Source organism: Dama dama, chromosome 22 (genome assembly GCF_033118175.1).
Source record: "Dama dama isolate Ldn47 chromosome 22, ASM3311817v1, whole genome shotgun sequence".
Classification (NCBI taxonomy): Eukaryota; Metazoa; Chordata; class Mammalia; order Artiodactyla; family Cervidae; genus Dama; species Dama dama.
The window spans coordinates 44,529,286-44,590,233 of record NC_083702.1 but is presented as its reverse complement, the minus strand read 5'-3'; the positions used below and the strand labels follow the sequence as shown (position 1 = coordinate 44,590,233).

At 48.0% G+C, this 60,948-nt stretch overlaps 2 protein-coding genes and 3 pseudogenes across 9 annotated transcripts; 3 read left to right on the top strand and 2 right to left on the bottom strand.

Moving 5' to 3' along the window:
* Positions 1-1,492: 1,492 nt before the first annotated feature.
* LOC133043925 (myosin-10-like) lies at positions 1,493-3,410 on the top strand. Its single transcript, XM_061125361.1, has 3 exons — positions 1,493-2,352; positions 2,873-2,944; positions 3,187-3,410. Exons 1-3 carry the CDS (start codon positions 2,272-2,274, stop codon positions 3,319-3,321), a joined length of 288 nt encoding a protein of 95 aa, XP_060981344.1. The 5' UTR covers positions 1,493-2,271; the 3' UTR covers positions 3,322-3,410.
* A 7,028-nt stretch (positions 3,411-10,438) lies between these two features.
* Positions 10,439-21,850, top strand: LOC133043107 (apolipoprotein L2-like; annotated as a pseudogene).
* On the bottom strand, positions 14,154-16,868 carry LOC133044034 (zeta-crystallin-like; annotated as a pseudogene).
* Positions 21,851-30,200: 8,350 nt separating the features above from the next.
* LOC133043924 (apolipoprotein L3-like) lies at positions 30,201-47,017 on the top strand. Of its 8 annotated transcripts, none has more exons than XM_061125358.1 (6): positions 30,201-30,311; positions 34,254-34,352; positions 40,078-40,118; positions 40,300-40,407; positions 42,205-42,325; positions 44,995-47,017. In XM_061125358.1, the coding sequence occupies exons 4-6, from the start codon at positions 40,377-40,379 to the stop codon at positions 45,860-45,862; spliced, it is 1,020 nt and encodes a 339-aa protein (XP_060981341.1). In that variant the 5' UTR covers positions 30,201-30,311; positions 34,254-34,352; positions 40,078-40,118; positions 40,300-40,376; the 3' UTR covers positions 45,863-47,017. The 8 variants fall into 8 exon arrangements, with proteins under 8 accessions (XP_060981341.1, XP_060981337.1, XP_060981340.1 ...); XM_061125355.1 differs by having other exon boundaries at positions 30,231-30,415; XM_061125354.1 differs by lacking the exon at positions 40,078-40,118.
* Positions 35,020-37,386, bottom strand: LOC133043923 (nucleolin-like; annotated as a pseudogene).
* Positions 47,018-60,948: the final 13,931 nt, after the last annotated feature.

Genomic DNA, 60,948 nt, shown 5'->3' with positions numbered 1-60,948 from the left:
CTGTGCGGCTGATCCAACTCCACGGTGACGCGTGTCAGGTGAGATCCCTGTCATTCTGAGCAACAGAGACTGAGTCTGGCTAAGTGAGTGCAGAACAGCATGCCCTGGGAGGGAAGAAGCCCAGGTCAGAGACTAGAAAGATGTCCCCAACGTGCACAGTTCAGGGAGGACAGGAAGCAGGACATGTCCCCCTCCAGGATCCCAAAGTCTGGCCCCTGAGGTCTCGTGAGCAGGGGTTTAGGTCCAAACACCTGGAATCTCAGTATCAAGGTCCCAGGAGAGAGAATAACTTGGGTCTGGGGACTGTATCCGTGGACTAATAGTTCAGGCTGAAGGATGAGGAAGATGAATGAGTAACAGGGACCCAAACCCTGGGGGAAAGTCTCAGGACGAGAGGCTCCAGATTTAGTGCTTCCTGGATGCACATGTGCCCTTTTCTCAGACCAACAGAAATGACTCTCCTCATGCTGTTCTGGGTCCAACCACCCCACACAGGACAGTAAGTGCCCCGCCCACTTCCCCAGCTGTAGACGAATCATTGCCACCTGCTGTATCTTGCAGTGATGTCAGGGGGGAAGGGCCCCAGGGCGATGCCAGTGCATCTCATGCTCCGTTGGACTCCCTTCTCAGTGTTCTGCATGTATATTATATATGTGCAGGCAACAAGGAGGTGCAGTAGAGACCCCGGCCTCCAGGAACATTGCTCCCCTGAGACCAGTTTTCACTGGGATCCCACTCCCTGTCCCTCTTTGCTGCGGGGAAATTCATGCCTATGGAGCCTGGGCTGGGCAATCACTGTGTCAGCACCATCACCTGGGTCCTCGTTAGATCCTCACTGCCCTTCTGAGAGCAGGTGCTATCACTGCAGTGGAGAATAGGAGGAAGCTGGGCCCAGGGGCCAAGGGAGTGGCTGAGGCCCCTGCCTTGGAAGGGCCATTCTGGGGGGGCCCTGTGGGTGCCTTGAGCCTCCTCCCTGATCCATGTTGAGCTGATTGGTCGGGAGAAGGCAGCGTGTCCTGTTCCTGAAGGAAGTGAAGCAAGCATGTGGTGTTTCTGTAGCACAGCTCATCCTGGGCCCAGGGCAGTGTACCCACCCCCCTGGGAGCCCAGACCTTGCAGCTGTCTGTCCCCACCTGCTGTCCTGTCCCACGTGGGTGAGACGGGCAGGGAGGTGTGCTGCACACGTGTGCCCGCCACCCAGGACCTGCGCACCTCCGGGCAGAGCCTCTACTGACAGTTTCATGTGTCTCTCATGCCTCGGTGCTGGGCATCATTCAGATCCTGCTCCCATCTCTCAACAATGCCTGGAAGTTCATATTAACTTGTTCTTTTCCAAAAGCTGCTGTCCTGGACCTCATACCGCTGATGACAGCTGACTCTGGGCAGAACCCTCCCTCCAAAGATAGGGACAGTGTTTTTGAGAGAAAGCAGATGTGTTATGACCAACCATTCTTTAACCTGATAATTAAAGAAGCTGTATGTTTCATATGAAACCACTGCAAGTAACAGTTCAGATTCAGGAAATGGGGTAAAACCTAGAGAAGTAAAATAATTCCCCAGTAAGATTATTGGACATCTCCCTATAGTACAGCTATGTTTTTAGAAGCAAACCTCAAACATCTTGTCATTTCTTCTATAAATACTTTAGTTTATCCCTTTATTGTAAAAAGGTCTTTGCCTGGTGACCAGACCCTAAAGGATCTGCCCGCATGCGGGAGACCCGAGTTCATATCCCTGGGTCGGGGAAGACTTGCTGGAGAAGGGAATGGCAACCCACTCCAGTATTCTTTCCTGGAGAACGTCACGGACAGAGGAGTCTGGAGAGCTACAGTCCACGGCTTCACGAAGACTTGAACACAACTGCATGATTAACACTTTGCAAATGTCTAAGTTTTCTCTGCCCATATTGTTGGAAGTTTAGGCTCTTGCAACTTCCTTCATTTTCAATAACACTGCAGTGAACATATTTGTGTATGAAGCTTTCTCATCTTTGAGGCTGTTTTTCTGGGGCTTGGCCCTGCAGATGACATTGTTGGGGTAAAGGGAATGAGCACTTCAAGGCTCCCTGTGTTTGACCCATCCCCCCGCCACCGCCACCCGCCCCGGGTGTCCCTGAAGGCTGACTTTGCCACCGAGGCCTTGGCCAAGGCCACCTAAGAGCGCGTGTTCCACTGGCTGGTCCTGTGCATCAACAAGGCTCTGGACAAGACCAAGAGGCAGGGCGCCTCGTTCACAGGGATCCTGGACATCGCTGGTTTCAAGATATTTGATATGAGCTTCTCTCCCTTGAGCCCCCTCCTACCTCCCAAGTCTCTGCGGCTGCCTTTTCCAGACATGCCTGGATATCTGCAGGTGAGGGTTGGGGAATTGTCGGGAGTGTGGCACAGCCCCCTGGGTGAGGGCCACACCTGTAGGCATTTTTGGCTTTGTTACTGCCAAAGTCATGGCCAGCAAGTGGCAGAGCTGACTTCACACCACCTGGCACACAGCCTCCAGTGACTGGATCCCAGGGCTTGGACCTAACTGAACAGGGGTGTCTTCAGCCTGTTGAGTTCTGGCTTAGACGAAAGCTGGTTCTTCTCAGTAAATTTTGTTGCTTGCACAGAGTATCTAACAGTTGGATATACTCAGATGCTGGGTTACACCTAGTCTGGGCCCAGCCTCCTCGTCAAGGTCAACGACAACTGTTGATGAGAGACTTGTCCTGTCACAGCACTGCTCCCAAGACACTTGTGGCCCTTGTGTGCCATCCTGCACCTGGCCCCACTTTCTTGGCTTCCCCTGCTTCACTCCTTAGGTTCCTAAGTATGTCGAAGCCCCTCTTGAGTTTAAACTACCTGTTTAAAGAAACACACTTTCCCTAATTACCTAGGGTAATGCTACCGAAGCCCCGATGTCCGCTGCCACCTTTGTTAGAAATGCATGGGGACAGAGATGCCAGCAGGTAAGATCCCTTCAGGGCCCAGGTTCTGTGTTTCTTTGCAAGTCTGACTCCTTAACTGGCCCGTGCTGGCCCCCTCCTGCCCCCTTGCTGGCGTCCCTCCATCCCACTTTCCCTGCACCAGGAGAAGTCCGTCCGTAGAGCGTAAGCCCGTAGGCCAAGCCCGATCCAGGGCCTTGGCCTTTCTCCAGGACTCCGTGGTGGCTGGGGTGGCATGTGGTCAGTGGCCAGCTCTCCTCTTGTAGATCAAGGCCCTGGAGCTCAAGAGCAACCTGTACCACAGGGGCCAGAGCAGGTCTTCTTTGGGAGCCGTGCTAGCCCACCTGGAGGAGGAGCGGGATCTGAAGATCAAGGACGCCATATTCGGCTTCCAGGCCTAATGCAGGGGCGACCTGGCCAGGAAGTGAGTCCCGGGACGCCCACCAGCGCCTCAGGGCCCCCAGCGGTCCTGTGGCGGAGGCATTGAGGAAGCGGGGCCTGGGCGCCCTCACGCAGACAGGTGTCCCCCGGGGAGGCCACGTGACTTTCCCGCCCCCCTGCTTCCTGGGTTTCTGCCTGAGGCGTAAAGTGAGCAGGCGGGAGAGGTGACTGTGCTCAGATTTTCCCTGCAGGGAAACCCCCTGCCACCCTCTGTTCCTCCCTGTGTCCCTTCTGTAGGGGTGACACCCAGAGCCGGCTGTCCCCAAGGACCCCGAGCCCGAGGCGGAGGCGCCCTGGTGTCCCGGCGGCTCCTGCGGGGTAGGGGCGGACCTGTGCAGGTCAGTGGGCGGGGCGGCTGCCCGTGAGCCCCTGACTCCTCTGTGTCTGCGCTCTGGGGCGTCTGCCCTGGCCTGAGCCCTGAGCCCTGGGAACAGGGTGTCAAGTGAATGTTTGCAGGACGTGAGCTGCTGACACTCTCCCACCAAACACAAGTCCCTGAGTTGGTAGAACAAAGCGCCCACCTGTCCCCTCCTCTCAGCGCCCTTACCTGCAAAACATATCAGATTCATAACCGTTGGCTTTAAGACCAAACTATGGAGAATCCCAGGACAGAGGAGCCTGGTGGGCTGCCATCCACGGGGTCGCATAGAGTCGGACATGACTATATCAACTTAGCATGCATGCATGCATTGGAGAAGGAAATGACAACCCTTTCCAGTATTCTTGCCTGGAGAGTCCAAGGGACAGAGGAGCCTGGGAGGTGAGACAGGTGAGGTCACGGAGGACTTTTCAGAGGAGGTGATGCCAGATTTGGGCTTTGCAGAAAGCATTTCTCCCAGTTGGATGCAGCAGGTGTCTCTGGCAGAAGAACCTAGAAATGTGAGCGAATCCTAGAAGCCACCTGGACGTGGTCCTCAGCAGCAGAGTATGACCACTATGCACTGAGCAACTCATCTGTTCTAGGACTGGACCACATGCTGGAGGCACGAAGGTGAATGAGGCAGGCAGGCTGGTGAGTGTGAGGTTGGAGGGGTGTGAAGATGGAAATGGGTGGGCAGTGATTTGCCGAGGGACTCACGGTGTGTGAGGTGACAGATCTTCCTTCATGGAGCCTGAGACGGAGTGGACTGTGTCAAGAAGGTTGAGGAATGTCAGGACTGGGCTTCTTTCTCTAAGGGGGTCAGCTGGAGGTGGAAATGGTCTCAGGGTGGGGCCCGCTGGGCCAGGTGTTTGTTTCACTTGAACCACTCAGAAGTGAGGGCTTTGCTTTCAGTTCTGCTTCCCAGAGTATATCTGAGCACAGATGGTGTGTGTGGTCATTGCAGAGACGCACAACTGGTGGCTGCATCTGCACAACTGAGACATTATGGATCTTGTTGAGACTCAGCCAGAGGAAGACGCCTGGGTAAGGAGGGGAGAGGGACCCTGCCCATCTCCCCGTCCTCAGGATGAATGTCTGGGAAAGGATGATGTCACTAGTTGACAGAAGGGAACTGGAAGCTCAGAGAGGTGAGGTCATGGCCAAGGCAGCAGATGAAGCAGGGGCAGAGCCTGGATGTGTAGGCAGGTGTGTCTGAGGGCTTCCTCCCAGCCGAGGGCCCCTGAACAGAGCAGAGGGAGGGCGGCCCCCGTCCCGGTGGGCTCAGCTCAGGACGTGGACCCCTGAGACGTGAGCGGTGAGCCCAGGAGGAAGGTGGGTGTTGGGTGTGCTCAGTACTTTGGGAAACTGGAGGAAGCAGAAGGGTGGAGGAGGACAGGGGAATCAGAGCCTCCCCTCTGATGGTGGGTCCACCTTGAAGCTGCCCCCAGGGTGCTAGGCTGGGGCTGATGGGGGAAAGGGGATTTTTTTTCAGTTACAAGGAATCAGGGTTTGTTGAAAAACCCTGCCTCTGAGTGCCAGGCTCAGTGCCAGGCCCTCGGGGACACTGACGCCTGGAGAGAGACAGGACACCAAGCAGGGAGTCAAAGGGCATTGTCTTCCTCTATTCGCCAAGCCCTCTGCTCAGGATGTGGGTGATGGGTGGTCCTGTGTGGGGAAGATGGCCCTGCTGGAAGAAGTGAGAAGGGCTCAGTGCACAAGGTCCACATGCAATCCCGGTGTGGCAATATTAAGATAAAAAGCCAAATTCTATAGACATCAGTATAACAGGAGAGACATGAGCTTAGATCTATGTTATTTACTGGCACAGACAACCCTAGAAGCATTGGGTTAATAAAACCACATTCCCACCCCTCCTTCGTACCCATGTCCAAAGGCCTGGTCTTGGCCTCCTCTCTGCCCACAGAGAGCTGTGTGACCCTGGGCAAGCCACCTCCTGGGGAATTGGTTGTTCTATTCTCTTACTAAGTTTTTAAAAGCTGATTTCCATTTTCCCTGTGGGTGCGGATGTTTTTTCTGACCTGGTTTATGGGATCCGTGGCAATTTTAATTTCCAAGAGTTCAGCAGGTCAGAATTTCTTTTATATCTTGTTGAATGTGTGGATTTAGAAAGGTTTTCTCAAATCAATGTTATTTTTAATGCATCCTTCAGTCCCTTCAGTTTTTTCTCTCTGGTTTACATTGGATCCTTTTGAATGAGTGACTGATTACTACCTTTAGTTTCTTTTCCGCCTCTTTCTCTTTCTGTTTCTCCCCCTTCTACCCTCGCTCCCGCTCTAACTTTCACAGGGGAACTGGGGTTGTGCTGTGTCACCAAGAAGCTGCTTGTTTCATGTCCCCAGAAGGGGTCCCACCCCTCATATTTTGGCCAGGCTGTGCCCAGGAGGGCGGATGGTGCCCAGAGACCCCGGACAGGAGGAGCAGCAGAGAACAGACAGGGCCCCTGATGATGTGGGTAGGGTTCTCAGACCTGGGGAAACTGAGCAATAAGAGAACCATGACCAGGAATGTGTGACCTTCAAGAGGAGCTGGAGAGGAACTGGCGGAAGGTGGCAGAGGGAGGCTAGGAGCTGGGCCTCCAGGGACAAGTAACCCGTCACATAGTGAGGCCAGTGGGGAAACACATTTCATGGGGAGGGGCAGCCTGTGCCAAGTGAGGAGTCAGAGTCCTGCAGCAGGCCCTGTGGAGACAGAGAGTGTGAGGAAGACAGGAGCTGGGGCAGTCGGGAGGGTCTGGGTGCTGGGCTAGGGACTTTCTTAACGCCCCTTTCCCTTCCCAGGGAGCATGGCTGCAGGCACATAAGGGACATGGTTGGGGAGAATCTGTCTGCCCATGAGGAGGGGAGGGATGCATGACTGGCCATGCAGCTGGGCAGGGACAGGCTTCTCCGGGCTCCTCCCCTCTCCCACCAACAGCCTTTCTAGGAAGGGAACATTCAGAGGCTAACAGAGGAGGATGCCCTGGATAGGAATCCAGCAGATGAAGCACTGCCCACATCCACACCCACGTGAGGCCACAGACAAGTGTCAGGACCAGGCCAAGAATGGGAGGGAAGGACAGAAGGATGAGTCAAGTGTTTGACGCATTTACAATTGTTTGTCATCCTCCAGGAGCCGGCCCTTCTGCCCGAGCCCTCCTCTTCTTGCTGACTTGACTCTGTTCTCATGTTTCAAGATTTCCATAGGCTGACCTGTCTCCTGGGGTCCTGCAGCTTCTGGGCAGAGAAGGAGGCAGTGGGCCATCCAGCCTTCCTCTCCCATTTGTTTGGAGGAGGGCCTGCCTTTGTGAATTCTCTCCCATCCACATGACAATGCTTCCAGCCTTCGCCCCCAGGTACACCCCCTAAACACAAGCTGGTGGTCACTGTTCCTGAGGGGGAGCTGTGAGCATCGCAGAGGAGGGTGTAGAAGGAAAGATTCTAGGAGTGGAGCTTAGGTAAGGGGATTTGGGGGGAGCTCTAAGGAAATGGGGTTGCTCTAGATTGGGTGCTGCAGAGAATGGGGGGCAGCACTACCATGGGGTCTCAGTAACTCCATCAGTGGAGAGGGGAGACCAGAGAGAGGATAAAGCTGTAATGGGTAAAGATGGAGCAGTCATGCTTTTCAGCCAAGGGAGGGGGCGAGGTGTGGGTGAGGGTGCAGTGATGGGTGTTTGCTGTCTCCTCACTCCTGCTCTCAGGGTGACCCTGTGTGAGGCTGGAGTTCTGTGAGAGCCTTTACATCCAACAGGAGAAGAGCATAGCCCTGTTGTGACACCAGGCCAGCCTCGGGACGTCAGGGGTTCTTTCTTTCTCAATCCTTTGTAAAGATTCATGTAAATAAACAGAAAGGAATATACCCATAGATGTCAAGACTCCTCTTATTATTAAATTCAATTAACACAGAATATTCCCATCACATTCACTCTTCTTTGCAGCATAGACACAAAGGAAAGGCACCAGCTCAGGTGTGTCCAGCTCTTCGCAGCCTCATGGATGCAGCCCTCCCAGCTCCTCTGTCCATGGGTTTCCCAGCAAGAGTCCTGGAGTGGGCAACCATTTCTTCCTCCAGGGGATCCTCCCTGCCCAGGGATCCCATATCTCTTTCGCCTTGCGTCCCCTGCATAACCACCTGCATTCTTTCTAATCTTTGTGTCTCTCGTTTTGGCCATACATTTCTAAAGTCCTCTCATTTGAATTTTGTTAAGAACTCATGACCTTTCACACACTCAGCCTGTCTCAATGAAATGTATTCAAAGCAATCATTGTCTTTTAATATTATTATTATATGTGAATGTCCCCTTATGACCACTTCTCTGACCATCTTCAAGACTATCCTGTCTCTGCAGGCGTGGAGATGCCAGTCTCTGGGATTCACTTCCCCGGCAAGGGGTATACCTTCCTTTGAGGGGACGGAAGCCCATGGGTGCACACGTGGGTGGGCAAGATGCTGCTGGACAATATCTGTTTACAGTCCACTCATGCTTTTCAGCCAAGCATGTTCACTCTCGTTACTCTGGTTTAGCTCTGTTTTCTTGCCTACTTTTCTAGAGAACCAGGTTTCATCAACACAAACATGGCTCCTACACTGACAATTGTCACAGCAGGAGTCACACATTTCTTGTTGGCATTTAATTCAACTGCCTCCATGATCTTTAAGGGGGTGGCCCTAGAAACCACCCCATTCTTGTGGGTTGTACCTGTATAAAGTGACTTCTGTTGTCTTACAGTTAAAACAATCCAGTCCTAAGTGCATATGGTTAAAACAGATCAATTTGTAGAGGGTTCTGCTCATTCCTTCCCAAGGAAAAGCTTCTTCTTTAGATAGTTAATCAGTCTCTTGAAATGATATTACTACTTTGGGAGGTAGAATAGTGTGAGAATGTGTACGCAGGAGACAGGAACCTGGATTTGGATTCTGGCTCTAGCACTAGCTGTGTGGCTTGAGTATATTCCTTAACCTCTCTGAGCTTCAGTTTCCTTTCTTATAGGATCATTGTGAGAACTAAAAGGAAGTGAATTCATCCCAAGCAATTGGGAAGGTGCCTGGTGCAAAGTGGGAAGTCATCAACCACAATCGCTAATAAGTAGTAGGTATTGCATTTTGCTTTTTCTTGACTTAAATTTGATAGGATTTATTTACTTCTTATTAGGAAAAATGAGGATTTCAGTTATTTTTCTACTTTCTATTGTACCTGTCCCCTTCTTCTCCTTATATCATTATTCCACTAATTGTATATCCTCCGTTAAGAAGCTTTGTACTTGTAAGCACTTTATTTACATCCTTGTTTCTTATGCTCTCGACTGGACCTACTATTTCTTGATTCCCAGCTTTATAAACTGAGATATTAATCCTCCTCCTCCTTTCAGTGCTTTGCCTCCCAAGTTCTAGAAGTGTATTTCGATTTTTAAATTAACAAGTACATTTACTTCACATATTTAAATACTCTGTTTCATTTTAAAAGATAAAGATTGTATTATAATGACTATAAATGAAAGAAAACTAAGATTTTTGAATCACTATATTATACATCTGTGAGTTATATCATAGTATATATATTCATATTGATTCAGTTTTAAAACAGTCTCCAAAGGACTTGGACAGAGATATATTTACTTTAGATATTTAAAAAAAATAAAACAAAACAGTTTACATTTTTTGTGATATTTTAATACATTTTTTATGAGCTAACTTGTACCATATAGCTGCTGATGCTTCTCAGCAGGTCCGTTCAGTTCAGTCGCTCAGTCGTGTCAGACTGCTTGTGACCCCCATGAACTGCAGCACACCAGGAATCCCTGTCCATCACCAACTCCCGGAGCCTACCCAAACTCATGTCCATTGAGTCAGTGATTCCATCCAACCATCTCATCCTCTGTCATCCCCGTCTCCTCCTGCGCTTTAGTTTTTCCTGATCTTTCTCACTGTCTTCATCTTCACCCCTTGCACTGTTTCTCTTCAACATTTGCTCCATTTCTCTCCAACTGTGCCTCATGGGATACCGAGCCCCCTATCCCCACAGACTCTGGACTTCTTATCCCATTCTGGACTGGTTTCTCTCTTGGTCTGCTGCACACCCAGCTGGGATCCTTGGATTCCCTTCCCACTGGGTTGATGTTCCTGATTCCTGGATCCCACGTCTATCTCTCTCATGGGTATCCTTTACCTTCCTCCATAGTTAAACAAACACGTAATCTATGTTTTTTCATGCATCTCATTTTCAAGTAACCTTCTAAAAGTCTGGTGAAGAGTGAAGGCTGCTGTGAATGTGGGATGGGATGTGGGGTTGGTGAGCTTGTCCCCTGCTCTCCCCTAGGCCTCCTCTCATCTTGCCCCCTCTCTGGGGCTCTGCCCAGCAGACCAGTCTTCTCTCCTGTGAACACGCTCCCTGTTTCTCTCCCTCTCCTGCACTCCTCTTTATTCAGCTATCACTTCTCCATCCAGTGAGTCTTCAAACATTTGTTGAACACTCTGGTCTCCTGTTGCCCCCATGCTTGTTTTTATTAGCAGCAGAGGGAGAAGAGGGAGGCTATGGTTCTTGAGCCCAGTGAGTGGGGAGGAATCCAGTCTACCAGGGGCAAGATGTCTGACCTTGGCCAAATCATAAAACTTCTGTACTTCAGCTTCCTTATCTGTAGATGGGGATACAATATACACATATCAAATGTTAATGGAATAACATACAAGTTATCATATGTAAAGTTTCAGAGCCAATACCAATGCAGAGCGATGACCACAAACACAAGTCACTCTTATCCGCGGCTGTTATTATACCAGTACGTACGTTGACTATCATTTCAGTCAGGTCTCAGGAGGAGGAGTTGACAAAGGCTCTTTTGCCTCCTGAAAACAGTAGTTAAATGTAATCAACATCTGCTTTCCTTCCTCTTCTCCCATGGCAAGATAATCACATGCAGAACCAAAATAAATTTTTTATATATAAAGACCTAAAGCTTTTTTTTTTTAAAGACCACTGAGAATGGGAAAGTCTGAAAGGATGGACACCCTCATATGTTATGAGTGCAAACATAAATTATGACAGTTTGTTTGCATAACAGTGTGGCTCTAGGTATGAAAATGTTTTAGGTATTGATGCCTTGTAATTTAGTAATTGTACTTCTAGAAATAGGTTAAGGGAACAGTCTCAAATGTGAGTGAAGTTTAATACAAAGAGAATGTTCCTTATTATTTACACAAAGTATTAGAGACAACCTAAAGTGCAATAGTCAGGGGAGGACAGGGCACCATTCAGGGTCCTCAGCCATGCAGGGCAGGGATACAGGAAGTGGGGTGGGGCTGGTGGGACTCCAGGCCCTTGGGAGATAAAGGCTCTTGCAGAAGCAAGGAAGACCTGGGCTGTCGGATTGCACCACCAGGAACTTTGTCAAGGCTGACTCGGGCCTGGGGAGCAAGATATCGTTTAGAATGAGAAGAGTCATTTACCAATAAACATATATCCACAAGTAATTATTTTCATATATTAAATGGAGTAGAGCATAATCATCACAAACCTGGGATGTGGATCAGAAAGACTTGGGTTCAAATCCAGGCTCTGGCACCAGTGTGAAAAACTGGGCTGACCTAAAGTTAGATTAGTTTCAGGAGCCTACACATCATAGACACTGGATCAACATCACCTATTACCAGTTAGTAACAGAGTTGCTCCAACCTCATGTAGTTTCCAGAGTATTCCTTCCTATCTATTCTTCTGTCTCTGGATTTATTACTCCTATAACTTCACAGAGGACTGTGAAGAGGACTGTTTTCTCCTTGTACCCCAACAGGATAACAGGACTATGACTCGGAGGAAGTTGGATGAAGATGAGTAACTTTCCTTAACTAGTGACCTACAGAGCCCAGGAGACAGAGAACCATGCTGGGTTAAGTCCCCGGTGGCACTAGTGGCCGTCTCAGGCAAACCCACCAGGGACCTCACCCTCACTGCTCCTTGAAGCCACTGCTCACTTGTGATTGAGCCCACAATCTGTTTTCTCTTTTCCAAGGGTGAGGTCACACCTCCTTCCAGCCTGACGGAAACAAGGAGCTGAAGGGAAATCTCTGAGACCCCGCTGCTGCTATCATGAGCTCAGAAAACCTCGGAGACTGCTTATGTAGGCAGCTGCCTCTTTTCTGGCCAGTTCCTACATGTGACCCAGAATTGAGGGTGGTTCCTCCAGGCAGAGTTAACCTACAGAGGAATCAAGAACCAAGAAGAGGAGAGATAAGCATCCTGGAGCCCCCTAGAGGGGCCATGTGGAGTTCCCCCAACAGGGGTGTGTCCACAGAGCCTCTTCCCCAGCCCTCTCCTTGGGAAGCCACTTGCTAGGTACTCACTTCCTCCCCCACTGCCCTCTAGCAAGTGACTCAGAAGTGAGGCCAGGACAGCCCATGGGGGGGGGGGGGGGGGCGGTGTGGGACAGCAGAGGGAGTCCCCAGGCCCAAATGGGGCAACGAGAGGAGGTCCCCCAGGGTCCCTGGAGCTCCTCCTGCCCTCTCCCTGGCCCAGCCTCCTCCTGCTCCCAGACCCTGGGGCATCACCACAGACACCATTCCTTCAGCTCTCACCCTGCCACCCACCCAGCCGCTCTGCAAGAGTCCGCGGACAGTGAACTGAACCCCAGTCTACCTTTGCCACCTCCCACCTGGAGGGGAAGGGTGACCGAGTTGTTCACAGGATCACATCTGGCTCCACCCCTCCTCCACCTGGCTGATCCCCTCCCCTGCCCATCCTGAGTGTCTCTGATTAGGATCCTCTCACATAGCAGTCTCACTCAATGGTGGGTGGTCCTAAACCCTTTTTAGAATGAGGTCACATTGGTTTACAATGTTCTATAAGTTCACGCGAACAGCACTGGACTTCTCCTTCTGTGTGTGCTGCGGTGTGCTGCTGCAGCCTCTGCTTAGCTGCGCAGTTGTTCTTGACGCTTTGCGACCCCCAGGACTGCAGCCCACCAGGCCCCTCTGTCCATGGGATTCTCCAGGGAAGGATATTGGAGTGGGTTTCCATGGTCTCCTCCAGCTGCAGCATGCTCACCACCAAAATTTAGCTGGGAAAATCCCTATGTCGCAGAATGAAGAAATCACAGGAGTTTAAAATAAGGAGGATTCATTCATGTCCAAGAAGTGTCTGACACTTGACCTTGGGTTCCACCTCTGAGCTTTCTGCTCACTGGCCTTGGGTTGTCTCTTCTGTCTGAGTCTCACTTCTTCTTCTGTGAAAAAAGAATAATGCCTCTGTGTGTTCATGTACCAGGAAACACATCTTACATCGTGTCCCAGCCCATATATATATATATATATATATATATATATATATATATATATATATATATATATATACATATATATACACACATATCTCCTAGTTGCCTACATCTTACCTTCAGTTCCATAAACTCTAGATCCCTGAAATCACACAGGGATTTTGGTAACTCATTTGAGCAGTGATCTTGCCCTGTACTGATCCAACGTTAATTATTTTCATTACATTCTTTATCCCATTTAATGTGAATATTCTTTTGTTTCACTGCCAAAACACGAAAGCATTCATTTGCAGGGTGCTGCCAGTCTCTGCTAGAAGTAACTCACAAACACACAGGCCCTGTGTTCTCTCTGTTTGTGTATGTGGATGTGCTCGTCTGTTCAGTCGTGTTCCATTCTGTGTGACCTCATGGGCTGTAGCCCGGCAGGCTCCTCTGTTCTTGGGATTTTCCAGGCAAGAATACTGGGAGTGGGTTGCCATCTCCTATTCCAGGGGATCTTCCCAACCCAGTGATCGAACCCACGACTCCTGTGTCTCCTGCATTGGCAGGCCAATTCTTTACCACTGTACCACCTAGAAAGCCCTCGTTCTCTTTCTAAAAATTACAACTGTAGATTCCTGAAGACATCTAAATCTGAGGTTTGGAAGTCCAGCATCATCAAGGTAGTGGTGGTTTCTGGTGAGTCCTCTCCACCTGGCTTGCAATTCCTAACTACCCTCTAACTGTGTCCTCACATGGCCTTTCCTCTGGAGGAGGGGGCAGGAAGAGGGAGAATCTGGTGTCTTCTTGTCTAATAAAGGCAACAATCTTATTGGATTAGGGCCTCACACCTATGACTACATTTTACCTCAATTGTCTCTTTAAAGGCCAACCTTCAAATACATTCACTGGTGGTTAAAGCTTCAACATGTGAATTGGAGGGTGAGGGTGGGAAAAGCAGGTCCATCCATGACCCAGGTGACTCTACCAACAGTGCCCAGGTGATCACTCCTCAGGAAGAAGAATTTTAACAATTTATACTAAATAGCATTAAAAAAAATTTTGCTCTAGAATTTGTTGTAGTTATCATATTATGATAACAAAAGCAGATCATTCTTAAGGCATAAACTTTGTTTATTAATTTAAAGAAAAATATATGATCCCCGTCACACATAGATACAATTCAGAATGGTTACTTCCGTGAGCTGTGAGCGAATCCAGTATCCTTGGCCTCTGAGGAGAAGACTTCAATCTGGAGCCAGAGACAAGGCTGGATCATTCAGAGCTTTTTCGTAGTAGAGTTTTATTAAAGTGTAAATGGGGTAGAGAAAGCTTCTAAGATAGACTTCTGAAGGGGACAGAAAGAGTGCCCCCTTGCTAGTTTTTAGCAAGGTGTTGTATACCTGATAGCAATCTGCTAATCAGATAAAAGAAATGACTCAGACAGAGAGTGTTGCACCAGGCTCCCCTCCCACAACATGCATTTTGAGATAGAATGGCACAAGGGGACTCACCTCTGGCCATAGAACAATTGACATGAATCTTGAAGAAAGGCAGATTTCCAAGCAAATGAATAGTTTCATTAACCCAGGTTAAGAAAAACATTTCCATGAGAAATACATGTTGGTTAGCTCAAGGTTTGAGAAAAAGTTAAGTTCAGGGGGCCCCAGGTGTCATCATGGCAACACAGGATTACAAGGAACCTTTTAATCTCATGTAGATAAGGGGGAAATAACAGCTGCCACTAGCAGTTTATTTCCTCCTGCCACTTGGGGAGCCCTGTCCTTCCTCCCTGACTGTTGTCCTTTATTTCCCCCCTTTTCATTTAGGAGAATATGGCTACTAGGGAAAAGGCTGGGCAATTCTGTTCAGACTGCTTCGAGCTGGCCAAGTACACAGAGCCTAAATTGTTGAGGCAGCATGTTCTGCTTACCCTCATATTGAGGATCTTTGATCCAGGAGGCCCCAAGTAATAGTTGGAGAAGGCTGTGGCACTTGGAGGAGCTTGAACCACCATTTGTGACTTAAAAGCCTTCATGTGGCCAGAAACAAGTTGAATCAATTAATACATATATATTTGGGAACTATGCGCCTGATGTGCTAAGTCACTTCATCATGTACGACTCTTTGCAACCCTATGTACTGTATGTAGCCCGCCAAGCTCCTCTGTCCATGGGATTCTCCAGGCATGAATACTGGAGTGGGTTGCCATGCCCTTCTCCAGGGGATCTTCCTGACCCAGGGATCAAACCCACATCTCCTACATCTCCTGCACTGGCAGGCAGATTCTGTACCACTAGTGCCTCCTGGGAAGCCCAACTATGCACCTAGTATCATATCATACCAGAGATAAGGCTGATGTCCTCAGACAGTACATGGATCATTGGTAGTCAGTGATTAACCTAGTGAATAGCATAAAATATTGGGGAATATTGGGAAAACTAACAGATTTCTCTGGACATGGTTTATCTTGCCCTTCTGAGAGACCGGTAGATCTAGATGAGATTAGTTTAGAAAAGGGGTCTCATTTAGTTCAGAGAATCGTCAGAGTCCAGTATAGCTCTGGGTTAATCAGAGACTAAAGAACCTTTGTAAAGAGAACTAGGCTTGGGAATCAAGCAGTCTTCTTTTGAATTAGCATGTTTTAGTCAAAGGTATGGAATTAATGATAAGCATTGGTTAGGAATTTCTGTAATGTCCTCCAATGCCAAGTGACCACTAACATCCTATTTCCCACTATTCCTTGATGAGAGGTAGAAAGTGTAAAGAATATTCCCAGCTACAAAATAAAGTGTACTCCAATGCCTATGAATCCTAAGATAAATATGTTTTAAATAGAAGAAACCCGCTGAATCAAATGATGGCTAAGCAGAGCAAATGCAGTCTACATAAAACTAAGGTAAGAAACCTTTTAATTACACAGGAAATCAATGGCAGGATTAATGATTTTAAGAGAAGAATCATTTTTCCTGTAGCCCCACTGCTGTGAATGATATCTTCATGAGCCTGGGCCGCCTTCTCCAGTGAATACCGGGGACCTATTACTGGTCTCAACTAACCAATTCATCCCAGCTTGGAGGGCTGCTGCAAACTGCTGAAATTCGTCCTTGGAGGATGAAGGGAGAGCTACTCCTTTTATGCTAGATTCCTTTGTCATGGATCCTGTGGGTTTATTTCAATAGCACCTCTGCGGCCAACAACTATTACTCATCCTCTATGTGACAAAAAATTTAAATCTTCACTAAGTTTGACATTAGCAAACATTTCAATAATCACATCAACTCTTTTTTCACCAACAGATTTCTTAGTTTTATCAATATAATTAGCTTCTTTGTGATTAAACACTTCGTGAGCTCCATTTTGCCAAACAGTCTTTTGTCCTTCCTCAGTAGTAGCTGTGCCCAGAATCTTTAAGCCATAAGCTCTAACCATTTGGCCTGCTGCTCTTCCAGCTCCTCCACTAGCCCCAGGACACTTTCTCCAGCTTTCACATGGGCACTGTGGAGCAGACTCGATAAGCAGTAAAACATGAGATGCTGATGGCAGCTCCTTGTTTGAAGTCCAGTTTTTTGGGGAAGCGTGTTAACAGTGTGATGGGCTCCCAGAGCATACTCGGCGTAGCCCCCAGAGATGGTCCTGGTAGTGAATGTCACCTTTCTTGAAAAAAGATACATTCTCTCCAGCAGCTTCTACCATCCCAGCCACATCTCAGCTAGGAGTATAAGGTGGAGTGGTTTTATACTGTGAGTGCCAGAGAGAATATATACGTCCACTGGGTTTACACCACATGCTTGGACTTTGTTAGAACCTGGTGGTCTCCCAGAATTGCTACAGCAACATCCAACTGGAGCTTCAGCACTACGGGTCCACCAAATTCCAAAAGTCAAATAGCTCTCTTCAACTTCTGTCACCATGGTGATCTAGATACCTGTTCTAGAGTGGATTGTCAAAATCTGTGAGCCCTCCCCCAGGTTACACAAGGTTAAAAAAAAAAAAAAAAAAAAAAAAAAGCTACCCAACACCATTTATGATCCACCACAAAATCTTCTGCGCTTTCCCAGTGAAATAAAGAATCTGCCAGCAATGTGGGAGATCTGGATTTTATCCTTAGGTTGGGAAGATCCCCTGGAGGAGGGAATGGCTACTCACTCTAGTATTCTTGCCTGGAAAACCCCATGGACAGAGGAGCCTGGCGAGCTTTGGTCCACAGGGTCACAAACAGTCAAATAGGACTGAGTGACTAACACTTTCCCTTTTTCTCTTCAGAAATTCTTCTAACCTTATTCCCTTTCCTTTCATCTAGATATTGAGATCTTCTTTGAGGATGTCGCTGAGTGTCTCTGGGACATACTCAGCAGAGAGGAACTGCTTCTCCTGCTGACTGAATTCCTGAGGAAAATTGAGGCGAAGGCTGGTTTGTCCAGGTAACCTCCACAGGTGGATCGGTGTGTCAGGAGGGTCACCCACACCCCGCGGCACCAGACTAGGTTTCTCCTAGCAGGCACACCTCCTCCAAGCAGGACCCTGTGGTGGGGGTCGAGGATGTTCCTTCTCAGTATCTCATGAGGAATGTTTCCTCCTTGTCATTTGCTGGCATTGAACAACCTCAGGTTGAGAGAAGATGAAACCTGTAAGGAAGGGGCAGGTTATGTGACCTTAGACTAGTTACTGAGCTATTCTCTGCCTTTGCTTCATCATCTGTTCAGTTTTATTGTGAGGATACTGAGCTCTTGCATGCAACCGTCTTCCCATGTTGACTGATACAGAGTAGGTATTCAATCAGTATTAACATTTAAAAAGCTTGTTGGGAAGAGTTTTCTTTCTGGTGATGAGAACCAAGCAGAATTTCCTTTGGGGCAAGTCAGAAAATCCTGACGCCATCATGTGTATTACTCGGGCTTCTCCCTAGATAAAGCCTTTCTAGTCCCCATCTTAGGAACTGTACCAACCCTGCAGGATCCTGCTGGCCCACAAAGCAGAGAGGCTGGAGAGGAACTGGGTGGAGCTGATGGGATCCTGGATCTAGCCGTGCCCACCTCCTGGGTTCTGGGCTTATGTGTTAGAGTTTCAGATTTGCACGTGTCCAGTGGGAATAGTAATTCAATCTGATGGGCTATGGTGATGGCCTCAGAGTGAACTGCAGGGTCAGAGGTGGGGAACCAAGTGCAGTCATCTCATCCAAAGGTCCAGGAAGGCCCGGACCAGGGTCAGACCCAGGGGTCAGGGTGGAGCAGAAGGTCCAGGTTGGAGGACTAGTAGGCAGCCTTGCGAAGCAGGACCAGGACTAGAGTGAGGAGAGTGGGCCCCGAGGACACAGAACTGAAGGGAATGTGACTCTAACAGAGGTTCCGGGAGTGGGAGCGGGGACATTTCTTCCCTCCCTGACAGGATCCCCTCATGCTGGGCTAGAGGGCCCTGGGTGACCGTGACTTCACACCCTGCCTGGGACCTGGGCTCTCCCTCCATCTGGGACCCTCTTCTAATCTACGTGGACTTCCCCTGTCAGTGGGCAGGTCATGTGGCTCAGTGAGCCCTCCAGGGTCACAGTGAGTGGCTGTGATTGTGTGTCATCTGAGGGATTCTGAGGAGCCTTGTGCATCCCCACCCAAGAGGAAACACTTCCTCCACCAGCTGTGCAAGTGCCAGTCTCTTCAGGCTCAGCTGTTCAGATAGATGTTTCCTCAAGCCTCTTGAATCTTTAGAAGTTCCATAAAGTTGCACATGACCTTGGGGTGCTGGCTCATGAATTGTCACAAATTAACATGTGACACCTGAGAGGTCAGGGGTGCTGAGTGCTGGGTCAGGAGTCAGTGAGGTGGGCTGGAGAGTCCAAGAGGAACCAGCAACACATCTCCTGATCTCCAGGCAGCTGGGGCAATGGATGGACTCAGGGACCTTCTGCTGGGAAGGCCAAGGACACAAGCCTTAGAAGACAGCAGATGGCAGACTTAAAGACGGTTAAGGTGCCTCCTAGTTCTGACTTTGGGCTTTTTTTTTTTCTTCTACAAATTCTAAGTCATAGAGACAGCCAATCTGCAAAGGGTGAGGGCACAGTGCCCAGGACTATGCTTTCATTTGAACCAATGGCGTATTTAGGGGATCCTCAAAACCCCCCTCAGGTTTGAGAATTCCCTATAGAACAGACAGGACTCACTGAGAGCCATCATGATCCCAGTGTATTACAGGAAGCCTGTGGGTTTCCATCAGCCACAGGGCAGAGTCTGGGCGGATTTCACACCCAGAGCTTCTATTGTCCTCAGGATGCGTTACTATTCTGGAGCTTGGTGAGTGGCAGGGCACAGGGAACACTGCCTGCCAGGGACACTCGCCCGTTTAAAGACAAATTACCCTGACTTGTGGTCTCCAGCCCCTCCCAGAGTTCAGACGAATGTCCTAGAGTCCACCTCCTCCAGAGGCCCCATCACATGTCTCCTTGTCAGAATGAACAGTGGCCAAAAGGCCCAGGCAGACAAGGACACTGGTACCAGCCAGAATATTCTAGGGGCTTAGGGACCACTTTCCTGTAGCCAAGAGCAAAGATCAGGTTGACTCCTCACCACACACTGAGGCCCTTGAATGCAAGTTTCCTGCTCTAACACCACTTCTCTTCATTTCTCTGTGGAGTTCCCTCTCACCAACTCTTTCGAAGTGCTGGTGTTGCCCTGTCTCTGAGACATCTCTACAAAATGCGTTCTGTTTTTTTTCCTTTGGCTGAGCCACATGGCTTGTGGGGTCCTTGTTCCCTGACCAGGGACTGAATCATGCCCGAGGCAGTGAGAGTGCAGAGTCATAACCTCTGGACCACCGGGGAATTCCATCCAATATCTCCCTTAAGTTACAAGTATCCTAAGGTGACTTTTGTTTATCTGTTAGAGGATTGAAGAAGTTTATGGAGCATCTACAAGGTATAAAACCTGTGTTTAATGTTGAAAGAGGAAATTTTACTTTTGTAAATTTCTCTTCTAATCGATTTATAGTACTATCTCTGTATGTATGCAGAATAGACATTTTTGAACCTATTTTACAGACAAGCAAACTGCCTTTCTAACCCTTTGACCTTCACGGTTACAGGAAAGACATGAATGCACTACATGGATATCTGAATGAATTGAAAAGAGACTTGGCTGGGAAGGACCAAGAAACGCTCCCAAAAGAGCAGCTGGATAGGAAGAGGTTTCTGAAGAAGTTTCCTCGGGTGACGCAGCAGCTGGTGGAGCTCATAAGCAAGCTCCAGGAGCTTGCAGACAATGTAGACAAAGTCCACAGGGACTGTACCATCTCCAACGTGGTGACCCACAGCACCGGCGCTTTATCTGGCGCCCTGACCATCCTTGGCCTGGCTCTGGCACCCGTGACAGCCGGGGCCAGTGTGGCGCTCTTAGCCACTGGGATAGGGCTGGGAGCAGCAAGTGCTGTGACGGCTGTGTCCACCAGCATCGTGGAACATGTAAGTAGGTCATCAGCAGAAAACAAAGCCAATCAATTGATGTCAATTGCTGTCAAGAAATGGAAGGTGCTCCTAGAGGTACTCAAGAGCAACCCCCACATTATTGTCACAACAGAGAAATTGGCAAAAGCCGAGAAACACCTTGAAAGAAATATCCATGCCATGGAGACAGGTGAAGTCAACCCTGACTCTGCAGCCAATGCAAACATCCTCGTGAGCCCTGGGAGAATCTCAGCCCCAGCCATCCAGCAGGTAGAGGCAGCTTTGAAAGGCACGGCTTCGGCAGTTACCAAAGGAGCCAAATCGTGGGTGCGGCCACTGCAGGTGTCTTCCTCCTGATGGATGTGGGCTTCCTGGTGAAGGAGTCAATGCACCTGCATGATGGTGCAAAGACAGCATCAGCTGAAAACCTGCGGCAGCGGGTCAGGGAGCTGGAGAGGAAGTTGGAGGAGCTCACCCAGATCTATAAGCATCTGCAAGAGGACCCAACTCCACCACCCCCAGAGCACTGAGGGTCCAGGGACACATTCAGGGTCAAGGTGCGGAGGCACCTTGTTAGGGAAAAAAGGAGAGTGAGACAAAATTGTTGGAGCTGAGGGTTAGAAAACTGGCATTTCTGCAGCTGAGCACGGGAGGGAAGTGATGAATGTAGGTGATAGATGGGGAGAGAGAAGGAGCCTGGATTAAGGGAGGAAGGGGGACTAGAGAATTGGTGGGGGCCGAGGGAGAAACCTCTTATTTTTTTCATCCTATGAACTTTTTGTTTTGTTTTGAGGAACAGTCGAATAACAGTGGTGTGATAGTTTAAGGTGAACAGTGAAGAGACACAGCCATACACATACATGAATCCATTCTCCCTCAACTCCCTTCCCATCATAAACCACTTACTTTGAACTAAAGAAGTCACTGGGGGCAGAATGAAAGGAGAAGCAGGGGAACTAGCAACAAGAGACCAGAAATACAAAAGGGTTGAAAATGGGAGATAGAGAGGTAGGATTGTTCGGATCCAGAAGAAGCAACAGGGGCTGCTCTATTGCCCTTCCCAGGGTTTGATGCCCCATCAAGAAGAGTCTCCTCCTGGCGGTGGTCTCTAGCCCTACTTCTCCAACAACTCACCTTTGATTCCAGCATTTTATCTCAATTAGGCTGTGACTTCTTTTGTCTGCTTGTTTCTTTAATTGAAGTAGAGTTGATTTACAATATTTTGTTAGTTCAGGTGTACATCGAAGTGATTCAGTTATACATAATCCATGTATATATCTCTATTCTTTTAAATTTTTTCATTACAGATTATTATAAGATACTGAATATTATTCCCTGTGCTATACGTAAAGTCCTTGTTTTTTTAATCCGTTTCATGTATGGTAGTGTGCATCTGTTAATCCCATACTCCTAGTTTACCCCTCTCTCTCTTTTGTAACAACAAGTTATGTTTTCTATGACTATGAGTCTGTTTTGGTTTGTTCATATGTTCATTTGTACTCTCTTTTTTTGGCCATGCCAGGCAGTTTGTGGGATCTCAGATCCCTGATGTGGGATAACCGTGGCCATAGCAGCAAAACCACCAAATTCTAACCACCAGGGAACCACCAAGACTATTTCTTAGATTCTCCGTATAAGTGATATTATATGTCTGTCTTTTCTCCCTGACTTACTTCACTTAGTATGATCACCTCTAGATCCATACATGTTACTACAAAAGGCATTATTTCATGCTTTTTATGGCTGAGTAATATTCCATTGTTTGTATGTACCACATTGTCTTTATCCCTTCATCTGTTGACAGACATTTAAGTTACTTCCATGTTTTGGCTATTGTAAATAGTACTGCTATGAACATGGGGTACATGTATCTTTTCAAATTGGAACTTTTTCTTTTCGAAATATATGCCCTGAAGTGCCCTGGATCACATGATAGCTCTATTTTTATTTTTTAAGGAACTTCTTTACTGTTTTCCATAATGGCCACACCAATTTACATTCCCAGCAACAGTGTAGGAGGCTTGCCTTTTCTCCACATCATCTCCGATATTGATTGTCTGTAGACTTTTACTTGATGGCCCATCTGATTGGTAAGGGGGTGATCCCTTATGGTAGTTTTGATTAGCATACACACAGGATGAGATGGTTGGATGGCATCACTGACTCAATGGAGATGACTTTGAGTAGACTCCGGGAGTTGGTGATGGACAGGGAGGCCTGGTGTGCTGTGGTCCATGGGGTCGCGAATGTCGGACAACACTGAGTGACTGAACTGAACTGAACTGAACTGAATAATTAGCAGTGTTCAGCCTCTTTACATATGCTGGCTAGCCATCTGTATATCTTCTTTGAAGAATGGTCTACATCGCACTTCAGACAGTGAATTCTTGATGACAATGGTGGTGATGATGGTGGTGGCAGCGGCAGTGATGAGAACACAGTGGATGGAACATCTGACAAGTATCCAGGTGCCCTTTGAGTTCAGGGTGCACTGAGACCAGTGAAGTTCCCATGGAATTCCCAGTGTTGTGTAGGAACAGAGATTGATTTGGGAAAAATAGAAAGATGAAAGCAGAAGGCACCAACAGGTCAAGGAACTATGTGGTGTGTCAAGGAGATAACCAGCCTGGGGCCAGCAGATAAGGCCTCACTGACCCTCAATTTCCTCCTCAGTTGGGGATGTAGCTGAACAAGTTATTCTAGGACCATCTGCCTCTCTCCACATTATGTTCTACAGACTTTAGTTCAGTAACTATGAGCTGATTCACTGAGGCTTCCTTGCATTGATTGATGAGTTCAGCTGGGCTCTGGATGCCTGACCTCCTTCCCCATGAGTCTGTCTCCCAGGGTCTCAGGGAGCATGTCCTCCATGGCTCCTCCTGCCTGCCTGCTGGGCTCCCATTCAGTCATTTCCCTCAGAGCCTGAGCCCCTCAGGCCCCGTGGAATGCCCGGGGGAAGCCCCTGTCGTCTGACTTGGGCTGAGCGTGGGGATACTCCTCCTCCAGCCCCGGGGACCAGGATGGACACAGGGCCCCCAAGGGTGACTGAGAGCAGACGGCCTGTGTGCAGGTGTGAGGGGGGGTCAGCCGTAAACAGAGGGGCAGAGAGACAGCACACGCCTCACCCAGGCTGCCTTCACGTTTCCACCGGACTCCTGCAGGACCTTCCAGAACTGTCTTCCTGTGTTTACCTGGGGGCACTGTCCTGCCTCACCTGTCTATTCCCCACACAGGGCGAGAATGAGTCTTAAGAATATTGATCTTAGCCCCACCTGCTTCCCCTCCTCCATGGCGGCCCATGACTCTGAGCACAGATGCTCAAAGCCTCCCTGGAGCCTAGCCTGCTGGACCCTGTGGTCCCCCAAGGTCAGAGCTGGCTGCAAGGCTCACTCCATCCCCAGGAGCAGGACTGAGAGGCTGAGGGAAACGGACAGGAAGGAAGGAGTGTCCATCCAAGGCTATGTTCTGACCTGGTCACCCATCGGGGGTTGCACCTGCCAGGACCTTCTGAGGAGACTTCATGGAATGCCTCAGGCTCTTCCTCTCCAGGGAGAAGAGGGCAGCATCTGGGTGTTGCTCTCACCCCACGGGTCTGCTCCATGAGGCACTGACTCTCTGTGTTTCCATGTGTCGAGCATGTGAGCACTTATCAGGTTCCCATACCTGGAGCCCAGGACAGGAAGCCAGAGACCCGGGACCTGGAAATGAACCCAGGATGTCTCCTAAGTCCCTCCCCACGTGCTGCACAGCCTTCTCCACACTTCTGTCCAAACCTCCCTCAGAAGACTTTCCTCAGTGCCTCTGACTCCCTCTCAGCCCAGGTTTTCCTGAGGCTCCAACCAGTCCTCTCATTCCTTCTTTAAGACGTCAGCAGTCATCGCCATCGCCTGCCTGACCCTCAGACATGTGAGTTCATTCCTTCATCAGTTCTTCCTCAGTTCCTGGAGAATTCCCATCCTGCACAGACTTCTCTGGGCAGATTTCAGGCACCAGGTACAGAACCATCAGTGTCCACGTCCATTGCCCTGGAGCCCCTAGAGCTGGACCCCATTGAGCTCACTGTGTGGCTGATGCAACTCCATGGTGATGCGTGTCAGGTGAGATCCCTGTCGTTCTGAGCAACAGAGACTGAGTCTGGCTAAGTGAGCACAGAAGAGCATGCACTGGGAGGGAAGAAGCCCAGGTCAGAGAACATATAGATGTCCCCAACGTGCACAGTTCAGGGAGGACAGGAAGCAGGACAGGTCCCCCTCCAGGATCCCACAGTCTGGCCCCTGAGGTCCCGTGAGCAGGGGCTTAGGGCCAAACACCTGGAATCTCAGTGTTTCTAGTGTAATCAAGTTCCCAGGAGACAGAATAACTTGGGCCTGGGGACTGTATCCTTGGACTAATAATTCAGGGTGAAAGATGAGAAAGATGAATGAGTAACAAGGACCTGAACCCTGGGGGAAATTCTCAGGTACAGAGGCTCCAGATTTAGTGCTTCCTGGATGCACACATGCCCTCTTCTCAGACCAATGGATATGACTCTCCTCACACTGTTCTGGGTCCAATCACCCCACACAGGACAGTAAGTGCCCCGCCCACTTCCCCAGCTGGAGACAAACATGAATCATAGGCACCTGCTGCATCTTGCAGTGATGTCAGGGGGGAAGGGCCCCAGCGTGATGCTAGTGCTTCTCCTGCTACATTGGGCCCCTTTCTCAGTATTCTGCATGTATGTTATATATGTGCAGGCAACAAGGAGGTGCAATAGAAACCCCGGCCTCCAGGAACATTGCTCCCCTGACACCAGTCTTCACTGGAATCCCACTCCCTGTACCTCTTTGCTGCAGGGAAATTCACACCTGCGGATCCTGGGCTGGGCCATTGCTGTGTCAGCACCATCACCTGGGTCCCCATCAGGACCTCACTGCCCCTCTGAGAGCAGGTGGTATCACCCCCATGGAGAACAGGAGGAAGCCGGGCCCAGAGACCAGAAGAGTGGCTGAGGCCCCTGCCTTGGAAGGGCCATTCTGGGTGGGCCCTCTGGGTGCCTTGAGCCTCCTCCCTGATCCATGTTGGGTTGATTGGTCAGGAGAATGCAGGGTGTTCTGTTCCAGGAGGAAGTGAATCAAGCATGTGGTGTTTCTGTAGCACAAATCATCCTGGGCCCAGGGCAGTGTACCCACCCCCCTGGGAGCTCAGCCCATGCAGCTGTCTGTCCCCACCTGCTGTCCTGTCCCACGTGGGTGAGATGGGCAGGGAGGTGTGCTGCACACATGTGCCCGCCACCCAGGGCCTGCGTGCCTCCGGGCAGAACCTCTGCTGACAGTTTCATGTTTCTCTCATGCCTTGGTGCTGGGCATCTTTAAGATCCTGCGCCAATCTCTCAAAAATGCCTTGAAGTTCACATTAACTTGTTCTTTTGCAAAGGGTGCTGTTCTGGACCTCATACCGCTGATGACAGCTGACTCTGGGCAGAGCCCTCCATCCAAAGACAGTGACAGTGTTTTTGAAAGACAGCAGACGTGTTATGACCAACCATTCTTTAACCTGATCATTAAAGAAGCTGTATATTTCATTATGAAAGCACTACAACTAACAGTTCAGATTCAGGAAATGGGGTAAAACCTAGAGAAGTAAAATAATTCCCCCGTAAGATTATTGGACATCTCCCTACAGTACAGCTATGTTTTTAGAAGCAAACCTCAAACATCTTGTCATTTCTTCTGTACATACTTTAGTTTATCCCTATATATTTTTTTTAAATGACTGCTTCCATTAAATTTTAATATTATTATTATCATTATATTTGATGTAATTTATATTTATTTTTTTTGTTTGTTTCTGTTTGTTTGGTTTTTTTTTTATTATTATTATTTTTTCCCAGTGGGTTTTGTCATACATTGATATGAATCAGCCATGGATTTACATGTATTCCCAATCCCGATCCCCCCTCCCACCTCCCTCTCCACCCGATTCCTCTGGGTCTTCCCAGTGCACCAGGCCGGAGCACTTGTCTCATGCATCCCACCTGGGCTGGTGATCTGTTTCACCATAGATAGTATACATGCTGTTCTTTTGAAATATCCCACCCTCACATTCTCCCACAAAGTTCAAAAGTCTGTTCTGTATTTCTGTAAGTAAGCCAGAAAGATAAAGAACATTACAGCATACTAACACATATATATGGAATTTAGAAAGGTGATAACGATAACCCTATATGCAAAACAGAAAAAGAGAAACAGAAATATCCCTATATTTGAAAAAGGTCTTTGCCTGGTGGCCAGACCCTAAAGAATCTGCCCACAATACAGGAGACCCAAGTTCATATCCCTCGGTCGGGAAGACTTCCTGGAGAAGGGAATGGCAACACACTCCAGTATTCTTGCCTGGAGAACTTCATGGACAGAGGAGTCTGGCCAGCTATAGTCCATGGCTTCACAAAGACTTGAACACAACTGAATGACTAACACTTTGAAAATGTGTAAGTTTGCTCTGCCTATATTATTGGAATTTAGGCTCTTGTGAACTTCCTTCATTTTAAATAACACTGCAGTGAACATATTTGTGTATGAAGTTTTCTCCTCATCTTTCAGGCTGTTTTTCTGGGGCTGGGCCCTGCAGATGACATTGTTGGGGTAAAGGGAATGAGCACTTCAAGGCTCCCTGTGTTTGACACATCCGCCTCCCACCAACACCCACCCTGGGTGTCCCTGCAGGCTGATTTTGCCACCAAGGCCTTGGCCAAGGCCACCTATCAGCGCATGTTCCACTGGCTGGTCCTGCGCATCAACAAGGCTCTGGTCAAGACCAAGAGGCAGGACGTCTTGTTCATCGGGATCCTGGACATCACTGGCTTCAAGATCTTTGATATGAGCTTCTCTCTCTCAAGCACCTTCCCTCCTCCCAAGCCTCTGGGGCTGCCTTTTCCAGACATCCCTGGATATCTGCGGGTGAGGGTTGGGGAATTGTAGGGAGTGTGGCACAGCCCCCTGGGTGAGGGCCACAGCTGTAGGCATTGTTGGCTTTGTTACTGCCAAAGTTATGGGCAGCAAGTGGCAGAGCTGACTTCGCACCACCTGGCACACAGCCTCCAGTGGCTGGATCCCAGGGCTTGGACCTAATTGAACAGGGGTGTCCTGAGCCTGTGAAGGTCCTGGCTTAGACTAAAGCTGATTCTTCTCGGCAAACTGTGTTGCTTGCACAGAGTGTCTAACAACTGGTTACACTCGGATGCTGGGTTACACCCAGTCTGGGCCCAGCCTCCTCATCAATGACAGTTGTTGATGAGAGATTCATCCTGTCACAGCACTGCTCCCAAGCCACTAGTGGCCCTTGTGTGCCATCCTGCACCTGGCCCCACTTTCTTGACTTCCCCTGCTTCGCTCCTTACGTTCCCAAGTATGTTGAAGCCCCTCTTGATTTTAAACTATGTCGAAGCCTCTCTTGATTTTAAACTACCTGTTTAAAGAAACACACTTTCTCTAATTACCTACAGTAATGTACCGGAGTCCCCAGGTTCACCGCCACCTTTGTTAGAAATGCATGGGGACAGAGATGCCAGCAGGTAAGATCCCTTCAGGGCCCAGGTTCTGTGTTTCTTTGCATCCTGACTCCTTATCTGGCCCGTGCTGGCCCCTTCCTGCCCCCTTCCTGGTGTCCCTCCACCCCACTTTCCCTGCACCAGAAGTCCGTCCACATAGCATAAGCCCGATCCAGGGCCTTGGCCTTTCTCCAGGACTCCGTGCTGGCTGGGGTGGCATGTGGTCAGCGGCCAGCTCTCCTCTTCTAGATCAAGGCCCTGGAGCTTGAGAGCAATCTGTACTGCATGGGCCAGAGCAGGTCTTCTTTGGGCAGTCATGCTGGGCCACCTGGGTGAGGAGCAGGACCTGAAGATCACAGACGCCATCATCGGCTTCCAGGCCTGATGCGGGGGCTACCTGGCTGGGAAGTGAGTCCCGGGACGCCCACCACCGGCTCAGGGCCCCCAGCGGTCCTGTGGTGGAGGCATTGAGGAAGCGGGGCCTGGGCGCCCTCATGTAGGCAGGTGTCCCCCGGGGAGGCCACGTGACTTTCCCGCCCCCCTGCTTCCTGGGTTTCTGCCTGAGGCTTAAAGTGAGCAGGCGGTAGGGGTGACTGTGCTCAGATTTTCCCTGCAGGAAAAACCCCTGCCTCCCGCTGTCCCTCCCTGTGTCCCTTCTGTAGGGGTGACACCCAGAGCCGGCTGTCCCCAAGGACCCCGAGTTCCGGGGCGGAGGCGCCCTGGTGTCCCGGAGGCTACTGTCGGGGAGGGGCGGACTTGCGCAGGTCACTGGGCGGGGCGGCTGCCCGTGAGCCCCTGACTCCTCTGTGCTTGGGCTCTGGGGCGTCTGTCCTGGCCTGAGCCCTGAGCCCTGGGAAGAGGGTGTCAAATGAATGTTTGCAGGACGTGAGCTGCTGACACTCTCCCACCAAACACACGTCCCTGCGTTGTTGGAACAAAGCGCCCACCTGTCCCCTCCTCTCAGCGCCCTTACCTGCAAAACACAAGAGATACATAACAGTTGGCTTTAAGACCAAACTATGGTTGGCTCTCCTCATGGAATAACCTTCTGTCCCTCCCTCAATCCTGGATGGTGGGGACCATAATGGCCCAGGGACATTAACTGGGGTGAAGCAGCCCTGAGGGAAGGGCAGGCGGGCCTCCATGGGGCATCCAGGTCCACTGCAGTCACTTCTGCCTGAGGCAACCCGAGAAGTTCACCAGCAGTCCAGCTGCAGGACTCTCAGAGTGTGGGAACTTGATTCTCCATTTCTTCATCCGTGAAACGGAGCCAACACTCCTAGAGCTGGTGTGAGATTTCAGCAGGAAAGGCGTGGACCTTGCGAGCACAGTGCCTGGCACACACTCAGCCCCCCGTCCACAGAGGCTCTTTGCTCAGGAACCAAACAGGGGGCAGGGCCAGCTCTCCGTTGTAGACTTCTCTGAGTCGCCAGGACACTGGTTTTCTGATTAAAGTCCTTCATTTGGAGAGAAAAAAATCTGTTTTCAGGTGGAGATAAGCCGAGGTGGAAAAGGGCAGCGTGCTCTCAGCCCTTCCCATGAACTTCTGCGTCCACTTAATGGCAGTGACCACCAAGGCCGGCCCTCCTCATGTGGACTAAAGGCACTAGTTCCCTCCCTGCCAGCAGGGCTAAGTCTAGAGGGATCTGATCAAAAGGTGAAGGGGGAAGGGCATGGGAAGAATGGCTGATCAGTGACCTTAGGCCACCTTTCCAGACACCATGGGAGCAGAACAGGAAACAGTGGACTCTACAGGAGAGGTTACGGAGGGCTTCTCAGAGGAGGTGATTCCAGATTTGGGCTTTGCAGAAAGCATTTCACCTGGCTGGATGCAGCAGGTGTCCCTGACAGAAGAACCTAGAAGTGTGAGCGAATCCTGGAAGCCACCTGGACATGATGCTCAGCAGCAGAGTATGACCAGTATGCACTGAGGAACTGGTCTGCTCTAGGACTGCACCGCATGCTGGAGGCACGAGGGTGAATGAGGCAGGCAGGCTGGCGAGTGTAGGGTTGGAGGGGTGAGAAGATGGAAATGGGCGGGGGCAGTGATTTGCCAAAAGACTCACAGTGTGTGGGGTGACAGGTCTTCCTTCATGGAGCCTGAGACGGAGTGGACTGTGTCAAGAACGTTGTGGAATGTCAGGACTGGGCTTCTTTCTCTAAGGGGGTCAGCTGGAGGTGGAAATAGTCTCAGGGTGTGGCCTGCTGGGCCGGGTGTTTGTTTGACTTGAACCACTCAGAAGTGAGGGCTTTGCTTTCAGTTCTGCTTCCCAGAGTATATCTGGGCACAGATGGTGTGTGTGGTCATTGCAGAGACGCACAACTGGTGGCTGTATCTGCACAATTGAGACATTCTGGATCTTGTTGAGACTCAGCCAGAGGAAGACGCCTGGGTAAGCAGGGGAGAAGGACCCTGCCCACCTCCCCGTCCTCAGGATGAATGTCTGAGAAAGCATGATGTCACTAGTTGACAGAAGGGAACTGGAAGCTCAGAGAGGTGAGCTCATGGCCAAGGCAGCAGGTTAAGCAGGGGCAGAGCCTGGAGGTGGAGGCAGGTGTGTCTGAGGGCTTCCTCCCAGCCAAGGGCCCCTGAACAGAGCAGAGGGAAGGCGGCACCCATCCCGGTGGGCTCAGCTCAGGGTGGGCTCCTGAGACGTGAGCAGTGAGCCCAGGAGGAAGGTGGGTGTTGGGTGTGCTCAGTACTTTGGGAAACTGGAGGAAGCAGAAGGGTGGAGGAGGACAGGGGAGTCAGAGCCTCCCCTCCGATGGCCTGGCCACCTTGAAGCTGCCCCCAGTGTGCTAGGCTGGGGAGATGGGGTAAAGGGGAGGTTTTTCAGTTACAAGGAATCACGGTTTGTGAAAAACCCTGCCTCTGAGTGCCAGGCTCAGTGCCAGGCTCAGTGCCAGGCCCTGGGGGAGACCTTGGCCTGGAGATGGACAGGACACCAAGTGGGGAGTCAAAAGGTGTGGGCTTCCTGTGTTCCCCGGGTCCTCTGCTCAGGATGTGGGTGATGGGAGGTCCTGTGTGGGGAAGATGGCCCTGCTGGAAGAAGTGAGAAGGGCTCAGTGCACAAGGTCCACATGCAATCCCGGTGTGGCAATATTAAGATAAAAAGCCAAACTCTACAGACATCAGTATAACAGGAGGGGCATGAGCTTAGATCTATGTTTTTTACTGTCAGAGCCAACCCTAGAAACTTAGTGTTATTAAAACCACGTTCCCACCCCTCCCTCATACCCATGTCCAATGGCCTGGTCTTGGCCTCCTCTCTGCCCACAGAGAGCTGTGTGACCCTGGGCAACCTACCTCCTGGGGAATTGGTTGCTCTACTCTCTTACTAAGGTTTTAAAAGCTGATTTCCATTTTCCCTGTGGGTGCAGATGTTTTTTCTGACCTGATTTATGGGATCCGTGGCAATTTTAATTTCCAAGAGTCCAGTAGGTCAGAATTTCCTTTATATCTTGTGGAATGTGTGTATTTAGAAAGGTTTCCTCAAATCAATGTTACTGTTAATGCTTCCTTCAGCCCCTTCAGTTTTTTCTCTCTGGTTTACATTGGATCCTTTTGAATGATTGACTGATTACAACCTTTAGTTTCTTTTCTGCCTTTTTCTCTTCCTCTTTCTCCCCCTTCTACTCTCCCTCCCTCTCTAACTTTCACAGGGGAACTGGGGTTGTACTGTGTCATCGAAAAGCTGGTTGTTTCATGTCCCCAGAAGGGGTCCCACCCCTCATATTTTGGCCAGGCTGTGCCCAGGAGGGCGGAGGGTGCCCAGAGGTCCTGGACAGGAGGAGCAGCAGAGAACAGACAGGGCCCCTGATGATGTGGGTAGGGTTCTCAGACCTGGAGGAACTGAGCAATAAGAGAACCATGATCAGGAATGTGTGACCTTTAAGAGGAGCTGGAGAGGAACTGGCGGAAGGTGGCAGAGGGAGGCTAGGAACTGGGCCTCCAGGGACAAGTAACAGGTCACATAGTGAGGCCAGTGGGGAAACACGTTTCATGGGGAGGGGCAACCTGTGCCAAGTTAGGTGTCAGTCTCCTGCAGCAGGCCCTGTGGAGACAGAGAGTGTGAGGAAGACAGGAGCTGGGGCAGTCAGGAGGGTCTTGGTGCTGGGCTAGGGATGTTCTTAACGCCGCTCTCCCTTCCCAGGGAGCATGACTTCAGGCACATGAGGGAGATTGTTGGGGAGAATCTGTCTGCCCATGAGGAGGGGAGGGATGCATGACTGGCCATGCAGCTGGGCAGGGACAGGCTTCTCCAGGTTCCTCGCCTCTCCCACCAACAGCCTTTCTAGAAAGGGACCATTCAGAGGCTAACAGAGGAGGACGCCCTGGACAGGAATCTAGCAGAGGAAGCACTATCAGCATCTACACCCACGTGAGGCCACAGACAAGGGTCATGACCAGGCCAAGAATGGGAGGGAAGGACAGAAGGATGAGTCAAGTGTTTGACGCATTTACAATTGTTTGTCATCATCCAGGAGCCGGCCTGGATGCCCTCCTCTTTTTTCTGACTTGACTCTGTTCTCATGTTTCAAGATTTCCATAGGCTGACCTGTTTCCTGGGGTCCTGCAGCTTCTGGGCAGAGACGGAGGCAGAGGGCCATCCAGCTTTCCTCTCCTATTTACTTGGAGGAGGGCCTGGCTTTGTGAATTCTCTCCCATCCACATGACAATGCTTCCAGCCTTCGCCCCCAGGCTTACCCCTTAAATACAAGCTGATGGTCACTGTTCCTGAGGGGGAGCTGTGAGCATCGCAGAGGAGGGTGTAGAAGGAAAGATTCTAGGAGTGGAGCTTAGGTAAGGGGATTTGGGGGGAGCTCTAAGGAAATGGGGTTGCTCTAGATTGGGTGCTGCAGAGAATGGGGGCAGCACTACCATGGGGTCTCAGTAACTCCATCAGTGGAGAGGGGAGACCAGAGCGAGGATAAAGCTGTAATGGGTAAAGAAGGAGCAGTCATGCTTTTCAGCCAAGGGAGGGGGCGAGGTGTGGGTGAGGGCGCAGTGATGGGTGTCTGCTGTCTCCTCACTCCTGCTCTCAGGGTGACCCTGTGTGAGGCTGGAGTTCTGTGAGAGCCTTTACATCCAACAGGAGAAGAGCATCGCCCTGTTGTGACACCAGGCCAGCCTCGGGACGTCAGTGGTTCTTTCTTTCTCAATCCTTTGTAAAGATTCATGTAAATAAACAGGAATATACCCATAGATGTCAAGACTCCTCTTATTATTAAATTCAATTAACACAGAATATTTCCATCACATTCACTCTTCTTTGCACCATAGAGACAAAAGAAAGGCACCCGCTCAGGTGTGTCCAGCTCTTCGCAGCCTCATGGATGCAGCCCTCCCAGCTCCTCTGTCCATGGGTTTCCCAGCAAGAGTCCTGGAGTGGGCAACCATTTCTTTCTCCAGGGGATCCTCCCTGCCCAGGGATCCCATATCTCTTTCGCCTTGCGTCCCCTGCATAACCACTAGCATTCTTTTTAAACTTTATGTCTCTCGTTTTGGCCATACATTTCTAAAGTCCTCTCATTTGAATTTTATTAAGAACTCATGACCTTTCACACATTCAGCCTGTCTCAATGAAATGTATTCATAGCAATCATTCTTTTATTATTATTATTATTATATGTGAATGTCCCCTTATGACCACTACTCTGACCATCTTCAAGACCATCCTGTCTTTGCAGGGGGGGAGATGCTGTTCTCTGGGATTCACCTCCCCGGCAAGGGGTCTTCCTTCCTTTGAGGGGACGGAAGCCCATGGGTGCACACGTGGTGGGCAAGATGCTGCTGGACAATATCTGTTTACAGGTCACTCACGCTTTTCAGCCAAGCATGTTCACTCTCGTTACTCTGGTTTAGCTCTATTTTTATGCCTACTTTTCTAGAGAACTAAGTTTCATCAACACAAACATGGCTCCTACACTGACAGTTTTCACAGTAGGAGTCACACATTTCTTGTTGGCATTTAATTCAACTGCCTCCATGATCTTTAAGGGGGTGGCCCTAGAAACCACCCCATTCTTGTGGGTTGTGTCTGCTATAAATTGACTTCTGTTGTCTTACAGTTAAAACAATCCAGTCCTAAGTGCATATGGTTAAAACAGATCAATTTGTACAGAGGGTTCTCCTCATTCCTTCCCAAGGAAAAGCTTCTTCTTTAGATAGTTAATCAGTCTCTTGAAATGATATTACTACTTTGGGAGGTAGAATAGTGTGAGAATGTGTACGCAGGAGACAGGAACCTGGATTTGGATTCTGGCTCTAGCACTAGCTGTGTGGCTTGAGTATATTCCTTAACCTCTCTGAGCTTCAGTTTCCTTTCTTATAGGATCATTGTGAGAACTAAAAGGAAGTGAATTCATCCCAAGCAATTGGGAAGGTGCCTGGTGCAAAGTGGGAAGTCATCAACCACAATCGCTAATAAGTAGTAGGTATTGCATTTTGCTTTTTCTTGACTTAAATTTGATAGGATTTATTTACTTCTTATTAGGAAAAATGAGGATTTCAGTTATTTTTCTACTTTATGTTGTACCTGTCTCCTTCTTCTCCTTATATCATTATTCCACTAATTGTATATCCTCCGTTAAGAAGCTTTGTACTTGTAAGCACTTTATTTACATCTTTGTTTCTTATTCTCTTCTGGACCTACTATTTCTTGATTCCCAGCTTTATAAACTGAGATATTAATCCTCCTCCTCCCTTCAGTGCTTTGCCTCCCAAGTTCTAGAAGTGTATTTCGATTTTTAAATTAACAAGTACATTTACTTCACATATTTAAATACTCTGTTTCATTTTAAAAGATAAAGATTGTATTATAATGACTATAAATGAAAGAAAACTAAGATTTTTGAATCACTATATTATACATCTGTGAGTTATATCATATTATTTTTTTTTTCAGAGTTCTAGGACTTTTAATTTGTCCCAAAATTGCTGAAGCAAAAATCATGATAAAACATTCAGCTTTCCTTTACACCCCCCAACGCAAAAAAAAAAAAAAAAAAAAAACAACAACTCCGTAGGAAAAAAATGGTTTTGTACATGGGAAGAAACAATATAAATTCAAAACTTACAGATAAGTGTTAGCTCTATCACTCATCTCTTTAAAAAGTTTATACGGATATCCAGTCAACACCAACAGGGTTATCTCCCTTGAAATGTTATCTATACGGATTTCCAAGTAGACCACAGGGCTGTATACTGTCTTGGAATGTCCTCAGAAGGCTCTGCCATTGATCAGGTAACAGAGTAAAAACCCCAGAGTCCTTTCTTTCAAATGGAAGAGGGAGAGACAGGGATAGAAGAAACGATTCAAACTTCGTCTTCTTTCCTTGTGGCTTGTGGTCTCCTCCTCCTCCTCTGCCTCCTCGGAAGCCTCCTCGCCCTCCAAAGCCTCCCTGGCCTCTGCCACCAAATCCACCTCGGCCACCTCTGCCACCACCTCGGCCTCCAAAGCCACCTCTGCCTCCTCCTCGACCACCAAAGCCACCTTCACCCTTAGGTTTGGCCCAGTCTAAAGTGACTTTGTTTCCATCGATTTCACCATCTTCCATGGCCTCCTTGGCAGCTTTGGCATCTTCCTCACTATTGAAGTCTACAAAACCAAACCCTTTGGAGGATCCAGTCTCCCGGTCAGTGACTATCCTTGCTCGAACAGAGCCATCAAACTCCTTTAACGTCTCTTCTGTGGTATCCTCAGAGAGACCTTTGACAAACAGAGTTTTGGATGGCTGGCTTCTTGCATTAGGTGATCCCCTGGGTCCTTGCAACTCCAGTCTGATGGCTCTGCCCTCAATTTCCCTTTTATTACATGAATTTAAAGCTTCTTTAGCATCTTCAAATGAAGCAAATTCTATAAATGCATACCCTTTAGATTTGCCATTTTGGTTCTGGGGCACCTTGATATGAGTTGCCTTCTCAAAAACTTCCTGAAGAGTTTCTTCCGTTGCACTATAGGAGAGGTTGCTTAAAACCAGGGTTTTTGATTCACCACTCCAAGTGCTATTCTTTCCCCCTCTATGGTCTTGACTTTGACCTTTCTCTCCGGTGTGGTACAGAGAAATGGATCGCCCATCTATCTCTGTTCCCTGCTTTTCTTCCAAGGTTTTTTCTGCATCAGCTTCTGTCTTAAATTCAATATAAGCAATCCCTTTACTCTTTCCATCCTTGCTGACTAATCTGATCTCCACAGCATCTTCAAACACTTCTTTTAATTCATCCTGAGTAACTTTGTAAGGCAGATTTTTAGCCAAAAGTGTTCTTGCATCTCGATCTTTCTTACTGTCTTTTCCCTTTGGTTTTTCTAGTTTAATTTCATTGCCAAAGACTTTTAAACCAGTGAGTTCCAAGGCTTTTTCCAGGTCTTCAGCAGATTCAAAATCCACATAGCCAAACTTCCTAGACACACCAATTCTGATGTCGACAACAGCAAGATCATTTTTAGCAAAAAGATCACTGATACCCGTTTTCAATTCAGGAGCAGATTTATTGAAGTTCAGGTTTCCAACAAAGAGATTGAAAGATGTAGTTGGTTCTGTGCCTTCCACTTTTTGTTTCTTGGCTTCAGGAGCTGCTTTTTGTTTGGCCATTTCCTTCTTTCGTTTTCCAGGTGCTTCTTTGACAGGCTCTTCTTCCTCTTCCTCCTCTTCTTCCTCCTCCTCATCCTCATCTTCCTCCTCATCGTCGTCCTCCTCTTCATCATCGTCATCCTCTTCCTCCTCCTCTTCATCATCATCATCCTCTTCATCTTCATCTTCAGCAGCGCTCTTGGCCTTCACAGGAACAGCTTTTACTGGAGCTTTCTTTCCTTTGGCTGGTACAATCTCCATAGGTTCTTCTTCAGAGTCATCTTCGTCCTCCTCCTCCTCCTCCTCCTCCTCATCATCCTCGTCATCCTCGTCATCTGTGGCAGGAGCACCACCAAAAGCAGCAGCTGCCTTCCTCACTGCTGGTTCATCCTCCTCTTCATCTTCGTCGTCTTCCTCTGCACTGTCATCTTCCTCTTCTTCATCACTGTCTTCCTTCTTGGCATTCTTGCCGTTCTTTGCTCCCTTGCCTGAGGCAGCTGCTCCCTTCTTACCAGAGGTTGCTACCAATGCTTTGCCTGGGGTGGCTCCCCTTTTGCCAGGTGTTACCACAGCTTTGGCAGGTGTAACTGTCTTCTTGGCTGGCATAGCTGCTGCCTTTTTGCCAAGGGTGACAACTGCTTTCTTTGCCGGTGTGGCAATTGCAACCTTTTTTGTTGGGGAAACCATCATCTTCTTTGCTGGAGTCGTGGTAGCCTTCTTGCCTTTTTTCTGAGGGATAACAACCTCTTCTCAACCGCTCTCATCGTCTTCCTCTTCTGACATTTCCTCATCTTCACTGTCTTCTTCTACCTCCATTGGGGGAGGAGCCATTTTCTTGGAGTCACCTTGATTTTTACCGGCCTTTGCGAGCTTTACCATGATGGCGGCTTATGACGGCGGAGTGTGTGGCGAGCGAGCGGCGCAGACGAGCCCAGAGGAACCTAAGCACCGTCGATGGCGGCCGCTAATCCCTGAGCGCGCACGCTTGGCTGCCAGCTAGCGCTCGAGACTGAGGCGAAAGGATATTATATATATTCATATTACTTCAGTTTTAAAACAGTCTTCAAAGGACTTGGACAGAGATATATTTACTTTAGATTAAAAAAAATAAAACAAAAGAGTTTACATTTTTTGTGAGATTTTAATACATTTTTTATGAGCTAACTTGTACCATGTAGCTGCCGATGCTTCTCAGCAGGTCCGTTCAGTTCACTAGCTCAGTCGTGTCAGACTCTTTGTGACCCCATGAACTGGAGCACAGAAGGAATCCCTGTCCATCACCAACTCCCGGAGCCTACCCAAACTCATGTCCATTGAGTCGGTGATGCCATCCAACCATCTCATCCTCTGTCATCCCCGTCTCCCCCTGCGCTTTAGTTTTTCCTGATCTTTCTCACTGTCTTCATCTTCACCCCTTGCACTGTTTCTCTTCAACATTTGCTCCATTTCTCTCCAACTGTGCCTCATGTGATACCGAGCCCCCTATCCCCACAGACTCTGGACTTCTTACCCCATTCTGGACTGGTTTCTCTCTAGGTCTGCTGTGCACCCAGCTGGGATCCTTGGATTCCTTTCCCACTGGGTTGATGTTCCTGATTCCTGGATTCCACGTCTATCTCTCTCATGGGTATCCTTTACCTTCCTCCATAATTAAACAGAGACATAATCTATTATTTTTTCCTGCATCTCATTTTCAAGTAACCTTCTAAAAGTCTGGTGAAGAGTGAAGGCTGCTGTGAATATGGGATGGGATATAGGGTTGATGAGCTTGTCCCCTGCTCTCCCCTCGGCCTTCCTCTCATCTTGCTCCCTCTCTGGGGCTCTGCCCAGCAGACCATTCTTCTCTCCTGTGAACAGGCTCCCTGTTTCTCTCCCTCTACTGCACTCCTCTTTATTCAGCTATCACTTCTCCATCCAGTGAGTCTTCAAATATTTGTTAAAGACTCTGGTCTCCTATTGCTCCCATGCTTGTTTTTATTAACAGCAGAGGGAGGAGAGGCAGGCTATGGGTTCTTGACCCAGTGAGTGGGGTGGAACCAGGGTACCAAGGGCAAGACTTCTGAACTTAGGTAAGTCAGGTAACATCTATGTGTCAGCTTCCTTATTTGTAAATGAGGATACAATGGTACACATCTCAAAAGCTAATGGAAAAATATATGACGTACCATTGGTAAAGTTTCAGAGCCGATACCAATGCAGAGCAACAATTACAAACACAAGTTGCTCTTATCAGTGAAAGTGAAAGTTGCTCAGTCATGTCTGACTCTTTGTGATCCCTTGAATTACATAGTACATGGAGTTCTCCAGTCCAGAATACTGGAGTGGGTAGCTGTTCCCTTCTCCAGGGAATCTTCCCAACCCAGGGATCGAACCCACATCTCCTGAATTACAGGTGGATTCTTTACCCACTGAGCCACAAGGAAAGTCCAAGTGAAGATGTTTCCACTCGATTTTGAACCAGAGACCTTTTGAGTGTTAGGTGACGATGGTAACCACTACACTACAGAAACCATGCACTTTTATCAGTAGATGGTACTATACCAATATATACCTTTACCATCATTTCAGTCAAGTCTCAGGAGGAGTAGTTGACAGATGCTCTTTTGCTTTCTTAAAAATCGTAGCTACACATCATCAACACTTGCTTTCCTTCCTCATCTCCCATGGCAAGTTAATCACATGCAGAACCAAAATAAATTATTTAATGATAAAGATATGATCTTTTTTTAAAAAGAAAGACCACTGAGAATGCATATATCTGAAAGGATGAACACCCTCATATATTATAAGTGTGAACATAAATTGCTACAGGTTCTTTGCATAGCATTTGGCTCTAGGTATGGAAATTTGTTAGGTGTTGATGCCATCTGATCTTAATTCTACTTCTAGATATAGCTTAATGATACAGTCTCAGAAGTAGTTGAAGTTTTATACAAGGTGAATATTCTTTGAACTATTATTTACATAAAGGATTAGAAACTACATCAAGTCCAATATTCAGGAGGGGAAAGCAAGGAGGAAAGAAAACCTGCAGGTGTTCTCAGCCACTCAGAGCAGGGAGACAGGAATTGGGGCAGGGCTGGTGGGACTCCAGGCCCTTGTGGGAAAAAAGGCACTTGCAGAAGCAAGGAGGAACTGGGCTGTGGGAGCTGTATCACCAGGAACATTATCAAGGAGAGACTTGAGCACAGGGAGCTCATCATTTTGGAAAGAAAAGAGTCATTTACCAATTAACATATATCCACAAATAAATATTTTTGTATATTAGAGGGAGTAGAGCATAGTCATCACAAATGTGTGATTTGCATCAGTAAGACTCGGGTTCCAGTCCAGACTCTGGCACCAGCATGAAAACTTGGACTGAGCTAAGTTTACATGACTTTCAGGAGCCAGCATGTAAAAGACACTGGATCAATATTATCATTAATATTAGTCATTCCCAATTTGAAAACACAGGTGTCCCAACCTCACATCATTTCCAGAGTATCACCTCCTATCTGTTCTTCTAGTCTCTGGTTTGATTGTTCCTATAACTTCACAGATGGCTGTCTCCTGTCTGAGTATCTTCTCCTTTTGCCCCAACAGGAGAGCAAGACTCTGACTTGGCTTGGAAGGGGCTGTAGGAGGTAAATGACTTTGCTGAACTGTCATCCAGCAGCGCGCAGGAGACAGAGAACCACACTGGGCTAAGTCCCTGGAGGACCTGGTGGCTGACTGAGCAGAACCCACCAGAGAACTTGGCCCTCACTGCTCCCTGAAGCCACCGCACCCTCACAGTGGAGCTCACAGTCTATTTCTCTTCCCCAGGGGTGAGGTCACACCTCCTTCCAGCCTGACACAGACAAGGAGCTGATGGGAGGTCTCTGAGAGCCCCTGCTGCCAACATGAGCTCAGAAAACTTCGGAAACTGCTCAGGTAGTCAGCTGCCTCTTCTCTGGAAGGTTCCTACTGGTGACCCAGAATTGAGGGTGGTGTTTCCAGTCTGAGTTAAAGTCCAGAGGAATCAAGAACCATGAAGAGGATGGATGAGCATCCTTGAGCTTCCAAGAGAGACCAGGAGATTCCCCTCATCCCGGGGTCCTCCCACAGACTCCTTCCTGGCCCTCTGCTCAGGATCCATGACCAAGGTGCTGACTTCCTTTCTCTCCCACCACCCAGCAAGTGACTCAGAACAGAGGCCAGGAGAGCACATGCGGAGCATGGACAGCAGACGGGAGTCCCCGAGCCCAGGCAGGCCTGGGAGAGAAGGGCCTCCAGCATCACTGGAGGTTCTCCTGCTCTCTGCCTTGGCTCAAACCTCCTGCTGCTCCTAGACCCTGGGGCGTCACCACAGAAGCTGTTTCCTCTGGCTCTTGCCCAGTCACCTGCCCAGCTGCTCTGCAAGGGTCAGTGGACCCTGCACTGAATCCTAGTCTGGACTTTGCCGCTTCCTACTTGCAGGGGAGGGGTGGTGGGGATCACATCTGGCCCCACCCCTCCTCCACCTATTTGATCCCCTCCCCTGCCCATCCTAGAGTCTGTGGTCAGAAGCAGGAATCCTCTCACATAGTAGTTTTACTCAATGGCGTGTGGTCCAAAAGTCTTTTTTAAAATTAGGTAACATGAGTTTGTAATGTTTTCTAAGTTTCGTGTCTACATCATTATATTTCTACTTCTATATACACTACTGCATGCTCACCACCAAAACTGAGTTGCAAAGAACCCACATTGTGTGCTATAGAGTAGAATGAACAAATCACAGGAGTTTTCAATGTAAGGAGGATTCAAAGTCATGTCCAAGAAATGTCTGACACTTGACCTTGGATTCAACCTCAGAGCTTTCGGCTCTGTGGCCTTCGGCTGTCCATACTCCTGTCTGAGTTTCATGTTCCTCTTCTGTGAAATAAGAAGAATGCCTCTTTGTGTGGATTTACCAAGTAACACATTTTATATCAAGTCCCAGCCCACACACATATATATAGCCTGGCCACCAATATCTTACCTACAATTTCATAACCTCCAGATCTCTGAAATCACACAGGGATTTTGATAATTCACTGGGGAGTAGTCTTACCCTGCAATGATCTCAGGCTATTTATAGTCATTACATTCTTTATCCCATTTTACATGAGTATTCAATTGCTTCACTGCCCAAACATGAAAGCATTCATTTATAGGGTGCTGCCAGTCTATTCTGGAAGTGGTAACTAACAGATCACACTTGCTCTTTCTTCTCTTTGTATGTGTGTGTTCAGTTGTTCAGTCATGTCCAACTCTTTGCAACCACATGGACGGCAGCCTGGCAGCCTCTCTATCCATGGGATTCTCCAAACAAGAATATTGGAGTGGCTTGTCATGCCCTCTTTCAAGGGATCTTCCTGGCTCAGGGATCAAACCTGCATCTCTTATATCTCCCACATTGGTGGGCAGGTACTTTCCCACTAGAACACCCTGGGAATACACCTATGACCTCAATTTACCTGGGAATCCCATGTAGGACCTCATTTCACCTAGCCTCCTTACAAGCCCTATCTTAAAAAATGTCACGTGGGGGTTAACTCTTCAACACAAATTGGGGATGGGGGGACAGTCCATCCATAACCCTAGGTGACCTCACCAAGAGCACCCCAGGTGACTGCTGCTTAGCAAGATGAATTTTAACTACTTTATACTCAATAATGTTTATGTTCCACCACAAATTCTTCTAATCTTATTCACTTTTCTTTCATCTAGATATTGAGATCTTTTTTGAGGAGGTCGTTGAATGTCTCTGGGACATACTGGGCAGAAAGGAACTGCTCCTCCTGCTGAATGAATTCCTGGAAAGAATTAAGACTGAGGCCACTTTGTCCAGGTAACCTGCACAGGTGCACCAGGATGGTCACCCATGTCCCCGGCACCAGGCTAGCTTCTCCTGGCAGGCACATCTCCTCCAGGCAGGACCCGATTGTTGGGGTCTAGGATGTTCCTTCTCAAGATCCCATCAGGAATGTTTCCTCCATGTCATTTGCTGACAGTGAATGATCCTGGGTTGAGAAGAGCTGAAACCTGCAAGGAAGGGGCAGGTTATGTGACCTTGGACAAGTTACTGAACTACTCTCTGCTTTAGTTTCTTCATCTTTTCATTTTTATTGTGAGGACACTGAGATCATGCATGTAAAGTGCTTCCCATAATGACAAAGTAAGGAATCAGTCAATATTAACACTTGAAAGACTTATTGGGAAGAGACAGGGCCCAAGGATCTTCTTTCTGGTGATGAGAACCAAGCAGAATGTCCTTTGGGACAAGTTAGAAAATCCTGACACCGTCATCTGTATCCCTGGCTTCTGCCTACAGTCTTTCTATTCCCCATGTTAGGAGCTGTACCAACTCTGCAGGGTCCTGCTTGCCCATAAGGCAGAGAGGCTAGAGAGGAGCTGGAGGAGCTGGTGGTATCCTGCATCTAGCCCTGCCCAACTCCTGAGCCTTACAGGGCTTAAGACTTTGAATATCAGATCTGTCCTGTGTCCAATGGGAATAGCAATTCAGTCTGATGGATTATAGTGATGGCCTCAGAGGGAACTGCAGGGTCAGAGGTGGGAAACCAAGAGCAATCATCTTGTCCAAAGGACCAGGGAGGCCTGGACCAGGTTCAGACCCAGGGATCAGGGTGAAGCAGAGGGTCCAGGTTGGAGGACTATGAGGTAGGCTTGGGCAGCAGGACCGGGACTAGAGGGAGGAGAGTGGGCCTTAAGAACACAGAACCAAAGTGGCTGTGACCCTCGCGGAGGTCCTCTTAGTAGACGGGGGGACATTTCTTCCCTCTCTGATGGGATCTCCTCATGCTGGGCTAGAGGGCCCTGGGTGACCATGTCTGCACACCCTGCCTTGGACCTGGGTTCTCACTCAATGTGGGATCCTCTTCTAATCTACGTGGAGTCCCCCTGATAGTGGGGAGGCCGAGTGGCTCAGTGAGCCCTCCAGAGTCACAAAGAGTGGCTGCGACTGTGTGTCATTTGAGGGATTCTGAGGAGCCTCACACATCCCCACCCAAGAGGAAATGCTTCCTCCACCAGCTGTGCAAGTGCCGGTCTCCTCAGGCTCAGGCATTCAGAAGGATATTTCCTCAAGTCCATTGTATCTTTAGAGGTTCCACAAAGTTGCACACGGCCTTGGGCTGCAGGCAGGTGAAGCTGTTGCCAGGTAAACTGTGAGTAAAGCTGGTGACCCCTGAGTGGTTGAGGGTGCTGGGTGATGGGTCAGGAGTCAGTGAGGTGAGCTGGAGTGTCCAAGGGAAACCAGGGCTCATAGGACATCTCCTGCTTCCCTGTCAGTGAGGGTAGTGGGTAGACCCCTGTGACCTTCTACTGAGAAGGTCAAGGGCACAATGCTTAGAATACAGCAGATGGCAGACCAAATGATTATAAGCTGCCTTCTAGCTCTGACTTTTGGGGTTTAAAAAATTCTAAGTCATAGAGACAGCCAATCTGCAAAGCGTAAGGGCACAGTGCCCAGGACTGGCCTTACTTTGACTTCAGTGGCAAATTTAGGGGATCCCCAAAACAACGCTCAGGTTCAAGAATTCCCTATAGAGTGGACAGGAATCACTGAAAGCTTCATGATCCCAGCTACAGTTTACTACAGAGAAGGAGAAAAGTGCCCACCAGTCAGAGGGCAGATTCTGGGCAGATTTCACAGACGAAGCTTCCATTGTCCTCAGGACACGTACTGACCTGGATTTGGTGTGTGACAAGATGCACAGAGTACTGCCCATTAGGGACGCTCACCTTGCTTAAAAGCCAGATTACCCTGACCTGTCATCTCCAGTCCCTCCTGGAGGTCAGACTCGTGCCCTGGTGTCCAGCTCTACCAGATGGCAGAACTGACACCATGAGACCCACAGACCTTGGGCCACTCGTCACCTTGTCTGACTGACCGGTGGCCAAAGGCCCAGGCAGGCAAGGACATGCCTATCAGCTGGAATTCTAGGGGCTTAGGGATCACTTCCCAGTAGCCAAGGGCAAAGAGCAGGGAGACTTCTCACTACACACCGAGGCCCTTGAATGAAGGTTTTCTCCTCCAGTGCTATGTGTCTTTGTGGATCTGTGGAGTTCCCACTCCAAAGACTATTTCAAAGTGATGCTGTTGACCCACCTGTGAGACGTCTTTACCACATACCTTTTCTCTGGCTAAGCCATATGACCTGTGGGATCCTCATTCCCCAACCAGGGATTGAGTCAAGGCCAGCAGTGGGAGTTCAGAGTTGTAACCTCTGGACCACCTGGGATTTCTCTCAAATACCTCTCTTAAGTTGCCAGTATCCTAAGGTGACTTTCGGTTACCTATTCCAAGTTTAGCTATGTCATGATGGAGCATCTATAAAGTATGAAACGTGTTTAATATTGAAAGAGAAAAATTTACATTTATAAAATTCTTTTCTAATTGATTGTAACATATCTGTATTTATGCGGAATAGATATTGTGGAGCCAATTTTACAGACAAGCAAACTGCATTTCTAATCCCTTGACCTTCATTATTACAGGAAAGATGCCAAGGAACTACACAAATATCTGAAGGAATTGAACAGAGCCTTGGTTGAGGAGGACCAGGAAAGACTCACCAAAGAGCAGCTGGACAGGAGGAGGTTTCTGATTAAGTTTCCTCGGGTGAAACGGCAGCTGGAGGAGTTCATAGGCAAGTTCCACGAGCTCGCAGACAAGGTTGACAAGGTGCATAAGGGATGTACCATCTCCAACGTGGTGGGCTACAGCACCGGTGCTGTGTCTAGTATTCTGACCATTGTTGGCCTGGCTCTGGCACCCGTGACAGCAGGGGCCAGTGTGGTGCTCTTGGCCACTGGGATAGGGCTGGGAGCAGCAGCGGCTGTGACCGGTGTGTCCACCAGTATCATCGAACATGTGAAGAGGTCATCAGCAGAAACCGAAGCCAGTCACATGTCAAGTGTCGTCAAGAAATGGAAGGTTCTCCTAGAGGTACTCAAGGGCAACCCCCACATTGTTGATACAGCAGAGAAAGTCACAGAAGCTGTGCAATGTATTGAAATGAACCTGCATGCCATGGAGACAGGCAATGTCAACCCTGACTCTGCACCCAATGCACACATCTACATGAGCCCTGCGAGGATCTCAGTCCCAGCCATCCAGCACATAGAGGGGGGTTTCAAAGCCACAGCTTTAACAATAACCAAAGGAGCCCGGATTGCGGGCTTGGCCACTGCAGGGGTCTTCTTTCTGGTGGATGTGGGCTTGCTGGTGAAGGAGTCAAAGCACTTGCACGATGGTGCCAAGACAGTAGCAGCTGATAGCCTGAGGCAGCGGGCATGGGAGTTGGAGAGGAAGTTGGAGGAGCTCACCCAGATCTATGAGAGTCTGCAGGAGGACCTGATTTAGCCACCCCCAGAGCAGTGAGGGGTCCAGGGACATGTGAGGGGCTAACATGCAGAGGTACCTTGTTAGAGGGAAAGAGAGGGAGACCACATTAATGAAGCTGGGTGTTAGGAATTGGCATTTCTGTGGTTGAGCACAGCAGTGCAGGGATGGATGTAGGTGATGGATGAGGAGAGGGAAGGAAGGGGCCTGGAGCCTGGATTAAGGGAGGAGGGGGCACCAGAGAATGAGAGGCGGGGAGAAGCGACTTTTTTTTCATACTAAGAACATTTTACTTTGTGTTAGAGTATAGCCGATTAACAATGTCGTGATAGTTTCAGGTGAACTGCAAAGCGACTCAGCCATACACACACATGCATCCATTTTCCCCCAAACTCCCCTCCCATCAGAAACCACTTCCTTTGGACTAAAGATGACCCTGGAGGCAGAATAAAGGGAGAGTCAGGTGAACTAGCAATAAAAGGCCCGGTATACAAACGGGGTGAAAATGGGATAAAGTCAGAGAGTTAGGATTGTTGGGATCCAGAAGGAATAGGGGCTCCTCTATCACCATCCCCAGGCTGTGATGTCCCAGCAAGAAGAGTCTTCCCCTGCTGGTGGTCTCTGGACCTCTCCTCCACATCAACTCACCTGTGGCCCTAGCTGATGTATCTTAATAAGGCAGTGACTTCTTTTGTTTGTTTGTTGTATTGAAGGATAATTGATTTACAGTATTCTATTAATTTCAGGTATACAGCAAAGTGATTCAATCATACAGGTATCTATGTATTTATCTGGGCTTTGCAGGTGGTAAAGAATGTGTCTGCTAAGCAGGAGACACAGGTTTCATTCCTGGGTAGGGAAGATTCCCTGGAGGAGGAAATGACACCCCACTTCAATATTCTTGTCTGGGAAATCCCATAGACAGTGGAGCCTGGCCTGCTACAGTCCATGAGGTTGCAAAGAGTCAGACATGACAGAACATCTGAGCATGTGTATATCTATATTTTTTTTTTATTCATTTCCATTATAGCTTATTATAGTTCATTACAAGATATTGAATACTGTTCCTATGCTATTACAGTAGGCAAGCCCTTGTTTATCTGGTGTGTATCTGTTAATCCCATCTCCTAATTTATCTGTCCCCCCAAAGCTTTGGTAAAAATTTCCTTTTCTGTGTCTATGAGTCTATTTCTATTCATTTGTTCACTTGTATTATTTTCTGGATTCCACATATAAGTTCATATCACATATTTGTTTTTGTCTGACTTACTTCACTCAGTATAGTAATCTCTAGATCCATACATATTGTTACAGACAATATTATTTCATTATTCTTTATGGCTGAGTAGTATTCCATGGTATGTATAAGTGTACCACATTTGCTTTATTCATTAATCTGTCAACAGACATTTAGGTTAATATAATGTCTTGGCTGTTATGAATAGTACTGCTGTGAACATCAGGGTACATGTATCTTTTCAAATTAGAGCTTTAATTTTTTCTAGATATATGCCCAGAAGCGGGATTGCTAAATCATATGGTAGCTCTATTTTTAGTTGGTTAAGAAAACTCCATGTAGTCTTCTATGGCGGCTGCACCAATTTACATTCCCACCAACAGTGGAGGAGGGTTCCCTTTTCTCCACAGCCTCAGAGCATTGTAGATGTAGATGACGGCCCCTCTGATGCTGTAGGGGGGATAACTTACTGTAGTATGACGTGCATTTCTCTAATGATTAGTGATGTTGGGAATGTTCCATGTCCCTGTGGCCATCTGTGTGTCTGCATGGAGCATTGTCCGTGTGGATCCTCAGGCAGTGACTCTGATGACAAGGATGATGCTGACGTTGGTGACAGCACTGGTGACAGCACAGTGGGGGGAACAGGTGACACGTTGCCAGGTGCTCTTGGGTCCAGAGTGACTGAGAGATCAGGGACGTCTCCATGAAAGTCCAAGTGTAGAGTAGGAACAGAGGTTGAATCAAAAGAAAGAAAGAAGAAAGAAGGATGAAACAAGGAGGCAGAAACAGGCCAAGGAACTTTGCGGTGTGTGAGGAGATGAAACAGCCTGGGGCCAACAGACACGACTCTCTGACCCTCGCTTTCTTCTCCAGCTGGGGGTGAGGCTGAATAAGATATTTCAGGTTGCTCTGCTTCTCTTCACCTTGTGTTGTCTAGAATCTAGTTCAGTAAATATGAGCTGATTCACTGAGGCTTCCTTGCATTGACTGATGGGTTCACCTGGGCTCCAGATGCCTGACTTCCTTCCCCGTGAGCCTGTCTCCAAGGTTCTCAGGGAGCGCGTCCTCCATAGCACCTCCTGCTGGGCTCCCATCCAATCATTTCCCTCAGACCCTGGAGCCCTGCAGGGCCCGTGAGACGCCGGGGGAGCCCGTGTCATCTGACTTGGGCTGAGCACAGGGATACTCCTCCTCCAGACCTGGGGACCAGGGTGGACACCAAAGGGTGACTGAGAGCAGAGGGCTTGTGTGCAGGTGTGAGCGGGGGTCAGCCATAAACAGAGGGGCAGAGAAAGACAGCACACACCTCACCCAGGTTGCCTCACACCAGGACTCCTGCAGGAGCTTCCAGAACAGTCTTCCTGTGTTTACCTTGGGGCACTGCCCTGCCCCACCCGTCTATTTCCCGCACTGCCTAGAATGACCCAGAAGAACATTGCCCTTAGCAGCAACTGCTTTCACCTCCTCCACGGCTACCCGTGACTCTGAGCACAGATGCCAAAGCCTAATTGCAGACCAAGGCAGCATTCAGGAGCCTGGGGTCCCCTGAGGGCAGAGCTAAAGGCCAGGCTCACTCGATCCCCAGGAGCAGGACTGAGAGGCTGGGGGATGGGAGGAGGGATGGAGGGAAAGTCCATCCAAGGCCATGTTCTGACTGGTCACCCATCTGCAATTGCACCTGCCTGGACCTTCTGAGGATCCTTCATGGGATGCCTCAGGCTCCTCCTCTCCAGGGAGGAAAGGGGAGCATCTGGGTGTTGCTCAAAGGCCCACGGGCCTGCTCTACGGGACACCAACTCTCTGTGTTTCCACCTGTGAAGCATGTGAGCACCTAACAGGCTCCCACACCTGGAGCCCAGGGCAGGAAGCCAGAGACCTGGGACCTGGAAATGATCCCAGGACGTCTCCTAAGTCCCTGCCCACGTGCTGCAGAGCCTTCTCCACACTTTTGTCCAAACCTCCCTTGGAAGACTTTCCTCAGTGCCTCAGACTCTGACTCTGACTCCCTCTCAGCCAGTGTTCCCTGAGACTTCAACTGGCCCTTCCCTTCCTTCCTGAAGATGTGAGAGAAAAAAAAAGCAAAGTGAAGTTGCTCAGTCATGTCTGATTCTTTGTGACCCTATGGATTGTAGCCTGCTGGCCTCTCCCATCCATGGGATTTTCCAGTCAAGAATACTGGAGTGGGTTGCCAGTTCCTTCTCCAGGGGATCTGGAGAAGGATCAACTCAGGGATCGAACCATCAGCAGTCATGGCCGTCGCCTGCCTGACTTCAGAAATAGGAGTTCATTCCTTCATCAGTTCTTCATCAGTTCCTGGAGAATTCCCATCGTGCACAGACTTCTGGGCAGGGATTCAGGTGCTGGGTACAGAGCCATTCAGTGTCCACCCCCATGTCTCCCTGAACCCTCAGACCTGGACCCCACTTAGCTCAGTGTGTGGTTGATGCAATTCCACGGTGACCCCTAGGTCACGTGAGAGCCCGGTGATTCTGAGCAACAGAGACTGAGTCTGACTAAGTGACACAGAAGAGGTGCTGGGGGAAGCAGGGCAGGTCAGAGAAAGGAAAGAAGCCCCCAAACTCGCGCAGGTCAGGAAGGACAGGAAGCAGGACAGGTCCCCCTGCAGGAGCTCATGGTCTGTCCCCTGAGGCCCCAGACAGCAGGAGGCTTAGGTCCCGGCACCAGGAGTCCCAGTGTCAAATTCTCAGGACACAGAATAGCTGGGGTCCGGGGACCATATTTTTGGAACAGTAAGTCAGGCTGAAGGATGAGGAAGATGAATGGGTAACAGGGACCCTGAACCCTGGGGGTAAAATCTCGGGTCAAGAGGCTCCACATTGAGTGCTTCCTAGATGCACATGTGCCCTCTTCTCAGACCAACAGAAACGACTCTCCTCACCCTGTTCTGGGTCCAAGCAACCCACACATGACAGCAAGGGCACCGCTGACTTCCCCAGCTGGAGACAAACACGCATCACCTCCACCTGCTGCATCTTGCAGTGATGTCAGGGGTGAAAGGCCCCAGGTGATGCCAGTGCCTCTCCTGCTCTGTTGAGCCCCTTACTCTGTGTTCTGCATGTGTGTTACATATGTACAGGCAACAGGGACGTGCAGTGGACCCTGACCTCCAGGAACATTGCTCCCCTGACACCAGTCTTCACTGGGATCCCACTCCCTGTTCCTCTTTCCTGCAGGGAAATTCACACCTACTGAGCCTGGGCTGGGCCATCGCTGTGTCAGCACCGTCACGTGGGTCCTCATCAGATCCTCACTGCTCCTCTGAGAGCAGGTGGTATCACCCCCATGGAGAACAGGAGGAAGATGGGGCCAGGGCCCAGGAGTGTGGCCCCGGCCCCTGCCTGGGAAGGACTGTCCTGGATGGGGCCTCTGTGTGTGTTTCCAGCCTCTTTCTGGCATCCAGGTTGAGCTGACTGCTCGGGAGGACACAGGGTGTCCTGTGTCAGAAGGAAGTGAAGCAAGCACGTGGCATAACTGTAACACAAATGTCCTGGGTCCAGAGCAGTGTACCTGCCTTCTTGGAGCCCAGGTCACGCGGCTGTCTGTCGCCACCTGCTGTCCTGTCCCAGGTGGGGAGAGACAGGCAGGGGTCTGTGCTGCATGCATGTGCCGACCACCCAGGACCTGAGTCCCTCCCAGCAGGGCCTCTGCTGGTGGTTTCTAGTTTCTCTGCAGGCCCCGGCACTGGGTGGTTTTAAGCTGCTGCTCCCACGTCTCAAAGGTACCTTGCAATTCAGAGCCGCTTTCACACCAGCTGCACACAACCTCCTGTTGACTTGTTCCTGGGGCTTAAACCTAACTGAGCAGTGTTGTGCTAAGTCTGCAGCGGACAGTATTTACACTGAAGCTGCTTCTTTTCAGCAAGTTTTGTCGCGTGCACAGAATATCTACCAAGAGTTTACACACAGATGAGTGATGAGCTGGCCCTGGTCTCCCTGTCAATGACAATCAGTGATAAGAGACTTGTTCTGTCACAGCCCTGCTTCCAAACCACGTGTAGTCCTAGCTGGCTCTCCTGCCTGTGACTGCACCCTGCTCAGCTCTGCTGCTTAGCTCGTCTGTCTCCTAAGGCTGCTAACGCCACTCTTGACTTTACATTACCTATTAAACATAAAAAATTAAAAAAGCCTTTTCTCTATTTACCCAAGGTAAAGCTGCCCAAACCCCAATGGCCACTGAGACCTTTGGTAGAAGTGCACATGGGCAGAGACATCCAGATGTGAGATTCCTTCAGAATAGAGGTTTTGTGTTTGTCTGCAAGTCTAACTCATGACTTCCCCTTTGCTGACCCCAACTTGTCCACTTCCCAACCCCTTCTCCACTAGACCCCCAGCTCCTGCTTCCCCTGTATCTGGAAAAGCCTGCTCACAGGGCAGCAGGACTGACCCTGGCTCAGGCTCCTCGCCCAGCCTTGGCCTTGCTCCAGAGAGCAGGGGTGGGTGCTGGTGTGGGGAGTGGGGTGCGGTATGGGATGAGCATCCAGCTCTCCTCTTCTAGATCAAAGACCTGGACAGCAGCCTTTACCCCATTGGCCAGAGCAACATCAGCAAGGCAGGCGGGTATCAAGTGGGAAAGGGGGAGAGGGGGAGGGGCTGGGAAGAAGCCCATGCAGTGGGAGAGTGATTTGCCAAGGGCCTCACAGTTTGTTGGTGGCAGGTCTTCCTTCATAGATCCCAGATAGGATGTGCTAAGCCAAGAAGGCCCTGGCATGTCAGAGCTGAGCTTGTTTCTCTAAGGGGTCAACAGGGAGGAGGCAATAGCCCAGGGTGGGGCCTGGTAGGTGGCCAGGCCTGAGTGACTCAGACAAGAGGGCTTTCACTTACCCTTTTCCCTCCCGGTGTATATCTGGGCCCAGAGGGTGTGTGTGGTTTATTGAAGAGATGCACAGCTGGTGTCTGCATCTGCAGAGCTGAGAACAACTGGATCTTGTTCACACTCGGGCAGAGGAAGACTTCTGGGTAAGCAGGGGTTTAAGACTCTGCCTAACTCCCCATCCTCAGGATGAATGTCTGAGAAAAGGATGGTTGTCACTAACTGACTGAAGAAGGAAATGGAAGCTCAGAGAGGTGAGGTCATGGCCGCGGCAGCAGGTGAAGCAGGGGCAGAGCCTGGATGTGGGGCAGGTGTGTCTGAGGGCTTCCTCCCGCCACCTAGGCCCCTGAACAGAGCAGAGGGAGGGCGGCACCCGTTCCAGTGGGCTCAGCTCAGGATGTGGACCCCTGAGATGTGACTGGAGACCCGAGAAGGAAGGGGATTTGGGCTGGGCTCCAGTCCTTTGGCCTAGAACACACAGAAGAACTACACAAAAAAGGTCTTAATGACCCAGATGACCACGATGGTGTGGTCACTCACCTACAGCCAGACATCTTGGAGTGTGAAGTCAAGTGGGCCTTAGGAGTCATCACTAGAAACAAAGCTAGTGGAGGTGATGGAATTCCAGCTGAGCTATTTCAAATCGTAAAAGATGATGTGGTCAAAGTGCTGCACTCAATACACCAGCAAATTTGGAAAGTTCAGCAGTGGCCACAGGACTGGAAAAGGTCAGTTTTCATTCCAATCCGAAAGAAAGGCAATGTCAAAGAATGTTCCAACTACAACACAATTACACTCATCTCACACACTAGCAAGGTAATGCTCAAAATTCTCCAAGCTAGGCTTCAACAGTATGTGAACAGAGAAATTCCAGATGTTCAAGCTGGGTTTAGAAAAAGCAGATGAACCAGAGATCAAATTGGCAACATTCATTAGATCATAGAAAAAGCAAGAGAATTCCAGAAAACATCTACACCTGCTTCATTGTCTACACTAAAGACTTTGACTGTGTGGATCACAACAAACTGGAAAATTCTTCAAGAGATGGGAATATGAGGGAGGAGCTAAGATGGTGGAAGAATAGGACGGGGAGACCACTTTCTCCCCTACAATTTCATCGAAAGAACATTTGAACACTGAGCAAACTGCACAAAACAATTTCTGGTCACTAACAGAGGACATCAGGTGCCCAGAAAAGCAGCCCATTGTCTTTGAAAGGAGGTAGGACAAAATATAAAAGATAAAAAGAGAGGAGGAACCAAGATGGCAGAGGAGTAGGACGGGGAGACCACTTTCTCTCCTACAAATTCATCAAAAGAATATCTGAACACAGAGCAAACTTCACAAAACAACTTCTGATTGCTAGCTGGTGTCATCAGGCGCCCAGAAAAGAGCCCATTGTTTTCGAAAGGAGGTAGGACAAAATATAAAAGATAAAAAGTGAGACAAAAGAGCTAAGGACGGAGATCCGTCCCGGGAAGGGAGTCTTTAGAGGACGTTTCCAGACACCGGGAAACCCTCGCACTGCGGGCCTGGGGGAAGTGTTTGAATCTGGGAGGGCAACCTGACTGGGAGGGAAACAATAAATAAAACCCACAGATTACGTGCCTGGAGGCAACTCTAGGCAGAAAAGTACCCCAGACACCTGCATCCGCCACCAGCAAGTGGGCGCGGCACGGAGAGGAGCAGGCGGCATTGCTTGGGGTAGGGTCCGGGCCTGAGTGCCCTGAGGACAATCAGAGGGAGCTTTTGTGAGTTGCCAACTTGAACTGTGGGAGAGCAGGGAAGAGAGAGAAAATTAACCGGCCTGAACACGCTGCCGGCCGTTCGCAGAACTAAGGGACCGAGAAAGTCCAGAGAAGAGCTCGCAGACTGCGGACAGACCCAGACCCGCCGGAGGCGGGAGCAGGTCGCGGCGAGACACAGGGCACAGGCACCCGACCGGCGCGGGCGGGGACTGGGGCTGGGGACGCAGAGGGCAGAAGACGCACGCACCCGACTGGCGCCAGCGGAAACCGAGATTGGGACCTTGGAAGGGAGTGGGCGCGCTGCACCGCACCCAGGGAGAGTACGCCTGTCAAGCTCCTGGCTGCCTGGACCGCTCTGATGGGGAAGGCACAAGAGCGGACGCAGCCTTTTGTTCCGCGCTTTTGTGGAACACCCGAGGGCTGGAGCTGCGCGCAGCGCGCGGCGCGCTCCATATAGAGCAGCCGGGATCCTGAGCAGCGCAGACCGAGAAAGCAGCGCCAGCCCCTCCCCGCAGCGTCAGCCCCTCCCAGCAGGGCAACAGAACTAGCTACCTAAATAAGAGTCCACCTCCGCCCGCTTGTGTAAGGGCGGAAATGAGGCTCTGAAGAAACCGGCAAACAGAAGCCAAATAAACAAAGGGAACCGCTTCAGAAGAGAGCGGTGCAACAGATTAAAATCCCTGTAGAAAACACCGATTACTCCGGAAGAGACCTGTAGATATCGAGAAGTGTAAGCTGGAACGAGGAGATATCTGAAACTGAGCCGAAACGACACTGACCGCAACAGCTCCAGAGAAATTCCTAGATATATTTTTACTTTTTTTTTTAAATAGGAAGGAAAAAAAAATTTTTTTTTCTTTTTTATTTTTTCTCTTTTATTTTCCTTTAAAATTCCCTATTACTCCCCCATTACTCCTTAACTTTCATTTTCATAGATTTTTATGACTTTTTTAATTAGGGAAAATTCTTTTTTTTTTCTTTTTTTCTCCTTTTTCTCTTCTATTTTCTATTTTTCTTTTTCTCTTATTTCTTTTAAAGTCCTCTAGTACTCCTCTATTACTCCTTAATTTTCATTTTCAATACACTATAAACTTACCAAAAAAAAAAAAAAAAGAAGAGAAGCCCTATTTTTTAAACTGAACTTCATATATATTTTTAAAATTTTTTTGTGTGTGTTTTGGTTTTTGTTTTTAATATAATATTTTTAAGAGTCTAATCGCTACTCTAGATTTTTAATTTTTGTTTTTCAATATATGATATAAATTGTGAACATTTAAGAATCCAATATTCAGTTCCCATTTTTATTCAGGAGTGTGTTGATTATTCTCTCCCAATCTCTGTTTTCTCTCTGACTCTGTTTTCTACCTCAGAACACCTCTATTTCTTCCTTTCCCCTTCTCTTCCCAATCCAATTCTGTGAATCTTGGTGGGTGTTTGGGCTACGGAGAACACTCTGGGAACAGACAACTGCGTAGATCTGTCTCTCTCCTCTTGAGTCCCCGTTTTTCTCCTCCTGCTCATCACTATCTCCCTCCTCCCTCTCCTCTTCTTCATGTAACTCTGTGAACCTCTCTGGGTGTCCCTAACGGGGGAGAATCTTTTCACCATTAACCTAGAAGTTTTATTATCAGTGATGTATAGTTGGAGAAGTCCTGAGACTACAAGAAGAATAAAACTAAAATACAGAGGCAGGAGACTTAAGCCCAAAACCGGAGAATACCAGAAAACTCCTGACTACATGGAACTTTAAGTAATAAGTGACCGTCCAAAAGCCTCCATACCTACACTGAAACCAACCACCACCCAAGAGCCAATACGTTCCAGAGCAAGACATACCAAGCAAATTCTCCAGCAACGCAAGAACATAACCCTAAACGTCAACATACAGGCTGCCCAAGGTGACACCTAACACATAAACCCATCTCAAAACCCATTACTGAGCACTCCATTGCTCTCCAGAGAGAAGAAATCTAGTTCCATGCACCAGAACACCGACGCAAACTTTCCTAACCAGGAAACCTTGACAAACCAATTGTCTAACCCCACCCACTGGGTAAAGCCTCCACAATAAAAAGGAACCACAGACCTCCAGAATACAGAAAGCCCAGTCCAGACACAGCAATCTAAACAAGATGAAAAGGCAGAGACACACCCAACAGGTAAAGGAACATGAAAAATGCCCACCAAGTCCAACAAAAGAGGAGGAGATAGGGAATCTACCTGAAAAAGAATTTAGAATAATGATAATAAAAATGATCCAAAATCTTGAAAACAAAACGGAGTTACAGATAAATAGCCTGGAGACAAAGACTGAGAAGATGCAAGAAATGTTTAATAAAGACCGAGGAGAAATAAAAAAGAGTCAATTAAAAATGAATAATGCAATGAATGAGATCAAAAACACTCTGGAGGGAACCAAAAGTAGAGTAACAGAGACAGAAGATAGGATAAGTGAGGTAGAAGATAAAATAGTAGAAATAAATGAAGCAGAGAGGAAAAAAGAAAAAAGGATCAAAAGAAATGAGGACAACCTCAGGGGCCTCTGGGACAATGTGAAACACCCCAACATTCGAATCATAGGAGTCCCAGAAGAAGAAGACCAAAAGAAAGGCCATGAGAAAATACTCGAGGAGATAATAGCTGAAAACTTCCCTAAAATGGGGAAGGAAATAGCCACCCAAGTCCAAGAAACCCAGAGAGTCCCAAACAGGATAAACCCAAGGTGAAACACCCCAAGACACATATTAATCAAATTAACAAAGATCAAACACAAAGAACAAATCTTAAAAGCAGCAAGGGAGAAACAACAAATAACACACAAAGGGATTCCCATAAGGATAATAGCTGATCTATCAATAGAAACCCCTAGGCCAGAAGGGAATGGCAGGACGTACTGAAAGTAATGAAAGAAAATAACCTACAAACTAGATTACTGTATCCAGCAAGGATCTCATTCAGATATGAAGGAGAATTCAAAAGCTTTACAGACAAGCAAAAGCTGAGAGAATTCAGCACCACCAAACCAGCTCTTCAACAAATCCTAAAGCATCTTCTCTAGATAGGAAATGCAGAAAGGTTGTATAAACGTGAACCCAAAACAACAAAGTAAATGGCAACGGGACCACACCTATCAATAATTACCTTAAATGTAAATGGGTGGAATGCCCCAACCAAAAGACAAAGATTGGCTGAATGGATACAAAAACAAGACCCCTATATATGCTGTCTACAAGAGACCCACCTCAAAGCAAGAGACACATACAGACTAAAAGTGAAGGGCTGGAAAAAAATATTTCATGCAAACGGAGACCAAAAGAAAGCAGGAGTCGCAATACTCATATCAGATAAAATAGACTTTCAAGTAAAGGATGTGAAAAGAGACAAAGAAGGACACTACATAATGATCAAAGGATCAATCCAAGAAGAAGATCTAACAATTATAAATATATATGCACCCAACATAGGAGCACTGCAATATGTACGGCAAATGCTAACGAGTATGAAAGAGGAAATTAACAATAACACAATAATAGTGGGAGACGTTAATACCCCACTCACAACTATGGATAGATCAACTAAACAGAAAATTAACAAGGAAACACAAACCTTGAATGACACAATGGACCAGCTAGACCTAATTGATATCTATAGGACATTTCACCCCAAAACAATCAACTTCACCTTTTTCTCAAGTGCACACGGAACCTTCTCCAGAATAGATCACATCCTGGGCCATAAATCTAGTCTTGGAAAATTCAAAAAAATTGAAATCATTCCAGTCATCTTTTCTGACCACAGTGCAGTAAGATTAGATCTCAGGAAATTACAGGAAAAAAATTGTTAAAAACTCAAACACATGGAGGCTAAATAACATGCTTCTGAATAACCAACAAATCATAGAAGAAATCAAAAAAGAAATCAAAATATGCATAGAAATGAATGAAAATGAAAACACAACAGCCCACAACCTATGGGATACTGTAAAAGCAGTGCTAAGGGGAAGTTCATAGCATTACAGGCTTAGCTCAAGAAACAAGAGAAAAGCCAAATAAATAACCTAACTCTACACCTAAAGGAATTAGAGAAGGAAGAAATGAAGAACCTCAGGGTTAGCAGAAGGAAAGAAATCTTAAAAATCAGGGCAGAAATAAATGCAAAAGAAACTAAAGAGACCATAGCAAAAATTAACAAAGCTAAAAGCTGGTTTTTTGAAAAAATAAACAAAATTGACAAACCAATAGCAAGACTCATTAAGAAGCAAAGAGAGAAAAACCAAATTAACAAAATTAGAAATGAAAATGGAGAGATCACAACAGACAACACTGAAATACAAAGGATCATAAGAGACTACTACCAGCAGCTCTATGCCAATAAAATGGACAACTTGGATGAAATGGACAAATCCTTAGAAAAGTATAACCTTCCAAAACTGAACCAGGAAGAAATAGAAGATCTTAACAGACCCATCACAAGCAAGGAAATCGAAACTGTAATCAAAAATCTTCCAGCAAACAAAAGCCCAGGACCAGATGGCTTCACAGCTGAATTCTACCAAAAATTTAGAGAAGAGCTAACACCTATCTTACTCAAACTCTTCCAGAAAATCGTAGAGGAAGGTAAACTTCTAAACTCATTCTCTGAGGCCACCATCACCCTCATTCCAAAACCAGACAAAGATGCCACAAAAAAAGAAAACTACAGGCCAATATCACTGATGAACATAGATGCAAAAATCCTTAACAAAATTCTAGCAAACAGAATCCAACAACATATTAAAAAAATCATACACCACGACCAAGTGGACTTTATCCCAGGAATGCAAGCATTCTTTAATATCTGCAAATCAATCAATGTAATACACCACAGTAACAAATTGAAAGATGAAAACCATATGATTATCTCAATAGATGCAGAGAAAGCCTTTGACAAAATTCAACACTCATTTATGATTAAAACTCTCCAGAAAGCAGGAATAGAAGGAACATACCTCAACATAATAAAAGCTATATATGACAAACCCACAGCAAGCATCACCCTCAATGGTGAAAAATTGAAAGCATTTCCCCTGAAATCAGGAACAAGACAAGGGTGCCCACTCTCACCACTACTATTCAACAAAGTGTTGGGAGTTTTGGTTGCAGCTATCAGAGCAGAAAAAGAAGTAAAAGGGATCCAGATAGGAAAAGAAGAAGTAAAACTCTCGCTGTTTGCAGATGACATGATCCTCTACATAGAAAACCCTAAAGACTCTTCCAGCAAATTACTAGAGCTAATCAATGAATATAGGAAAGTTGCAGGATATAAAATTAACACACAAAAATCCCTTGCATTCCTATATACTAACAATGAAAAAACAGAAAGAGAAATTAAGGAAACAATCCCATTCACCATTGCAACAAAAAGAATAAAATACTTAGGAGTATATCTTCCTAAAGAAACAAAAGAGCTATACATAGAAAACTATAAAACACTGATGAAAGAAATCAAAGAGGACACAAACAGATGGAGAAACATACCATGTTCATGGAATGGAAGAATCAATATTGTCAAAATGGCTATTCTACCCAAAGCAGTCTATAGATTCAATGCAATCCCTATTAAGCTACCAACGGTATTTTCACAGAACTAGAACAAAGAATTTCACAATTTGTATGGAAACACAAAAAACCTCGAATAGCCAAAGTAATCTTGAGAAAGAAGAATGGAACTGGAGGAATCAACCTGCCTGACTTCAGACTCTACTACAAAGCCACAGTCATCAAGACAGTATGGTACTGGCACAGAGACAGAAATATAGATCAATGGAACAGAATAGAAAGCCCAGAGATAAATCCATGAACCTATGGACACCTTATCTTTGACAAAGGAGGCAAGGATATACAATGGAAAAAAGACAACCTCTTTAACAAGTGGTGCTGGGAAAGCTGGTCAACCACTTGTAAAAGAATGAAACTAGAACACTTTCTAACACCATACACAAAAATAAACTCAAAATGGATTAAAGATTTAAATGTAAGACCAGAAACTATAAAACTCCTAGAGGAGAACATAGGCAAAACACTCTCCGACATAAACCACAGCAAGATCCTCTATGACCCACCTCCCAGAATATTGGAAATAAAAGCAAAAATAAACAAATGGGACCTAATGAAACTTAAAAGCTTTTGCACAACAAAGGAAACTATAAGTAAGGTGAAAAGACAGCCCTCAGATTGGGAGAAAATAATAGCAAATGAAGCAACAGACAAAGGATTAATCTCAAAAATATACAAGCAACTCCTGCAGCTCAATTCCAGAAAAATAAATGACCCAATCAAAAAATGGTCCAAAGAACTAAACAGACATTCTCCAAAGAAGACATACTGATGGCTAACAAACACATGAAAAGATGCTCAGCATCACTCATTATCAGAGGAATGCAAATCAAAACCACAATGAGGTACCATTACATGCCAGTCAGGATGGCTGCTATCCAAAAGTCTACAAGCAATAAATGCTGGAGAGGGTGTGGAGAAAAGGGAACCCTCTTACACTGTTGGTGGGAATGCAAACTAGTACAGCCGCTATGGAGAACAGTGTGGAGATTTCTTAAAAAACTGGAAATAGAACTGCCATATGACCCAGCAATCCCACTTCTGGGCATACACACTGAGGAAACCAGATCTGAAAGAGACAGGTGCACCCCAATGTTCATAGCAGCTCTGTTTATAATAGCCAGGACATGGAAGCAACCTAGATGCCCATCAGCAGATGAATGGATAAGGACGCTGTGGTACATATACACCATGGAATATTACTCAGCCGTTAAAAAGAATTCATTTGAACCAGTTCTAATGAGATGGATGAAACTGGAGCCCATTATACAGAGTGAAGTAAGCCAGAAAGATAAAGAACATTACAGCATACTAACACATATATATGGAATTTAGAAAGATGGTAATGACAACCCTTTATGCAAAACAGAAAAAGAGACACAGAAGAACAGAACAGACTTTTGAACTCTGTGGGAGAAGGTGAGGGTGGGATGTTGTGAAAGAACAGCATGTATATTATCTATGGTGAAACAGATCACCAGCCCAGGTGGGATGCATGAGACAAGTGCTCGGGCCTGGTGCACTGGGAAGACCCAGAGGAATCGGGTGGAGAGGGAGGTGGGAGGGGGTATTGGGATGGGGAATACGTGTAAATCTATTGCTGATTCATGACAATGTATGACAAAACCCAGTGAAAAAAATAAATTAATTAATTAATTAAAAAAAAAAGATAAAAAGAGAGACAAAATAGTTAGG

What these genes read in the sequence shown, in the direction of transcription:
- LOC133043925 (XM_061125361.1), top strand. Translation starts at nt 2,272, where the DNA reads ATGAGCTTCTCTCCCTTGAGCCCCCTCCTACCTCCCAAGTCTCTGCGG. An exon ending in ACATGCCTGGATATCTGCAG is followed by an intron (nt 2,353 to 2,872) that starts GTGAGGGTTGGG and finishes CTAATTACCTAG; the next exon opens with GGTAATGCTACCGAAGCCCC. An exon ending in GGGGACAGAGATGCCAGCAG is followed by an intron (nt 2,945 to 3,186) that starts GTAAGATCCCTT and finishes CTCCTCTTGTAG; the next exon opens with ATCAAGGCCCTGGAGCTCAA.
- LOC133043924 (XM_061125354.1), top strand. Translation starts at nt 40,377, where the DNA reads ATGAGCTCAGAAAACTTCGGAAACTGCTCAG. An exon ending in AAACTTCGGAAACTGCTCAG is followed by an intron (nt 40,408 to 42,204) that starts GTAGTCAGCTGC and finishes TCTTTCATCTAG; the next exon opens with ATATTGAGATCTTTTTTGAG. An exon ending in ACTGAGGCCACTTTGTCCAG is followed by an intron (nt 42,326 to 44,994) that starts GTAACCTGCACA and finishes TCATTATTACAG; the next exon opens with GAAAGATGCCAAGGAACTAC.